The 68,720-nt window shown below is 38.4% G+C and overlaps 3 protein-coding genes across 4 annotated transcripts; all 3 read left to right on the top strand.

Annotated features, from left to right (window-relative positions):
* The first annotated feature begins 15,895 nt into the window (after window positions 1-15,895).
* ccndbp1 (cyclin D-type binding-protein 1) lies at window positions 15,896-28,546 on the top strand. The gene is made up of 11 exons (XM_044221651.1): window positions 15,896-16,054; window positions 17,519-17,578; window positions 17,770-17,849; window positions 18,519-18,600; window positions 18,871-18,967; window positions 19,976-20,049; window positions 21,706-21,782; window positions 23,699-23,958; window positions 24,578-24,638; window positions 27,336-27,382; window positions 27,901-28,546. Exons 1-11 carry the CDS (start codon window positions 15,967-15,969, stop codon window positions 28,007-28,009), a joined length of 1,035 nt encoding a protein of 344 aa, XP_044077586.1. The 5' UTR covers window positions 15,896-15,966; the 3' UTR covers window positions 28,010-28,546.
* A 4,156-nt stretch (window positions 28,547-32,702) lies between these two features.
* On the top strand, window positions 32,703-51,931 carry tgm8 (transglutaminase 8). Its single transcript, XM_044221637.1, has 15 exons — window positions 32,703-32,838; window positions 36,883-37,053; window positions 37,871-38,125; window positions 38,501-38,619; window positions 38,818-38,946; window positions 40,088-40,265; window positions 41,557-41,692; window positions 43,944-44,053; window positions 44,853-44,968; window positions 45,252-45,378; window positions 45,474-45,595; window positions 46,943-47,117; window positions 47,309-47,472; window positions 48,971-49,104; window positions 50,084-51,931. Exons 1-15 carry the CDS (start codon window positions 32,814-32,816, stop codon window positions 50,229-50,231), a joined length of 2,109 nt encoding a protein of 702 aa, XP_044077572.1. The 5' UTR covers window positions 32,703-32,813; the 3' UTR covers window positions 50,232-51,931.
* Window positions 51,932-56,893: 4,962 nt separating this feature from the next.
* Window positions 56,894-67,251, top strand: tomm34 (translocase of outer mitochondrial membrane 34). Of its 2 annotated transcripts, none has more exons than XM_044221603.1 (8): window positions 56,894-57,038; window positions 59,207-59,356; window positions 60,286-60,385; window positions 60,972-61,124; window positions 61,840-62,012; window positions 62,220-62,367; window positions 63,002-63,128; window positions 64,599-67,251. In XM_044221603.1, exons 2-8 carry the CDS (start codon window positions 59,227-59,229, stop codon window positions 64,698-64,700), a joined length of 933 nt encoding a protein of 310 aa, XP_044077538.1. In that variant the 5' UTR covers window positions 56,894-57,038; window positions 59,207-59,226; the 3' UTR covers window positions 64,701-67,251. The 2 variants fall into 2 exon arrangements, with proteins under 2 accessions (XP_044077538.1, XP_044077545.1); XM_044221610.1 differs by having other exon boundaries at window positions 57,004-57,246.
* The last annotated feature ends 1,469 nt before the right edge of the window (window positions 67,252-68,720 follow it).

The raw sequence follows: 68,720 nt of genomic DNA, 5'->3' as shown, positions 1-68,720 counted from the left end.
CAGATATCCATATAACTTTTAAAATATTCATAAACCCAAAAGTATATAAATAAAAGCTGACTCAAAATTTTGAATATTAGTGTCTTGTGTGTGTGTGTGCAGTGGATCGACAGAGACAGACATCATTACGTCACCTCCATGATTGACAGGGCCTAGGGACCAATTGGGAGAGACTGTAACAGCATGTCTCATCTGAGTCAACTTTCAATTTAGGTCTGCTTGAGTTTATAGCTGCATGTTAAAGTGGTTTTATTGCCCAGCTGGACTCACCAAAGCCCTAATCTTGTAAAAAGAGAAAAATACTACAAATTCATTGCTCAGTGTGTAAGAATTTAAAAAATGTTTACTTTTGCAAGGAAAGCAACCAATTGCAACGTTAATACAACTTGCTGGAAATCTGAACTAAAGGAACTGAGAACAACCGATCAGGAGACAGTTCAGAGCCACGACAGGGCATACAGCTGCTGAGGGGATCAAACCTTTGACCTTTGAGATATTGCAAGTTTTCTAACTGTTTATTCCAACTTATTAAACCGTCAGTTCAACCAAATTCTGAAAAAAAAAAAAATCAGTTTTCAGAATTTTGTACCTTGAGAAGAAAATACTGTAGTTCATAATGAAAACAGTAAACAGGACATTGTTTCTGGAAAGACCCATCACTGATGATTTTTAAATAAAAAAAATATAAAAACCTTTAAGCACCACAAAGAAATCTCATAACCACTGATTTAAACAGAATGGCATGGTAACACATTTCAGTCAAACATACATAAGATGATCCAAGATACACAAGTGTAAAATAGTGTGTAGAGCCTCTGCTACCCCCTGCTGGACTCCAGCAGCACTGACACAAATAATACCACTGTGCAGAGGCTGGACAAAATAATGGTAAAGTAAATTAGTGGAGCTGCAGGGGAACCATTGAAGAGGCCATACATGTGTGGGTACATAAGTAGGTATCAACAATAAATCTCAGGGAAAAGTTAGTAGCCATGTCAATAAATCTTTGGGTTTGTGACAGGTTCTGTATGTGGGTACACTGACGCTGCATAAAATACTAGAATGCTAAAATTCATTAGCATAATCAATTAGCATGTGCAGCGTTGTAGAATTCAAACAGATGCACAGATGTTTTTAATTTACATTACATTATATACAATTACACATATTACCTTGTTAATATTTGTTGGCATACTAAAATAGTCTGTTTAAATGTTTTAGCATGCTAACAAACATTAACACATTTAAAATAGTAACATGCATTCGAAAAAGGTCTCAAGGTAATTCTTCTGTCTCATTTTGAAAAGATGATTATTAATTGATACTGAAATAGTTACTACAGTCATATGCTTTTTGGATTCATACGAGAATAAACATATGCACACAGATAATAAGAATTTATTTTTTAATAAAATTACTTTAACATAATTTAGCTTAGTATGTATCTCAAAGGTAGAGCAGACTAACCAGATAACCAGAAGAGGAATCTGTTACTTTCCTACCTTCTTTGCATTAGTTTCACTGAACGTTTGCTGCACTTTGGTGCGTCGTCTGACCTGCGATAAAAAATAAACTGTTCAACACATACTGTTTGTTTACTGAAAATCTCCTCATACATAACCTTTTAATGTGGTAAAAGCCAAACAGACAGAGCTCCTCTATTTGGCTGTGTTGTCTGTAGAAGGTCTTGGCACAGGCAGCAGTCTGAGACAATGATAGTCGAGCTGGCAGTGAGTCAGTTTACCGTCTAAAGGGGCTGAGTCACCAAAACGGACACCCAGGTGTGGTCATTCTTTGTCTTTCTCTGTCTCTTTCTCTTCCCTCTTTATCACACTCTTTGAAGACTGAATTGGGTGAATCATTGGGTTGAGGGGTTGGTTACTTGCTCTATTCGTCTGGGGGGGGGGTGATGTTTCAGGAACTGGTGAGAAGGTGAAATACAATCCAGGAAAGCCAGTTTGAGTAATAGATCCCTGAGTTTGGAGGCTTATCAGACGCCAAAATACTGCACAGCTGTTTATAACACTATGACACAGGATTTTACAACCGTGGAAATTTATCAGATGGCAATCATTTTATCCTCCACCTTGATGATTGCGAGATAAGCTGTAGACGTATGGTTTTACAATCCTGTTTACCAGGAAGGTGTGCTCATGTATATTTGATTTCAACCCTGTCCCCTAAAAGTTACATTCAGATACTGATAAATGGTTTTCCGAACACATATTGGAGGAAACCGACTGGCAACTGCATGTAAGTCATAAGGAGGTGGCCTGGGTGGATGGTGGGTGTACGAAGCATGCGACTTTGCCACCGGAGACCGCCGTTCCGCAACTCCTGCATGTGGTAAGGCTAAGGCTACAGACACACTATGGTTCAAGTTAGGTCAGGGAAAGATTGAATGCCAAGAGGAGGGCCTTTACTGATGGTAATAGGGAGGAGGTGAGGAAAATCCAGGGTGACCTGAAGGTGAAGATCAGGGAGGCCAAGGAGAAGTACAGGAGGAAGCTGGAGTGGAAACTCCAGCAGAACAACATGAGAGAGGTCTGGAGCGGCATGAAGACCATCACTGTCTTCAGACCAACTGGCAGCAGAGGAGTTGAAGGCAGCTTGGACAGGGCCAATGAACTTAATCTGTTCTTTAACAGATTCGACACACCGGCTCCTGCTCACCCCCCCATAACTCAGCTGCTGTCGGCCCTCAAGCTCCTCTGAGTACTCTGCTCCCCCCTCCTCCATCTTCCTGGAGTCCTACTCCCCCCTTAACTGGCTCTCAGGCTAACAGCCCTCTTCAGATTGACGACTTCCCCCGCCTGTAACCTCTGCTGTGTGCCTGACTACTGACCAGGTGAGAGGACAGCTGATGAAACTCCACTCAAACAAGGCTGCAGGCCCTGATGGAGTTAGCCCCGTGGTGCTAAAAGCCTGTGCCCCCCAGCTATGTGGAGTCCTTCAACATGTCTTCAACCAGAGCCTGAGTCTTCAAAGGGTCTCTGTTCTGTGGACATCATGCCCCGTTCCTGTGCCGAAGACGCCGCGTCCCAGTGGCTCCAAGGACTACAGACCGGTGGCACTGACCTCCCACATAATGAAGACTCTGGAGAGACTGGTGCTGGAACAGCTGCGGCCCATGGTCAGACCCCTCCTTGGCCCCCTTCAGTTCGCCTACCTGGGAGTTGAGGACGCCATCATCTTCCTGCTGAACCGCAGCTACACCCACCTGGACAAGCCGGCAAGCACGGTGAGGATCATGTATTTTGACTTCTCCAGTGCTTTCAACACCATCCGGCCAGCCCTGCTGGGTGAGAAGCTGGCAGCGATGCAGGTGGATGCCCGCCTCGTGTCCTGGATTGTGGACTACCTGACTGGCAGACCACAGCACGTGCGCCTGCAGCACTGTGTGTCGGACAGCGTGGTCAGCAACACTGGGGCCCCTCAGGGGACTGTCCTCTCTCCCTTCCTCTTCACCATCTACACCACGGACTTTAGCTACCACACAGAGTCCTGCCACCTTCAGAAGTTTTCTGATGACTCTGCTGTAGTGGGATGTATCAGCGGTGGTGATGAGACTGAGTGCAGGGCTGTGGTGGGTAACTTTGTCTCATGGTGTGAGCAGAACCATCTGCAGCTCAATGCGACAAAGTCTAAGGAGCTGTTGTAGATCTACGAAGGGTTAAGGCACCAGTGACCCCGGTTTCCATCCAGGGGGTCAGTGTGGACATTGTAGAGGACTACAAATACACAGGGACAATACACAGGGACAATAAACTGGACTGGGCTAAGAACACTCAAGCTCTTTACAGGAAGGGCCAGAGCCACCTCTATTTTCTGAGGAGGCTGAGGTCCTTCAACATCTGCCGGACAATGCTGAGGATGTTTGATGAGTCTGTGGTGGCCAGTGCTATCCTGTATGCTGTTGCATGTTGGGGCAGCAGGTTGAGGGTAGTGGACGCTAACACAACTCAACAAACTGATCCGTAAGGCCAGTGACATTGTGGGGGTGGAGCTGGACTCTCTGTCTGTGGTGTCAGAGGAGGATACTGGCCAAACTACATGCCATCTTGGACAGTGTCTCCCACCCACTCCATGACGTGCTGGTCAAACAAAGGAGTACCTTCAGCGAAAGACTCATCCCCCCAAAATGCACCACAGAGCGCCACAGGAAGTCATTCCTGCCTGTGGCCATCAAACTGTTTAACTCCTCCCTCTAAGTCAGTCTGTATGACCCTAAGTCACTAAACTGGACATTGATCATTAACATCACTGCAATACTTGAAATAATTGTGCAATATTCTCTGTTTAAAACTGCTGTGCAATATACTCTTTCAGTTTAAAATTTCCTATTCATTGATATTTACTCATACTTCTATTACTGCTGTGCAATATCCACCGTCTCATACTCATCTTAATAAGCTACACTTAACTTGACAGTACTCATTATTGCACTATTACTTATTACTCATATTATTACATTGTATTATTATACCGTACATACCTATCAACCTATCAACCTCTAAATCCACTTTGGTACTTACGCGTATTTTAGCTTTTATATTTATATCCACTTTGTACTTAATTTATCTTAGCTGTATTATAGTGTGTTATATTTTGATTGCTTCTATTCCTGTGTGCACTGACGTGATAGTGAGCAGCTGTAACGAAAGAGTTTCCCCTCGGGGATCAATAAAGTATTTCTGATTCTGATTGTGGTTTGGTCAAGTAAACACCACCTGTCTTGTGCTTCAAGTCAGTGTTTACTCCTTTATATTTAACCCAAGACCACAGTCTTTACCAAACCTTAAACAAGATACCTAAACATAATCATAAAAATGCTTTTTTTGCTGGAGAAACCCGACTATGCAAAAGCAGTGGTCTCATTGAAATTAATTATTGTGTTGGTTTATTGGTAGTATGATGTCGCCTAGTCACCTGGACATTTGCATCTTTGCTATCTTTACATTAAAGACCACTATAGGCCTTTTTCACCGCAGACATTTTGACTTGTCGCAGGCTGTTATTAACAACATTTACGACGACTCAGCTCTATTTAACTGTTCCAGTTAGCCATGACAGTAAGTGTGTTTGCATCCACTTGTTTTTATGCACATTTTGAAATTTGAAAATACCGCAAAAAGGCAACCAACTGTTCTTCTCAATGGGCCCTCCACTCCTAATATTCATATAGCGCTAGTAATTAGACAATTATTTGTAGATTTTTTGAAAATTTTTTAAAAACTTGCACTAAATTTGTATGGAAGCTTGGCGAGTGTTACAATGAGCCAGCATGCACAATACCAAGACCCTGAAACCAATACAGCTTAATGAAATTCAGCCATCATTAATTTTATTAATTACATGTGTGCTTTTCTAACTCTGACATGACAAAATGTCTTCTGTGAAATAGTCCTTTGGAAATAAGTCTTTGACTTTATTGCATTATCCTTGACATATTTTTAACAAGTGTGTGAGGTGATGTCCACCATCTTGTAATGACAAATAAACTAAGCTAAAATGAGGCAGCTGTGTTTTCTTCACGCAGTGCTCTCTTTGTTTCTCTCAGTCTCATTCTTTGTCGTCTCAATTTTCATCCATGTGTTTGCACGCATATGTGCAAATTCTCCCTCCTTGTCTCTCTGCCTTTTCTTATTTTATCTCATGTGTTTTTCACACTGTCAAAATGGTTTCATTCTGTGCTTGTTGTTTCACTGTTCTCTCTTTTTCTGCGTATTTTACTTTTTATTGGTCTCCCGTTTCCTTTAATTCTCTTACTTTTTGTGTCTCTATCCTCATCCAAATCCCTCATGCTGTAATTTTCTTTCCACTTATCCTCCTGCCTCTCTCCTCCTTTTTCAATTCAATTCGACATGCATTGTTAGTGAGCGAGACAAATGCAGAATTGCCAAAACAAATACAATTTTTTTCTCTTTCTGCCTGTGTATGTCTATGTCTCTCGGCCCAGGTGTGTGGTAGTCTATGTCTAATACCTGTGTTCGGGTTAATAGCCGTCAGGGTCTTAGGCGGTGGCCAATCCCGTTGCAGGTGGGATTAAACAGGGATTAAGCATGTTGATCCATGAAAGCAGACAGACAGACTAGCACTAATCTGACTTTAGCCCTGTACCGAAAAACGGCAGGCTTGAGCAATCCCACTCTTCCGCGACTGCATTTTGTGTAGACTATGTGTGTATTCTTGTGCTTCTACCTTTGTTGGAACCAAATGTCCTCTGAAGTACAGAAAGGTGAGAAAAACAAATAAAACTGTTACGTAGGTCTTGACGTCTACAAGAGGTTAGTTTAGGATTGGGATTTAGGGTTAAGACCACAATTGGGATTAGGGTTCAGGTAAGAGATTCTATAAACACACCAACAAAAAAGAGTTTTTAAAACATTCCCTGTAGAAAACTACATTACCAAATAAGACACTGTAACTTTGGCAAAGAAATATAACTAAGTGTTCACTGCAATTGATTTAATATCGCAAGCAAATTTCAGCTCTCTTCAAGATTGAAGCCCTCAAAGGTGTTATGTTCTAAAGTAACGTAATTGTGGCACCCATTTGCAACTGCAGTCTGTTGAACTTTAGATCATGTTAGACAATAAGAAACTGTCCTCACCAGAAAAACAACAGCACTGGTTGTTCACATGCTTATAACAAACTATTTTTCTGTCTTTGTGACAAGGTCGTCTTGTTGCTGTGCGAATAATTACTGTTTTCTCTCAGAAGCAAAGCTGGATGTGACATAATGTTGACGTGCGACTTAAAACCCCAGGATGTCGGGTGACTGTTTGGGCGTATAGTCCCTGACTTTGACACAGGTGACTGTGATTTGCATTCTGTTTCCTACCAACAGTCAACATTGGACATTCTTTTAACCATAATGACAATCTTTCCCAAACCTTAACTCCAATAAGTAGTTTTTGTGCGTAAACTTAACCAATCCTTACTTACTTAACCATAGAAATGGCAGAGCAGAAAACAGTCATATGAATCATTTTTGTAACAAGAACCCACTGACAGTTTTATTTATATAGCCCAATATCACAACTCAAAAATTTTGCCTCAGAAGGCTTTACAATCTGTACAGAATACGACACCCTCTGTCCTTAGACCCTCGATTCGGAAAAACGCCCCCCCCAAAAAAACCTTTAACAGGGAAAAAAAACGGAAGAAACTTCAGGAAGAAGAAAAGAGGAGGGATCCCTCTCCCAGGACGATCAGACATACAGTAGATGTCTTGTGCACTGAATAGACCAACATAATTACATAAATTACAGTATGGACAATCATGATGACAAAGTTATAAACAGATTGTAACATATATGAAGAATGGATCCGGAAAGACATTGAGGAACTTCAGGTGTTGCCAAACAGATAGGACCTGAGCCTCACGACCTCCTCTCCACTCTCTGCTAACGTGTTACTTTCACTACACGGCCTCTGTAGACATGTTAGACAATAAACAAGCATGTGCACCCTATCGCTTGCAGGTCATGGTGGATCAAGAAACACATACAAAATGGTAGCAACACTGTTTTTATCATTCCCGTTAATAACACAACCAAAAAAATGCATCACTTGACAGTGTACTGTCAGTACACCAGATCAGAATAGACAATTCTGAAGCGTCTTAAATTACACTAAAATGTTTTTATACATCCTGCATGTAATCAGTGACAGCACTGGTGAAACGTAATACCGTATCATCAAAAAAAAGTATTAAATTTACTAAAATGGGACAAATTTGTAGTGTTACTGAGCCCAGACAAAAATTGGGCAAAACTTTACGTGCTTACCCCCAAATTCACACCAGACATGAGACGTCAGTGGCGCATAAGCAACACTGAAACATCCATATGTTCTGCTGCTACTGTCCTCAGACTGTCCTGAGCTGTCCTTTGAAACTGCTGCCGGCCACTGTTTATTAACCAGGCTGAGTAATGTCAGCAAGCGGTCAGGCAAACAAACAGGTTTTAAACAAACCCCCAGTTTAGCCAGACCTATTTAGAAGATAGCACAAAGGCAAATGATCAAATTTTTACCCAAACTGTCTGTTTTAAAAATCCATCTCTAGCTCAAGTTTGACCTACTGTACTTGTGCTCACTCAATTTTCCCATGCAAAGAAGGGTTATTGACATTACACGCTCACTTTCACTTTTATCTGGCAAAACTAAACTAGCTTTTTTTACAACCTGTCCAATCAGCTGACTGCTCGTCTTTCTTGCCCCATCAGACTTTGTAATAGCAAGTAAAATGTTATTGATAACCAACAGAGACAGTGGCCAAAGCTATAAATAAGATTTGATATAAGTAGAGTTTCTTCTGTCTGAGAAAACACTCTGATAAAAGCTTGACATTTGACTAAAATCTGTGCTTCAGGATATTATAAACAGGTTTACGCCTGGCTGCACGCACACGCACACACACGCTGTCACCCTCTCCTCTCACTGCAGCAGCTGTGTGAGGTAATGTCTGTCTGTGTCTGTGCAACACCCTGCAAGAATAACAAATCCACCTCTCTCTCTCATCCTTTTTCTATCTCATTATCTCACCCTCTGCCTGTCTTTCTGTCTGCCCCCCACCTTTACCTCCCTCTCTCTCTCTCCTCTGTCTACGCTCATCTTTTCTTCGCTGGCCCACCCCCTACTCCCCCGCTTCTGTTTGAGGCTAGACGCAGTAGACTATTAAAAATGTCCTCTGTCGAGAAGAGATTGTGTTGTAAACAAAGAGAGGATGAGGGACACAGGCAGGAGAGGAATCAAAACAAAAGAGTAATAGAAAAAAAACAAATAGAAACACGAGAAAGAGACCAGAGGGAAAAGTGTAACTAAAATCACACACACAACTTGCCGTTTTCATATTATCATATTCATATACCTTTTGAACCTGAATAGTGAGGTTCACATTGACATTGCCTTCGTCTGAAGCCTCGAACATGCCTCTCCGGGCTGCACGTAAGCGAACCTGCATGGGTGTTGTTCAGAGACGTTCATATGGCTGTTTCTTGTATACCACTGAAGTCAAGTCCAAGACGAGTCAATTCAATTCAATTCAATTCAATTCAATTGGACTTTATTGGCATGGGAAACAGATGTTAACATTGCAAAAGCATGTGTAAAATAAAAACACACATAACATACACAAATCTATGTCCGAGCGATTTTGAGACAGAGAGGTCAAATCCAAATGGGGGGTCAAGCCAGAGTAAAGACTCCGAAGAGGTTAAAGACCAACTCATGGCAGAGCCCAAAAAACCCAAAACTGTGCCCATTTAATATTCTTCACACATGTTCTCACTGTAGTGAGAGTCAACTGTGTTATAGCTTCCATCACTCAGTACAGTCTTTTGGATTTCTAAAAGTTTTAAATGTGATGGGAAAGCAATGTAAATTAGCCTATATGTCATCATTACGACTCTGAGAAAAATAAATAATTATATTAGAAACAAAATATCCTTACGCAATGTTACAAGCTAAATATAAAACTATATTTTTTACACACATTTGTTAATAAAATTACAAGTCTAAAATGAGAATGCTTGGTTCATACATGACAAAGACACAATATTGATATTAAACTATCTTAAGAGGCTCAAAGAGGCTCCTCTGTGTTACCCTTAGCATCTCTTTTCTGTGTGGATCTGCAAGAACTCATCACATAGTGATAAGTGATAATCAGTGATAATTATGTTTCAGTACCTGTTTCGCTTGTAGCAGTCAGAGCTGGTTCATCTTTATTTGACAGTCCTTCTTTCAGTCAGTTGGTGGGCTGTCCACCACTTTGGTCCAGACTGAAATATCTCAACAACTATTGGATGGATTGCCTTTAAAGCTGGTAGATATCCAGGGTGCCCAGTAGATGAATCTTAATGACTTTGGTGTTCACTGGAGCGCCACCAGCAGGTCAAATGTTCAGTTTATGGATTGCCATAAAATTTGGCTCGCATGTTCATGTCCCCCCTCATGATGAACTGTAATAACTTTGGTGATCCTTGGTGATGCTAACACACTAAACTATGATGGTGAACATGGTAATCATTACACCTGCTTAGCGTCAGCAAGTTAGCATCGTCATTGTTAGCATGTTAGCATGCCGACAAATTCAACTCATAGCACCGCTGAAGTTCAGTCTCACAGAGGTTCTAGCATGGATGTAGACTCTTAGTCTTGTTTTCTGATGTTAGCGGGGGTAACACTGCAAGTAAACAGCTTAATGTTCATTATGGATGTGAACTACAATTAAAGACACCAAGTGATTCCGAAAATAGTGGCCAAAACTTTAGACACAGCATGCTGTGTTTTTATTACTTTTAATGCCAGCACTGAGAAAATCATTTGTTGCTCTCCCTCTTTTGCATTAAAATGTTACATAGGTTAGTGTTTCAGCTTTGTATTAATTTCAGACAAAATTGCAAATTCATTCTACGTAGGAGGTCACAGCAAAGGATGTGTGTGTGTGTGTGTTTATCTTTATGTAGGTGTATGTTGGGGTGTAAAGATGGCATTTTGTGGTGGAATTTCCTTTTAACGGCAGAAAAATAAAGTGAGCAGAGGGAAAGCAGGCGAGACAAATTAAAACGATGAAAAGGAGTAGTCGGGCTGCCTACACACACGCATACACACTCACCTACACATGGACATGTGTGCTTTATTTCAATCCAGAAAATTAAAAACTGCAGGAAAGCTGGTAAAATACACACTCAAGCACAGACACAGTGTTTACACACACATAAACAGATTTTGTGGAGAGACATATTACACATCTAGGTATACACACTCTTTCAGCATACACACAGAAACACACACACAGTGTGGTAGGTTATTTTCACTTCAGTGCAGGACTAATTTCGGTATGTGTGTGTGTGTGTGTTGGGGTGTGTGTAATGGATTTAATGATGTCATTGTATTATCACACTAATCTGATTACAGTGTGACAGATTTGATGCCTCTCAGTTTCTTATGTCTGTTTGTCTGCCTGTCTTGCTAAATGACTGTTTGTTCGTCTTATGTGCAGACAGACAGCTTGTTTGTCCCTCTAAAGAATTGACTGTCTGTCTCACAGATTGCCTGCCTGCGTTGCTGCCTTACTGCCTGTCTCACTGCCTGACCACCCATATTACTTACAACACGAATACTATCTTGCCAACTCACTGTCTGTCTGTCTGTCTGTCTGTCTATCTTAGGGTGGGGTTATGCTTGAAAAAAACGAGTTCATATGACGTGTTGTCCAACCACATCGGAAGGCAAAAGTGTTCATTGCTGTTTCCAGACAGCCACAGGCGGAGTAAAAAAAACATGCTATCGGGGTAAAACTCGATAATCGTTTAAATATGTGGATAACAACGTACATTTTCAGACAGTCTCTCCTGGAAGACATTTATAGTGCTGCACTTGTTTTTACACATGACAACTAACAGAAATTGTTGTTTAAAGAATGACAAAAGAGAGCTTGAAAGAGAAGTTTAAACCGTGCACCCTTTCTCACTTCGCATACCTGGCCAGTTGCTATGTAAAGTGGGTGTGAATGTTGGATTGTCGGTTTTGTAAAGTTACAGAAATGGTTGGACGCAATTCTGACGTCTGAAAGGTGTGTGTGTGTGTGGGGGGTTCGAAACTGTTCGACCATCCAACAAGCACTTATGTTAAAGCATACTGGTCCCTTTACTGTCAATCTTTCTTCCTCTTCCAGGTCTTTCTAAATAAATGATGATGATGATGATGGTTTTCTGTCTGTCTTACTGATGGACTGAAATGTAAATGTAACAAAAACGCATTAAAAAAAATGCATTGGTGGGGGTGTGTTGTTTCAATCCAGGAAGATTAGAATAGAAGAATAGATTCATGAGTCTGAAGGCACATCAGATGCCAAAACACTGCACAGTGGTTTATAGTACCATGGCTGTGTCCCAAATCACTCCATTGTTCAATACTCACAATATAATAGACACACTATAGTTTACTCTATAGTGAGCAGTACATTAAGATTTCAGACACTTATCCATCATCATCATTTTGCGTCATCACTGACAAGTTTAGAGATGCACAACGGTCATTTTCGCATCTACAAAATGAGATACATTGCATTAAGGGATTGTTAGCAGAGAGAGAGAGGATTTTACAACTGTGGAAAGTTATCATGGTGGCCATTGTTTTATCTTTCATCGCGATAATCGTCAGGTAAACAGTAGAATGCAATGTTCAGATTACAAAGGCGTGTATTTGATTTGCCACTGCAGTGCATCGCGATGATGTTGCATTGCACTGTGGAAAGAGTTGAGCCGGGTTTAACTTTCTTGACAGATAACCCTGTGTTTCTTATTTGCCGGAGTCCTCTGTCTCCGGACCCCCGCCAAATCAATGAAGTGGCCTCATTGAAATGAATGAGAGTGCTGTGTTTTTTTCACACAGTGCTAAAGTCGATCTGACTGCAGCCTTATGTCACAAAAAAATAAATAAATGACGGTCCGCCTGCCTGCCTATCTGACTTAAAATACTTACTTAAAGTTAAATACACATTAAAGTCACATCAATAACGATAACGTTAGTTACAACGACAGTGCTTGCAGACATACATAAACTCCTTTGTCAGCTCCGTTGCTTGTTTTTAGCGCTCCTGACTGATGGGTAATCTTGCTTGTCAACTGATGAACCGTTGTTCACTTCTTCCCCATACAGTTCACAGTTCCCTTTGAACTGAGCATTTTTTGCTCCCTACGGTTTGGAATCTTACTTAAAGCTGAAGTAGGCAATATTATTTCATTATAATTTCAGTTGAAATACCTAATTTGACCATTGCATGTCACTAACAATATTTAATTGAAGGGTTCCTTTAAAAAAAAAAGTGTGTCTCTGGGGGCTTGCCTCTTTGTATGTAGAAACTGTACCCGGTCTGAATCAAACAAACAATCAGGCTTAGCTAGCACATAACTAGCCAATCACAGCGACTCTGTATAAACAAGGGCCATCAGTTTCTACGTGTCTTGGTTCCTCCCTTCCACCTCTCTACGTGGCTCTGGAAGGGAGGAATGATTGTCGGAATAAACCACTGACTATTTCATGGCCTGACCATCTGTCTTACTTACATCATACTTTTATGTTTTGCTAACTGCTGCCTGTCTCTCTTATCGTCTAACTTTATTGCTTACTCACTGCCTCTCTGATTGTCTGTCTGTCTTGCTGTCTGCTTTTCTTTCTCACCGCCTGTCTTAATCACATCTCCCTATTCCTCGTTTCAATTATGAGTACAGACAAACTGAGAATGTACTCAGACAAACACACACACACACAAGCTAGCGTAGGAAGGTTTCTTTAGAAGTCAATATTGTTTCAGCAGATACAAAATATTCTTTCATCCTAAACAGAAAATAAAAAAAGTCTCAGTTTAAAGGCTGAAACTGCTGCACTGGATAAGCCTATTACAGGCTGTCTGTTTGTGTTTGTATGTGTGTGTGTGTGTGTGTGTGTGTGTCTGGGAGGTTTTTGGACTCGTTGATCGCTCATCACCAAGCTAAGACACACACACAAACACACACACAGTAAGTAAAGCCTGTGTGACTGATAGGGTTTCCTAACACAGCAGATCAGACTGTGTCTCTGTTCTAGCTCAGTGGTGTTTAGTCTGTGTGTGTGCATATGTGTGTGTGTGTGTGTGTGTGTGTCTGACGTGCTGGTTCCCTTTCGTCCTTTCTGCTCATTCATTCGTTTGATTTGTCTTTTCCCATTTTTCTGCTTCTTTTATTTCTTTCTCTTTTCCCCTCCCTTTCCTTGTTCCTCTCTACCATCCCTTGTTTATTCTTTCTATTTTTTCACAATCCTTCTTATCCCTTATGTTTGTTCCATCTCACTTTTTTGTCCTTTTCTTTCCACCCCCTTCTTCTCTTCTCTCCTCTCATTCTTTTTCTTTCCTTCTCCTTTAATTTCTTCTGTCATGTTTCCTTCCAACCTTTTCTTCTCTCATCTTTAATCCCTTGCTTATTGCTTTTCCTCCTGTTTTCCCCCTATCTGCCTCTCCTTCCTTCCTCCCCTTTACAACTCTCTCTCTCTCTGTGTGTCTGACACTACACCTCTCTTTCCTTCACATCACATCCTCCTCCCTCTCTTTATCTTTTCGTGCTCCATCTATCCCCCTCCCTCCCCCTCTCTCATTATTCGGTATAATCGGTTGTCTAGACAGAAACTCTCCACAAAGATCACACCTGAGCGAGAGAGACTGATGGAGGGAGCGGAGATAAAAAGAGACAGAGGAGGAAATGAGACAGAAGAGAGGGAGAAAAGAGTTGATAAAATGATTTGCCTTTTTTTCCCCCTCCCCTTAAGTCCTCCAAGTGTTCGAGAGGAAAAGCTGTCTGAGACATAAAACACACTGATTGAAGGAGAAAGAGAGAGGGAGGGAGGTTAAAAAAGAGCAATAAGAAAGACTAAAGGGTCTAACAAACATACACACACACACACACACACACACAGTCCCTTGGAGAAACTGCAGCTTGACAATATGAAATTCATTAATTAGTTTTGTTCACTACAGTCTAGACTGGTTGATTTTCTGTTGAGTGAGTGTGTGTGTGTGTGTGTGTGTGTGTGTGTGTGTGCTCTTTTACTTCTATCTTTGTGAGGAGCACTTTGCTAGACCTTCAGAGTGGGGACATTTTTGGAAAGTCAGGACATTTTGACCACAATTTCATCTGATGTTACTTTAACATGCAATCTGTATCTGGATATCTATATAGATAAAGAAAAATGCATGTTAAAGGAATAGTTCGACATTTTAGAAAATATGCAATTCGCTTTCTTGCACAGAGTTAGATGAGACCAGGTGCTGAAGACAGTTGTAGAGGCCATCTCCAAAGCCTTTGCCAACAACAAGCATGTCCCCAGCCACAGGAAGGATGATAACATACATACAGCTGGACATGGATTCTGTTACCTTTCCCTTGAAATATGAACAATCCTTTACAGTTCAGTCAAATATTATAATTGATACAGGTAATCTCATTTGAGGATTTATTGTAAAATAAAGCAAACCTAGCATAATGCCGTGCAGATATTGTTGAAACAATATTAATTAAACAAAAATCCAAATTCATAATGAGTTATTCACCTATCCTGCATGACACGGGAAGAACAGGCAAACTCCACATACCGACGACCACCGGTCCTTCCTGAGCCACCGTGCAGCCCTGTGAGCAGCCCTGTCCCAGGAGACCAGACTTCATGTCCCGTCACAGAGCTGCGGTTAGTGGAAGTCTGTGATGGTGGAAGAAGTATTCAGATCTTTTACTTAAGTAAAAGTAGCAATACACTACTACAGACTAGAAATACTCTTCAAAATTGTTCTTAGGCTACTTAGAAGCACTATAACACCAAAGGGATTGTCACAAATGTTACGCCTATTTAAGAATTAGAAATATATTTGAGAATTGAGTCATTGATTAACCAGGTATTGCACAGGTATAGCTATTTTATGCTGAAACCAGTTCTTAAAAAAATAATGATTTGTTATTGTAGCCTACAAAATTCTATTCAAAATATACTATGGAGAGAAAAAAAAAACATTTTTATAAATTAAGGACCAGGAAAGAAGCATTTGCTTATGAAAGTTAGACAAATAAAACATTTTTTTGCAGTATTATTATTATTTAAGCAGTTTTTTAAAATGTGTATTCCAAATTGAGGTCGGTGCTTTAAAAAAAAATAGTTTCTTCAAATGTATTTTTAAGTTGTTACGAAGGAAAAAAAGATAAGCCCACCATTATCACACGGGTTCTTAAAAACAGATTTTTTTTTTTAACGTAGTGGAGTCGGTTTCAGCTTGCAATACTTTCACCACAAGGCGTCACTAAAACGTTTTAAATGTGTTTTTCAGTGTCGGTGCTTCCTTTATAACTGTCCCCGGCTCAACATCCTGCTCTTCTGTAGTTCCACAACACGCAAGTATACGCATGTATCTAGCTGTCGAAAAACTTTGGTGACATGAGTGCTGATAATTGTGGTGGAAATGTGACTGTGCCTTTACGAAATCTACTGAACTCCATCCAGTGTATTAGAGACCGAGTCAGAGGTAAAAAAAAAAAGACACATTAGATATGAAGCAGCACAAATAGTTGGCCTCTAACCTAGTTATACGCATGCTAGCTTGTTATAGCATAACCATGCTATGCTTGTTTCATACAGTATATGATGCTAGCGCACGTCAAGCTAAATGTGCCAACCTTAGCTTTAACTAAAACTAAACGTTGTTTTGTGTTTTTTTTTTAATGTACGCTGGGCTCGGTTTCTCCGCTGTGAATTTCTGTTTTTAATTTCACAGAGTCAGCGTTAACGAGTTTTATGCTGCAGTGTTAGCTTCTTGTTTGTTTGCTAAACTACTACCAAGTTGTCAAATTTCCTTCTGAAGTCTCTGGGACAGCTTGACATAAATACTCACTTGTCCGTTTATTAGGTAACCTACACTCAGCTAAAGCTAGCTAAGGCAACCGTTCTGCACTAGTTAAATAGCTATGCTAAATTTTTATGAAGGTTTTTAGTAATAAGTATTAGCAATTCACGTTAGTTTGTGTTGCTGTTAAATTGTATTGCGAGGTGTTTTTCTATTTAGTCATCCCTCAGTGATCTAATCTGGTGGTTAAAATAGTAGAAATAACGCAGTACAGTTCAACAGCACAAACTGCAGCCTCTAAAATGACCATAAAAACAGTTTTGAAACTTGAGTGGGTCATTTGGAAAAAATCTGCTGTCAGAGTATATATAATTTTATATTGCCATATCAGTATACTGTATATCATGATCCAGCTAGTTTTCTGGAAAAACAAACTGTTCATGGATAAAATAACCAGATGGAAATTTCTGTTTTTGTTTAATCCAGTGAAGTAAATGCATGACAAATCAAGAAACCTTCACCACAATGATGCAAAAAATTGCACACAATAACCTAATACACCCAGAAATATTGAAAGGTATAGCTACTATGATTTAAACGATATGGTTAAATCTCTGACTGTATACAAAATGGACAACATAATAAAAACCTGCGTGTAATCAAAAGCAGCAATTATTAAGAATCAGACAACAAGAGAAAACAACCTACAAAAAACAAGCATACAGGGGGAGTAATGTTATGTGAACACAATATTGCTCTTCTGCCAAAAATCCATAAATGCTCATATTTTTCAAGTTATTAACACCATAATGCCACCCACAGCAGTCTGTAACCATTTTAGGGCTGCAACTAACGACAATTTCATTAGCAATTAATCTGTAATTTTTTTGTCTATTAAATGTTAAAAAAAAAGAGTGAAAAATGCCCATCATTGACTAATTGATTATTTCAGTAATTGCTTCAGCCCTAGCCATTTTTTCTTAATAATAATAACAATTATGGGATATTGCCTTTTTAAACGTCAGTCAGTCAATAAACACGGGTTTGGTTCCTTCTTCATTTTGGCATTTGAGTATGGTATTTGTTCATAATTTTAACCTGGAAGACAGAAGATTTGCCTAACCGAATGCTCATTTTCCTCCACAGATGGGGAGTCCAATGAGTCAGATGGAGCGTTCAACCTCTCCAACTTCTGGGACACTCTGAGTTGAGTATAGTTTATCATGACCTCCTCCTCCTCCTGTTCCCATTTCCAGCTTCCATTAAGGCCTGTGAATAGCAAAATTTTCCATCCTGTTACCCTGGATAGCTTGTTCTGCTACTGGCCATTACATGTCTGTGTCAAAGCCATTTAGTGGGACTTTATAATGTGATGTAACTGTCTCTTCTGTCCTCAGACCAGGCAGTGAAGGCAGTGTCCCAGGAAGCCACTAAACTCAGCCTGGCCTTCTCCAAACCGCCACTGCCTTCACAACAGGTCAGATTATTATTGGTATCATAATGCTGTCTTGCTGAGGTCATATTGTACCAGTTATGATCCGCAACAAGACACCTTGATAAACGCAACATGTGAGAAGAAGTGTGAGTTTAGATAGATGAGTACATCATTCACAAAACAAATAACATAAAGACGAGGTAGACCAAAACTAACAACTATATATTTTTCACTAGCAAATTAACTAAAACTTGAACCATGCTAAAAACTCTGTATACAAAGATAATGCTTGGTTTGCTGAGTGATGGCAGCTGGCAGGAATTACCTCTTGTATCATGAAGCTGAATAAGTATCTTGCTTAAATGCTTCACTTTTTGACAAGTAAATTGTAGATTAAATGGGAGTTTAAATGTTCTTCATAATCCCCCTCCTCTTGACTACCATCTCTAAGGGCTCCAGGCTAGTCACCACAAAGAGCCAGCTTTCCTGATCACTTCATTCAGTTTGTGCCACCAGCTCTGCAGATGGCAGCAAAAGAATATTGCATATTTGATAGGACAGTGCCAGCATTTGGGGATTTTATCACATCAGGGCTAGAAAGTTGTTAAAGAAATTATATTTCCCAAGCTCTTTAATTGCCACATAAACGTTCTATTGTAACTCCCAACATATTTGTGTTTTCTATTTCTCTTTCCGTATTCCTCTCTGCAGGATGTAGAGAAGTTAGCAGACTCCTTCCTGAAGAGTGTTCTGACTCTGTCTACAGTGTATTACTGGCTACCGAAGAGCCAAGGTAACGCCACCAGTCCAGGAATTGGCTAGTTAGCTGTGCTTCAGTCAAGCAGATAAGCATTTCCTGCAGCCCTGCAAATGTACATGTAGACAATCACAGGATGTTAAAACTCCAGTGAAACACAGACTATACTTGATGTTGAGTAACCAGGAAGATTCTGCCCAAAGCTTGCTGTTTGAGATTTTGTGAATAGATATAAAAATCTTTGTCGCATCTTGACTTGAGCTTATCTCCGTTGTGTTTCTGTCATCTCTCCTCTCTGTGCCTCAGGTGTCAGTCTGCGGCGACAGGTCAGAGACGCCACAGTCGAGGTTCTGGAGGGAGTCGCACAGCTGGCGGAGGTCATACTGAGCTCACCGCTACAGAGGTACATGCACACACAAACACAGAGTTAATATAAGATAGCATAGTACGTTTTAATTCATAGCCACAGTAGAACAAAATTTAATAAAGACACAAACACACATGCTCATTAGTGTTGTCATAATACCTGAAATTTAGTTGTTTATTATTGTTGTGAAAAATTTTAATTGGTACATAACTTTATGAATACAGGTGTGTCTTTAACACAGACATAATCAACATGATTTGTCTTCTGTTATCTGTGGTATTGTATCAGTATGAAATAACTAAATGATAACTTTTGTATTAATGTCAACGTTCTGGCATCATGGTAAAAACACATGCACACACTGTTTCACTATCGTCATAACTTGCCTATAAAGAGTATTCACCCCCTTGAAAGTTTACATGTTTTATTGTTTTACAACACTGAATTTAAGTAGATTTCATGTGGCTTTCTTGACACTGAACAACAGGAAAAAAAATACTTTTATGTCAAAGTAAAAACAGATGAATGAATTATAAATACAAAATACATGTTTGCATAAGTGTTAACCCCCTTTAAGAGGACACACCTAAATCTAAATCTCTTCACACCAATTGGATTTAAAGGTGCATCTACTAAATACTGACTTGGAAGTGGTGAATACTTATGCAAACATGTATTTAGTATTTTATATCTGTTATGACTTTAGATCATTTTATAGAGATCTGTTTACACTTTGGCCTTAAAGGATCTTTTTCTGTTGATCAGTGTCAAAAAAAGTAACATTAAATCTACTTTTATTTAGTTCTTAAACAATAAAAAATGGTATGCACTGTTGCTCATGCAGCACCTACAGTAAACTTTCAGACATGTTGTTCAGACTCTTTTCAGTCTACAGAAAGAGTATTACATTTTTGTTTTCAGCAAAATAATAAAAAAAATGTTTTAAGGAATGTTCCTTTTTTGTTTCTCCTCCCTCTTTCTCTCTCTGTTTGCTTTTAATCTGACTTCCTCCACCTCTCTTCCTCATCCTCTGCTCACCTCTAGTCTGACCCAGGAACAGTTGACATCAACAGGGGGTGTGTGGTCAGCCTGCGACCAGTTTGCCCAGCTGCCACAAGGTCAGTTGATTAAAAAATTAAAAGTGTTAAGATTCAGAAGGCGATTTGTTATTTATAGATAGTTACAAATACAATTAGTTGCTGTTCAAACCTCAAACCCTGCCCCTATATTATATTCTAAAGTTATAGTAACAGTAGAAGTGTTAATGTTAGAAGTTTCGGTAGTAGTATTTGCATTTATGATGGCAGCAGGTAATAGCAGTTGTTATGACTTCAACCTGCAGGTGGTGATGTTGTACTGAAAGTCAGACTGCACATTTTGTTTGTAACAAAGTCTAGTTATTTTTTACTATATTGTCCACATTTAATAAGGAGTCTGTATGTGAATGAGGAAGTTAAATCTCACGCTTATGTACCAAAGTCCACCCTGGGAATTAAATAATAACCATATTGTTGACTGTAAAACTGTGGATAATTGTGTGTTTTGTGTATAGCCAGTATTTATTGATTTAGTTTTTTAGTTGTAGAATAGAAATAAAAGAATAATGAATCAAAGTTTTAATAACAATATCTAAAACATAAAAACAAACAATAAATAGGGGGAAAATATTAATTAATGGCAAAGAAAAAAAAAACAAGTCTGAGAATGTCAGATTACTCCAAAAGCCAGATATTTAAGCGGGCTAGATCAAGAGGGAGGTTAGTCCAAGTTTAGAGGCAGTAGAAGATCTGTAAATATGTAAATGTGATTTATTTTGTATTAATTTTGCCAAAAAGATGTTGCAAGTTTTATTTTGCTTTGTGATTATGGGTTATGTAATTCTAAAATATACAGGTAGTCAGTGCAGTGTCACGAGCAATGAAGCAATGTGATTTATTTTTTTAGTATTAGTTGAGATCCTGGCTGCAGCAATCTGAGTTTGCCAGGGAGCCACGTTACACCCTCTTCAAGATTGTCTTCATCCTCTGTGTCAAAGCATAACTGCATTTTAATTTCACTCACCATATTTACATTTTGAAATATTTGATTTTTACATAAACAAAAACATGATTATGAGTTTGTAGTGAACTCCTTCCTGCTAATAAACCCAGAGGACCAACTGAAACAAATCTATACAGACATGCTTTTGCTGTCATTAATGTGAAATATTTAACAGTGGATCACAAACTAAATAACAGTTGTATACTGTTGACTGCACAGTCAGTGTCACCTTGAAATTATGGAATTTGAATGAATTGCCTACTTAAAATCCCAAAGACGTGATCTCTTTATGGAGGCAAAAAATGTAAGTGAATGCTTGGACAGTGTAGACGTCATATTACCAGTATAACAGTTGATGAAAATAATTTTTATTTGCAGCCCTACTGCACAAACCTTTCCTTTTACAGTTACTGTAGCTTTGTAGAGTCACTGCACACATAAATGCAAATTTTAAATATGTAATTAGGGGCTGGTGTGTTTCTACAGCTGAATATGACTTCAATCTGTGATTTACTACTCATTTATTCTATATTACAATTAAATCAGATGTGCAGAGCTTTATACTTCCTCCTGATGTGTGAATCAGCAGTTATTTCTAAGAGGATTTGATAAATGTGAGACCATCTTCTTTTAAGTAAAAATTGTCTTTTAGATCTTATGTCTGTTCTTTTGTCTTGGAGTTTTGCAAGATGTTAATTACAGGTTTATTGATGAAAAACATGTGTGTTCCACAGATAATAAGGCAGCAGTGCTGGTGGTTCTGTCTGCTCAGATTGGAGTTGTAAAAGACGCCATAGAGGAAATTGAACAGGTAAACAGACACATACACACCATGAATTCTCAAATAGTGTCCAGGCTAATCTGTATGTATCTCCAGGCCTTTACTTGAAACAGACTCATAAAAACGACAGGCCTTTTATTCTCAGTTTTTCCTGTTTTGCAATATCTAATCATATTTTAGTGAGAAGCCTCCCTGTTTCCTCATCTCCTGTTTTTTTTACTCCATGTTTACGTTTGTCTTGATAAATTCAGGATGATGTAAACTAATTTAACCAGTACACAAAGTTATGATATACTCACCACTCTGCTGCCCCAAGTTTCTCTTCTGTAACAGAAATAGAGATTAAATATATTCCCTAATTATTCTCAATAAATCCCATCCCCTACCCTGTCTGTGGCACTCAACCCCAAACCCATTGGTCCATATTGAAGACATAAATCTTTAAAAACATGTATATATAACACGAGTGTATAGTTTCATTTTGAAAAAGTCTCAATAATTTCCTAAAACAGCTGGGCACTGAAGTTATTCCAAATGTTATTCAAAGTGAAGCATTTGTTGGGGGCTATTTTCAGTGGTGGATTAATACGTTATTGGTGAGTATTTCCGGCAGCAGGACGGTGTATGTGGGACTGAGTCAAAATAAACTACAATGTGTGTGTTCATGGTAATGAAGGGACATGTCACCCAATGCAACAGTGTGGTTCGTTGATGTGTTTTTGGACAACAATGGCGCTCTATGGCACAGAGGAATAAGATATATCAGGCTTTGGATACACACACAATATTGTTAGTAGGATCATTGTTGGTTTTGGTCTTTTCATGGGGTTTGTTGACAAGAAAAATATAGAATGTAACCAGGCTGGTCAAGTCTTGACTACGCCTGTCACGATAACTACTTTTGTTGGACAATATATTGTCCCAGCAATAAGTGCGATAAACAATATTATTGTCATTTTAAGGGCATTTGCATGGCATTCCATCACATTCATCTGCATAAAGCATAGGGATTGTGTCTGCTGCAGCAAGGGAGAGATAGAGAAATCTTTAGCCAAATAATTACAAAATCACTACAGGGACATTGTATATTTGAAGTAAAAAAAGTTTTTTAAAAAATCTACAAAGGGAGGGAGAAGATCAAACAAACTATTTACAAGCCATAGGAACACTGTAATCCAGAGATCCGCAGAGAAAGAGTGAAAGAGAAGCTCAAACCTGCTGCCTCACACGCCTACTGACTGTCTGCACACGGCGCAAGAGGAGAGACGAGACCCGGCGCTGTTGGCAGAAGAGCCGATGACTGCGATTACTCTGAGCAGCATGCATGGGAATGAATTACAATATAATATATGAATATATTTCTTGCCTTTATGATGGTCTGAATAGGTCGCTAAATTTGTCGCTAGTCGCTTTTTAGAAATAAGAAGGTCTGAAAAGTCGCTCAATCTAGTCGGCAAGTTGGTAACACTGTGTGTGTGTGTGTGTGTGTGTGTGTGTGTGTGTGTGTGTGTGTGTGTGTGTGTGTGTGTGTGTGTGTGTGTATTGAGAGAGGAGCTGCCGGAGCCCCACCCACCGTGAAACTCCACACAGAGGACAGAAGCAACGTGACCAGAAATGACAGCAAAACGTGTCTCAGCATAGTTTTTTCTGTTTATTCATAGGCGCTGTGAAAAAAATGCTTAAGTGCTGCGCCCCAAGTCTTATAATGGTAGGGAAAACCCTGCTGTTCGTTCAGGCATCGTATTGGCTAAAATGTTGGTTATGTAAACAAACATGCTTGTAAACACAATGGGCAATATCGAGGTCAGCAAAAATGATTTGCAAATATGGTAGAATAAATCAATTAACATAATTATCGCAAAAGGCCTAGTCTTGACCAAGTTTATAGCAGTTCCCAATTCTGGCAGTGATCTTGCTCACAGAAAGATTATTGCACCCCCACCCAGGCGTTATCCGAGGCCGACGACCCGTTCAGCGACGTCCTCGACGATGACCAGGAAGGGGGTGAGCCGCGAGGCAACCAGGACACTTATTGGTCAGAGATGGACCGGCGTGTGATCGGTCCGTGCCAGGGGCTGATGAAGGCGTCTGCGGCGTGCCTGAGGAAGCTGACGTCGGCCATCAAAGCCAACGGTGACGTTACCACGCCTCAGAACCTGGCTCAGCTCGACGACCTGGCTGACATCACCAAGGAGATCAGTCCTGGGTAGGAACACGCACACACACACACACACACAGTCATGTTTTCAAGTTAGTTGAATTATAATCTTTTTTTTTAACCTGTACTGCCCTAATAGAAACTGGTTTGCCAACTTCAAGACTGAAAAGAACTGCACTAAATTGCAGCATTAAATTACCGTAATTAATTAATTAATAATATAATATAATATAACGTTCTTGGTTTGTTGGTATCTTCTCACCAAACAGAATATGTAGCTGTAAATTGTAAATGGGATAACCTTGCAACAGTTCCAACCAAGTCATGATGCATTAAAATAGTTAAACTGTTTGTTCTGCACTGCGGTAACAAGTTAAATGCACGTGTGCAAGAAGGCTCTTCCTTTCTACACACCTGTAACTGAGACTTTAGGGCATGGAAAAACAGTTCGAATGAGACGGTGCATGTTTTTATGCATTCATACTGGTTGTTCCTGTTGTTTGTGATTTTGAAAGAATGGAGCTGGATTGTAACACATCAAACACTTAATCCACCATTTTACCACCCCTTTGCTCAATAAGCTGCTTTTATTTGATTTTTTCATGAAAATGAAGTTTTACAGTGAGTTTCAAAATGAACACAGTCATGAAAAGTCTTTTCTCCTCAGTGTTGATGATTTGGCTCTCTGTCTCTACCCGCCCATGGACTACAGTGGAGTAGAGACCAACGTAAGACACACACACACACACACTCGCACATCCAAACACACATATAAACAACTTGATAACTGTGTAAAAACAAAAAATACAATAGAACACATTCAAAAGTCTGAATGCTATACACAAAAGGCAATAAATAAAGTCCATGTCTTTTTATTAATCAAAAATAAACATCAGCTTACACTATACGCCATGTCTTTACTAGGGATTTTAGAAAAGCAAATTTTAAGCAATTTCTTGAATTGATCGTCAATCATGTAAATAATAAATCATTTATTAATCATCAAAATGCAATATTTAAATGATGGACATGAATCATAAATACAAGTAAATTATTTGAATTTAAATTAAATAAACTTCTCACTCAAAATTGCTGCTGCTTTTTAAATCAAATGACCAAACAAAAGTCTGAAGAACATAATACTTTTGCGTGTGTTTGAAAGGTGAAATAGACCGAAGTGTCACTAGTTGTTCTTTGATAATTACAGCATGTCTTTGTGGTCAGGGCTAAGTTGTGTGTTAGCTGTGACTCCTCTTTGATAAAAATTTGACAGATCAGGTTTTCAAGAGAAAATATTGCAGTGAAGAAAGGCAAAAAAACGCAGCAACCACAGTGAGCTGGTTAGATGAAGAACTTGAGGCGACAGGTACCTTTTTTTTAAATTTGTGTGAAGTCAAAATTCCAGCAGGTCATCAAGGTAAGTAAATGCCTTTTGACTGTGCTGTTCCTGTCTTATAGAGAACCACTCAGTCTGTGCTGCATCACAATCTCTGATCACGGATGTCATAGTTCGCACCGCGCAGTTATCCTAATTGATTGAAATTCAGCAGCCTGGGTGTTTCAGTCATTTTTTAAGCAAAGATTACAAACATTTGCAGGTTCCTGCTTCTCCAGTGTGAGGATTTGCTGCTTTTCTCTGTTTTATATCATTTTTCATCATCTTTGGGTTCACCAGTCACCTTGGGCTCTCGGAAAATGTGATTGACATTTTGACTTTTTGACACAGACGCCCAACCCAACAGGCCCAACTTGTCTTAAAGCTTAAGTTTGACTGAAGGACAGACAGACGTCTGTTGCAGTCAGAACAGGTGGAGTTGGGGTTGGTTGCGTTGCTTCAGTAGTAACGTGACATTAAGTGATCATGTCATCTGCTCCTGTGAGTAATTTAGTTACACGTCCTGGCCTGTCAGTTTCAACACAAACTGTTGTGCAATATGGGGGTTTCATTCGTGTACAATCCGTGTACAATCTGTGTACAAGCATTTTCTGACACGAAAGGTTAGTATTATCCCTAATCCTTCAGCGTTATTAACAACAGCTACAACATTGACAGTTGAGTTATACGTAGGCTGTGTCCAGTCTATAGCCTAAATAAGCACAGAATGGCTCGAACAGAATAAGTGCAAGACAACAGTGGTCTGCCTACAGTATGCGGAGTAAACTCCAGACTATTTTATCAAGCTTAATAGCCTATCCAGGCCCATGTAATTTCTCAAATTCTAAACTTTTCCAACTTCCATATGAATTGGCTGCAAAATGATCGCACATCCTCTGTTGAATATATCACATCCACTAATCCTGTGGCCCAATGAATACTCAAAGCTATACGCCACTTAGACCTACAACAGCACATATCGAGGACTCTACCTACCTATTATAAAAGTTGATGGCAGCATGTTGTTGGCTTGAAATTCCATAGGAGAGTTTTCTTCCACTGTCATACTAATAGAAGTGTGGAATTAGCCTGGCAATGCACAGTCTGTTGTTGATTAGTTGGTTGAAAATTTGCCTACTGATAAAAGCTGCTAACAATAAGTATCCTCTCAGGTGGAAAAATGTCCCGGTTGCAAATAAAAACCTTGTAGGCTAGCCTATATATGAACAGAACATAAACTATGGTTTTGGAAATGTTAACTGAATACAATAAATGGTTCACTGTGTGTGGGGGGCAAGCATTAAGCTGGGGGCGTGCAATGCACCCCTCGGGGCCGAGACAGTCAAGCAGGCATACCAGAAGAGCGCTCGCTCTTGCCAACTGTTATTCATTTGATAAATATGAATGTATCTCGTTAAGATCGCGAGCAGTATCAAGCAAATATGCAGGTCTCTTCGTCAGTCCACAACCCTGAAGCCCTTCCCCCCGTACCTTCAGCTGAGTTCAGTTGAAAATTACTAATTGTTATAATTTCTTTATTTTTACTATAGCCCCGACCTGCTGCTACTCAGGCTAAAAATCATAGATAAAAAAACCGACAATGAATGCTTTCGGTTCACCTTTTGATAACAAAGATAATTTAAAATCACCCCAATTTAGCATTTTGTAGTAATGGAAACTGGATTTTTTATGTTTGACTCACCACATTAAAATCTGTGACAAGGAAAAAACAGAAAATTCTATTTTGAGGACAGAATTAAATAGAAAACGGCTCTATTTCTTTTTCTAAAACGTTACAAGCATTGATAATTTAATCTTCCGATTTTCATTTCAGAATAGGAAATCAATTGAGATGAATGTACACGGATTAATTTAAAGGGAGTATTTTTAGAGCTTAAGGTAGTCACTACCGCCCATTACCATTTCAAAACTGAACTGTTTTGCCATCATACATTTCGTTTTTCCAAACATATAAATGTATAAATATAAAAAAAAAACCATATAAATCAATAATAAATAAATATATAAATACAAGTGTGTTTCTCTACAGGTGTCTAAATTGGCAGCCCTATTAAAGAAAGTTCTGGAGATCATCAGGTAAGATTGATTCACCTACAGTATTTAGACCAAGCTAATACAAACATAATGATTGTTCTTTGACATCATAAAAACTTCTTCCGAAAGTTTTCTGTAAATTCAATTTGTAATTAATTAACATGGAAAACCACTGGGATGATACTTTTAACGGCAACAAATCAGTGCTGAAGTTGAGATAAAGGATCGATGAAGAAAAAGATCAATGCAAAGTAACATTACCTGGAATCCCAGAGAAAGTTGTTGGGTGTGTTAGAGGTGGTGTGTCTGTAAAGCTGACACATCATCCTGTCAGTTCATTTTATCAGGTCAGATGAAAAACCGATCCAGGCAGCTTGTTCATTTCCTGTTTCTTCATAACGGCCATGGAGCCATCTGAAAAAAGTTGGCTTGGTTGATGATGGACATAACTTTGTAAAAAGGTTTTAATAAATAGAATATAATCTATATAAAAACCTGAATTTTCTTTATTGTCTTTGTTTATGTTTTTCACAACCCTCCACTCCTTTCCACCTGTACAGGTCCAGTCATGTGTGTGGGGAATCACAGCTGACCTGGGTTCAGTTCTTAGATGGAGCCGTCGATCACAACCTGCAAAAAGCCAAAGACCTTATTCAGCAGGACAGCTAGTGTGTGTGTTTCTTTGCAATTAGAAGTGTGTCTGTTGTGGGGTTTTATGTGCCAGTGTATGGAATGAATGGTTACAGTGGTGCGTTTGTGCTCGTGTGTCCATGCCTGTGTGCATGTGTGTGTGTTTGTAGATATAAGAGATGTGGATTTCTAACACAGTATCAGTGTGTTTTTAAGCACATGCATATACAACATATAAGAATTAAAAGGAAGGACTTGTGTCCTTATGAACCTTATGAATTATGTAACTCTGCTTGTCAGTAGTCTCGTCTACACAGTTAATCTACATTTGACTGCTTACCAAACACACACTACCTGCTCCAGGAACAGTTGTGTTACCGTATACCAGTATAATTAAAAGAACAAGTAAATCTCCTTAATCTTGTCTTGAATTGTTGGTCCACGAATACTAATTGAACAGCAAGAAAATGGGGGAAAAAACAACTTTGTATAGCCTGCCTGAAAATTTCCCACAGAGACATTCCGAGACACATTTAAGCTTTAACATTAAAACTACAATTGATGTATGATGGTTAATACTGTTGTGCTTGTTAATTAGTTTCACCTCATTGTTGGTATGATGTGAAAATGCTATCAAAGTTAGGTAGAAATGATGTGAATGGCACACACTTCTCCGTACAGATGAATATGATACATCAGCGGGGTGTTTCATAAAGGTGACCTGCTTTATTGTGAAAATCCTGTCTTGAATGAGCCTGACCGATTAAACCAGGATTTAACTGTTTCATAAAGCCAACTTGGAGCTAATGTGAGCAGACGAAGTGTGTTTTCACTTCATGACTTTTAAATACAGACCTGAGACGTAAAAGCACAGATCACAGCAAAAACAAACAAAAATACTGCCATAAACAAAACTTCTGGCAGCATGTTGTGGGTCAGCAGCGAGCTCAGACTTTGACACAAGTAGAGATGAACTAAATTTAACTTAGTATCAGAATATTTTTGAAAATATTAGAAGCATCTCTCGACATAATGCAGTCCAGTACAAAACCATCACTAGCAATGACCTCAATGCTAGAACATATAATTGAATTAACACCTCTATGGCAGTGTCAACAAAAATTATTATAGGCAGTTGTATTGGATTGCATTAGGATTGTACAGGTGTACCCAATAAAGTGGCCACTGAGTGTATGTAGGTTATTTCAAATATTGTCTTCATGGAGTGAATTTAAAATTTGGGAATCCAAATGTGACTGTGGCCATGTTTTAGAAACTTTGTTACAGACATAGAAACATATTCATCTTTTATCTTGAAGTTGAGCTACAGATGTTGAATTTTATTCCAAAATACACTCAACTCAAAAGGACTGGTTTTGTTCTTTAGAGGAAGTGTTGCTGATAAAGAGCAGGTTTCTCAGTCCACTCACCTCTGACAAATAGAGAAAGGACTTTTGATACGTAAAAGATTCAGATGTTCTTGTTCTGCCTTTCGTCACAGTGAGAGTTTCCCAATGATCCTCTGTCTGTTGTCACTGAACAGAACATTACACATTGTCGTGCATGTAATCATCCAACCAGTCGGGGTATAAAAGCAATCATCTTCATAGTTGCCAACAAGCTGCCTAACCTTTGGCGCAACCACTGCCTCCTGCTGGTCTGGCCGTGCAACAACAGTTCTCATTTCTAAATTAATAGAACAGGACTGTGGCTGCCACCTAAAATACTAAACGTTTCATCTCAAAATAGATGAAAACATTTATAGACAATGTTGCACATGCAGGGGACATCATGTGTTGTGATCAGAGCATTAATGCAGAACGACAACCAAACGCTTGTGTCAAAGGTGTCCCCCTCCAGCCAATCTGAATCAAGTGGGGTTTTTTATTGGAAATGAATTCATTATCAACTGGAAATAATTTTTGGTTGTGCAATTATGGTTGTATTACCTTAAGACATTATATACAGCATCTATTTTAAATACATTATTATAAATAATAGCACTAAATAAGAATAGGAGACGATCAAGAAGCATTAGTTCTGTCCAGAAAGTTAAAAAAAAAAACATCGGGGTCTAAATGTTGGCCGGACTGTGGACAAAATCATGCCACTCTGGGTAAAAACCATTCCAGGAAGTTATACTCAAAGAAATGGAGCACATCATTCAAATTTCATTCTCTTTTAGCCAATTTTTTACTTTTGGGGAGAATGCCAAGAAAATGACAAAAGAGACCGGTATCTGTTGAGTAACTGCTTTCAGATTAATTACTAAGAAGTTGTTGCACAAAATCTGTTCACCTACAGTATTTCAAAATGAGAGAAATGACAGAGCAAATTCAATGTATGGAACAAATAGATAAAATAAGATGCAACCTATGTTTTTATGAAAAAAGATTGATGAATTATGTTCAATGAGTGCATAATGATGAATAATCTACTGCAAATTCAGAAAACTGAGCCTGTCTCTCTCTCTCTCTCTCTCTCTCTCTCTCTATATATATATATATATATATATATATATATATGAACAGTCGCTCTGCTTGTGTGTTCTTCTTGTATATTGTTGCTTACATAATGAACACAACAACTAACTAAGTAACTAAAAATCATGCAATACTTAAAAAATGATCTAACAGAAACCACAGAATTTCATTTCCTCAGAAAATGCTCTACATTTTTTCAGGACAAATATGGCCCCCTAACTTGCCTGGATTTCCCAAAAACATGTTTGTGTTTTCTGCACTCACTCTCTTCACATTCCCAATAGAATACAAATGGAACACAACCCAGATCAGATTTTTACAGAATAACAAGTTAATGTACATTTGATCTAGTCTTTATGTTACACAGTCCAATAGATATTACAACACTTGCACAATGTAATATTAAATTCAGTTTTCTAGTCTTTACAGTTCTGGATCTGAAGATAAACCAGTGTTAGAAAAGGTTCTGTAAAACATGAGAAACTTTAAAGCTTCTTTTAAGGTGTGTATAATATGTGTAATATGACTCAGAAATCACTTTTCTATAGAGAGAAGGAGAGAAGAGCTTTTAAAAAGTCCATAAAAGTAAAAGTGGCCACTTTGTCAGCAATTACTTCACCAACGGCTGAGATTCCTACCTTATAAAAACTTTGAGTCACACTTTGTTTCATAATTCAAAAGAATCCCATCCTAACCACCATCCCACACACACACCTATAGACACATTCAACACCAGAAACTGTCAGTTTAAAATGATTCACAGGCGACAAACGTTTCAAATCAATTACTGAATCATACATCACATCACAGCATCACGTAATAAGAGATGTTACATCATTCAAGCTGACAGCGATCTAACCATTCAAAATGCTGAGGTAATATGAAGCAGAACAAGGTATTTATCTGTTCCAAAACATTACTGTTATTACATCATCAGTTAAAAATATGTTATATATCTCAAGAGGTCATAATTCACCAACTAGAAAAGGCTACATTTTCTGAAGGAAATATACGTGTGCTTGTTGCCCAGTCTAATGACTTGCTATGACGTGACTAGGTGGTTGCTAGGTGGTTGTGGTCAAGGTTTTGTTTGCTTGTTTAGATCCCCATTAGCTGTTGTAACACAACAACAATATCTACTTTTCCTGGGTTCCACATAACTCCCGTTTACTTGAGTGTAAATGGTGCCGCACACAGATCGCTGCAACAAATATGACATGATAACTTAAAATCATATAAAATGTAGGTTCTATGTAATATTATCACCTCTTACAGAATTTAAGTAATCAATAATGCAAATTACATCTACTAATCATAAAGTTGGATAGATACCTGTCTATCAATATCACATCTTTTGAGAGGTAGTGGTTGCCATGGTAGTATAAGATAGATAGATAGATAGATAGATAGATAGATAGATAGATAGATAGATAGATAGATAGATAGATAGATAGATAGATAGATTACCTGATGCCTTTTTAAAATAATAATCAACTCCTTTTTAATACTTGATGAATAGGTGCTTAAAGTGGCCATAATCAATATTTTTTAATAACAATGTTTCAATGTGAAAGGGGCCGCTCATAGTACTGAACCTGCAGAGAATAATCTCTTGAATCTGCAGCTCTGCAGAGTTTTATAGCGAGTTTCAGCTCAATGTTTAGCTCTCTGGGTTTACTTTACTGTTCTGCTTCGCTCTCACCGCTATTTAGGCAGCTATTTTCAAAAAGCTCTAAAAACCCACAGCACACTACCTGCTCAGCACCAAACAGCAGACCGACACAGTTAGAGACTAGCTGGTGAACATGGTGGAGCATTTAGCAGCTAAAATGTGTGTCAGTGTGCAGACTGTAAATGTTTATGATGATAAACATAAGCAGTCACCTACTAACTGCTAACGTAATCTAAGGAAGCGCCTGCACCCATCACACAGTGATCAGAAACCTGGGTCAGATGTTTACTTGCCACAGTACCCCGGCTTCTATTGGAGTACTCCAAAAAGCATACAGTAGTCAGTATAGTATAAAATGCAGTCATAATACTGAGGGGATATTAGTGTCCACATAAACACACTCATAAGTTGCTCTGGACAAAAGCAAATTAATATAACGTAATGGCTGCATTTTCAGTCATTGACATCTGTAACACCTGATTGCAGCCGCAGTGTTTTACCTCCCAGGAAGTGGTTAACAATCCAGGTTGCAAGACCTGTTTTGTGTTCATTTGAGATGGGGTTGGGCTTCGAAGATGCTTTAAATTCAATCAGCACTGAATCACCTGTCACTGTGCTGCTGACTGCCTGCCAGTGTGCATTTTCCTGTCTTTATATCTACTATTGTAAGAAAGAAACTTCTGGAAAGATGACATCTGAGAGGAGCGAAACTAGTAAGTACACCAATAGATGTTTTTAACCTTCGTATCTGTTTTAAGTAACTGTATCATCGTATCTTGTCCCGTGTGGGTCTCTGCATCCAGTGAGACACCACGAACCTGCTTGCGCACATTGTATGTATATGAATGAATTACTTAATGTTGTGTTTGGCTGCAGAATATGTTTGGGCAAAAGTATACACCATTGCTTAGTAAGCTGAAATTTCACATTTTAGGGGATGATGTATAAAACTCAATGGGGACTGAAATTAAATTTAGAAAATGTTTTCTAGAAAGCTGTTTGACAGCCACTGGAGACTAACAATAATAACCTTTGTTTCTATAGCACTTCCAAACAAGGTATAAAGTGCTTCACAGATGACTGACAAGCCGATAACCAGACAGAACAAGTGTAGACCATGACAGAGGGAAATAAAAACTAGATAAAAAAAACTAGATTAAATAGATTAAAAGGACAAAACAAAGATCAAAATGATGACAATGAAACACAATAAAATAGATTTAAAAGCTATAATAATAATAAAATAGAGTTAGATAAAAGCTAGACTAAAAACTAGATAAAATATATTAAAAAGACAAAACAAAATAAAAAATCAAATTGATAAGGTGGATAAAAACAATATAAATAATAATAAAATAGAATAACATTTTGCAACAAATACAGTAAAATAAGTGAATAAAATAAAGTAAATAATGTCTATAAACCATTCTTAATCAAAAGTCAGGCTGAAGAAGTTTAAAGATTTCAGCACTTTCCAGCTGACAGCAGACTGTTTCAGCGGCTCGAGGCATAAAAGCTAAAAGCTGCCTCACCAAAGGTTTTTTTTCCTGACATCTCTCCACAGCATCTGCATGTGTATAGGTTTCTGTGTGTGCTTAGACCTGTGAGTGTGAAAATACTAATCAGAGTGAAAAGATGAATTTCCCCACAGGGATAAATAAAGTAATTATAATTATCATTATAAGCTAACATAGTGTGTCTGTCGTTTGGTGCTGAGCAGGAAGTTCACAGTATGCTTATCAAAGCTTGTTCGCTGAAAACAGCTGCTGCTGCTGGAAAGATGCTGATGATAGCGGTGAAAGACAGCAGTACATTTGCGGGCTGGAAAACCAAAACAGTGAGCAGACGGAGGCTAAAATGCTCTGTAGAGCTGAAGTGCAGCTTTAAGGTTTAAAACAAGTTGTTCAAAAAAGGAACAATGAAAAGCTAAACTTAAACAAGCTCAAATTTTGTCAGGAATTGACTCCAGGTCATTTGAGGTGACCGTAAAGGTATCTCCTCGTGCTATTTTAGACTTGTAGGGTTCATGTTTTCATCTCGAGTTGCACAAACTTGTCTCTGCCACTTACCAGGCACAGCTTGCACTTTAAGACTCTGAGATGTTGGGTGGATGTTTGAATCAGTTTGCCTCTTGCAGCTTAAACTGCTTCAGGATTGTGTTTGTGAGTGACAAACACAGCGACATCAATCATTTAATTCATTTGCATCGACCAAATCTAATTTTAAATGTTTACATGACCATCTCTTTCACGCCCAACACTTGTGTACAAGAGAAAAACATCAAATATGATTAGTGAAATTTTTATGGTTGCCCATAGTGGTCATGTAAAAAATCATGTTAGTCATACTTTAAATTCATAAAACACTTAAAAATGCCCTTAAGCTGTAGTTCTGTGTGTTATTACAAAATGTTTGATTATTTATGTTATATGTTCAAACCTTTTATTACATTATAGGCACTTACACAGGTTATTACATTATGAGTTTTTATTAGATTTTTTTATTACAATATACACAGGACTGTGTTTGTGTGAGACGTGTGTGTCGATCCCGCGAGATGTCGAGGGTTGACAAACTGTTCCAGGCTGTCGTCCAGACAGCGAATGTGGAGGCGAGCGTTTTCTTTCACACGCATATTTCCTCACCACATAACTCCACATCAGTGACATTTTACACTCTGATGAGTATGTTTACATATTTTCACCACCTATCACTCTCCACCCTGCCCTGCCCTAGGTTCTGCCACTATTGCTAGACAGCACAGTAACTTTTAACATGCTGAAAATACCAAACGTCTGATGTTGACCTATGGGTAAATATGGAATAATACGCTTTGGGCCAATACGTACAATTATGCACATCTTTAATTTTTTGCCATTTAACGTAATGATGCAGCTAAAGGCACTGTGTTTTAACTTAGTATATTTAATGCAATAAAAGCTTCATGTAGCTGAACTGATGTTTTGGAACAAGCATATACAGAGTATGCAATACTGTCAAGCAGTATAGACATTTATTTAAATATAAAGCTAAAATCAGCGCTTGCTTGTGTTTTATTTATTTGCATATTTAATTTTGCCTGTGTATTCTTGGTGCAGTGCGTTGAGCTCTCTCTGCAACTATAAGCACTGATTTGGTGATTTGCAGCTCAAAGGACGTCTAATAGCCATTATTGTTTTAACATTTAATTGACAATATTTCAATGTGAATCAGGTCTTAGCTACACACTGTGCTCTTTACAAGGTTATTCCAGTACTTGTTAAACATTTTGACCCACTTCAATTTGCTTATAAAAGTCACAGAGTTACAGATGATGCACTGCTGACTATGTTTAATATCATTACTAAACACCTTATGCATCCTAAAGGATTTGCTTTTATTATTTATTTTAAAGGAGTTTTATTTGGGAATTTTTGTTCAGCTTTTAACTCTTTCAAGACGCATGTCCTTTTACAAAGACTCGTGGATCTTGGGGTTAGTGGTGACTTAATTCAGTGGATAAAAGCTTTTCTTTCTAAGCAGCCAGAGAGAGGCCAGAGAGACTTGCTCACTACAAATGTTCCTCATGGATTTGTTCTTTCTCCTGCAAAAGTAGCAATTTGGAGACCAATGATGATGAGACTGAAGATAGGATCATTTGTGCCAAGCAGGATTTCACAACAGAGCCTTTTGTATTTGATGGCTGAACGTTTAAAATATCCTGGACTTCTAATTGAGCTTCTCTGAAAATACTAAACTATATTTTCAAGAAACGCACACCATGGCTTCATCTTCTTAGGAGACTTAACTGTTTTCAAGTGAGTCCGTCGGTCTTAGAAACTGTTTAACTGATTGAGAGTTTGAACATTCCACCTGACTTCATGGCTCGTCACCTGAACTGCAGGTTTTGGCGTAAGCTGGCTAGAATAGTTGCCATTGCCAGCAAAATAATTGGGAAGCCCCAGATGAAGCTGAGTGAGCTGTATACCGCCAGGACAGGAGATAAAGCCTTAAGCATTCTGACAGATCGTTCTCATCCTTAAAGTTGTATTCTATCTAAAAAAAAAAGTTTTAACCTGTATGTCTAGATATCTGTTGACCTGCAAATGATCAAAATCATGCTTACTGGGTACATTTTGCATTATGTTATTACATAATGAGTTTCTACAAGGTCACAGACCACTTAATGCCCCTTTACATGTAAAATAGAAAATTGATCAGTGGCGTGGTTCGAAGTCTGCCTCAGACAGACAGATACTGAGGTGTGGGCCATGCTCGCTGAGCTGCACTGAGGCTGTGCAGAGACCTGGATTCACCTCAGCAAACTGGCTCAGCTTGTTAAAAGTTACTGTGCTGTCCAACAATAGTGGCAGAAATGGGGCAGGGCAGGGTGGAGAGTGATAGGTGGTTAAAATATGTAAACACACTCATCAGAGTGTAAAATGTCATTGATGTGGAGTTATGTGGTAAGGAAATATGCGTGTGAAAGTAAACGCTCGCCTCCACATTCGCTGTCTGGACGACAGCCAGTTTGGTTGATGGAAATTAATTAAATGGTGCCACTATCTTTCTTATTGTCACGGATGAACAAGTTCTTTGCTTCTCCTACTTGGAGATTTGCTTTTTTTATAAAAAGTGGATAGTAATGAAGTTAAAAATTACTGCCATCATATAAATTTTTTTTTTTTTTTAAACAGTTCATGAACTTTTGCTATCTCTTTTGGTAACCTGATGTACAGATATTCTTTTAACAGATTCTGTTGTTTAATTTCTTTCAGTCTATAAGGGAGTGGACCTCCAATGCAAGACCAACAACACTGAACACCACACCAGTGAAATCTCAGTGGATCAGCTGATTGTGAGGCGAGGCCAGCCCTTCACCCTGACCCTCGAACTCACACAATGTTTCAACCCTGACCTTCACCCGCTCAGCATCGTCGCAAAGACAGGTTGGTGTTTGTTTTGAATTGCTTTTGGACAACAATGGATGTCTATGCTGCCCTACAAAGCCAAAATGGAGTAACTACTGTTACTCCTATTGATCTATAGGAGAGATCAAGTGAAGGCTAGCTTTGATTAATCACCAACCCCTACATCTCCATAGAGTCATACAAATATAAACAACATAGTGTTAGAATACAGACAAGCAGGTTCACCAGCAAACAATCAATCAGTAATAAATACATTAAAACATGTTTTTAAAAGAATGCATCCGATGAATGCCTATAGTAGACTTTCCCATGAATAAGAATAATAATGTGTGTACGCTGACAGTGGGTTTTATCAGATCAAGACAAGTTCATCGTCACTATCTGTAGTTAATGTGATCAAAGAATGGGTGTTTAGGAACAGGTCTTGGTGTCCTGAGAGTCTAAATGCGACTTGTTCACAACTTGATAACATGTTGGACATGAGTTCAATTCAGTGTTCGAATGATGAAGGTGTGACTGATTTGCATTGTCTCGCAATGATTCTGCATCCTGTCAGCATAGAACATATTGAGTTTGTAGATACTGTGTTTCCCCTGATGATTGTCCAATGGCTCCTTTACACTAGCCTGAAAACTTTACACCATTTGTTTTCAGTTTTACTGCTTCTGCAGTCACCGCTCTCTGCCTTTGTAGAGCAGTATGGCACTGAGGAAAACCAAGCTATTTCAGACTTTGGCTTAGTTTTGGTCTTTTCAAGGCATTTGGATGGATGGACATAGAGGATTGTTACAACAATAAATTGATGTCTGACTCACTCAGTGGCTCCTCTCTACAGGAAAACATCCGTCCTATGACCGAGGGACGCTGTCATTCTTCGGTGTCCCAAATACCGCCAACTGTTCACCATCAGCAAAGGCAGTGTGGAAGATAGAGCTTCACAAGAGCTCCTCCCCCAAAACAGGCCTCTTGAACCTGATCATTACCCCCCCGGCTGACACCCCCATAGGGGAGTACTTGATGCATGTGACACACAGGAATCAGGAAATGTTGCTGGCAAAGCCGGTGGTGCTCTTCAACCCCTGGTGTCCCGGTAGGTTGAGTGTCTGTCTGTCTGTCTGTCTATCTGTCTGTCTGTCTGTCTATCTATCTATCTATCTATCTATCTATCTATCTATCTATCTATCTATCTATCTATCTATCTATCTATCTATCTATCTATCTATCTATCTATCTATCTCTTGTTATATAGATTATCATTGTTATATATTGCTATCTATTACTTTTGATACTTTAAGTACATTTTGCTGATAATGCTTATGTACGTTTACTTAAGTAATGCAGGACTTTAACTTATGTGAATACTTCTAAACTGAATACATCTAAACTATCTAATCTATCAACCTATCATCTGTCTGTCTCTCTGTCTGTCTGTCTGTCTGTCTGAATTAATTCACTCTCTCTGCAGATGACTGGGTGTTTCTGTCTGATGTGGCGCAGAGACAGGAGTATGTGATGAATGAACATGGAATCATCTACAAAGGAAGTGGAAACTACATCTCCCCTATGAACTGGGACTATGGACAGGTACACACACACACACACACACACACACACGTTTACTTATGTCGATTTTGGGGACATTACATAGACTTACATTCATCACCTGGACACCTACCCTAACCCTAACCACTGACCTAAAAATCAATTTTTTCCCGATTGGGGACGCGGCTTTTGTCATAAAATTTAAGGGCAGCGCCTCTCTTCCTGTCTCCTTCTGTCCAGTTTGAGGACAACATGGTGGACATTTGTATGATGATATTGGACCTCAACCAGAAATGCCTGAATGACCCAGCTAGTGATGTTTCTGCTCGCTGTAACCCCATCTACGTCAGCCGCGTGGTCAGCGCCATGGTAGGACATGCTCGTTGTGTTTTTTTATTAATACCTCCACAAAGCTTTTATAGCAGCAAAGCAATGTTGCACTGATATTTATGGGCTTTATTGATGGGACATTTTTGACTGTTGTGTACCAAAATCCAGCAATGGTGCAATGAAGAGGAAGACCTTTTGTTTGGACTGGGGACAGAGTGTGCTGCAAATTAAAACTTTCAACTGCTAAATGAATAAAAAGTAGGATTTTCAGCGTGGGTGTTCACTGCCAATTGCAAATGTTAGCATGCTAACACCATAAACTAAGATGGTGAACATGGTAAACATTATACCTGCTTTACATTTAGAATGTTAGCATTGTCAGTGTAAGCATGTTACGCAGCTCTCTCTTAAAAAAGAGATCTTCATCTCAGTGACATGACTTGTTTAAATAAAAAATTAACTAATATGGCATGTGGGTTTATAAGTTTTAATTAATGGCTTTATTATGGTTAGTAAATCATTTACTAATGTTTTAAGGATCATTAGTATGCCATTAATATGAACTTGCCAGGTGGCCGAGCTGACTGATCTATATTCTTAGTAAATTTGCTCTTTTTTAGCTTGCTTTTTAAAAAATCTTTTTGGCTCATTATACATTTAGAAACTAAAGACCCTTTATGAATGACTTAACATTCATAACTTCACACAGACTTAATGGCTTTTTAGAAAGTACATCAAACGTTAATAAAGAGTTTCTCACTTTATAATTTACCATCACACCCGCAGTTATAAATATAAATAAATAATTCATAATTTTTTTCACTAAGTCTGCAGTTTAACAAATATATAGTATAGTGATACAGTATATTCAAAAGTTTGACGTTTGGAGTGGAGCAGCTCTATCATCTTTTAGTTTCATGCAGTTCCAAGTATTGTCAGTTGGTGGCGGTAATGTTATGTAAATGTTAACAATGTGTCAATAAAGAGGTGAAGAAGAAGACAGCAGATGTATATGATGTCATTTTTTAAAATATAAAAAAGACTTGGCAAATGTTTCCTGTGTGACAGAGATGTTGGGCCATTCTTTGGAGGGAAAATCTGACAAAATAAAGTTGTAATTTTGAGAAAAAAAGTCACATTATGAGAATGAGAATTTCTTTGTTTGTCTGTTTTCTTCCAGATCAACTCTCAAGACGACCGCGGTGTCCTGCAGGGATGCTGGGGAGATTTCTATCCGGGCGGGGTCTTACCCTCTCAGTGGAATGGCAGTCACGCCATCCTTAAAAGCTGGTTTAAAACCAACTGCCAGCCGGTCAAGTACGGGCAGTGCTGGGTGTTCGCCGGAGTCATGTGCTCAGGTACAGTAACATCTGACTCTGCAGGTCCTCACACCTGGAACATCTGTAAAGATAAATATTAGTTCTGAAACAGTTACTCAAATAATCGATTCGTCAGTCGTTACTTGATTAATTGTTAAGTAAGCCATTAATTAAGGAAAAATGCCAAACATCGGCTGTTGCCATCTTCTCAAATGTGAGCATTTGCTACTTTTCTCTGTTTTATATCATTGCAAATTGAATATATGTGCGTCTAGAATTGTTTGGGGCAATGCAAGTAATTTGAAGCGATCACCTTGGGCACTAGGGAATTGCAATGGACAGTTTTCTCTATTTAATAAACATAAACATTTTATAAATCAAACAAATGATCAATTAATAAAAAACCTCACAATTTAATTGATAATAATAATTATCTTTAGTTGCAGCCCTAATACAAATATGTTGCTTCTTAAGTATCTCCCCCTGCTTTCTTAAAACTTTAAATGAATATTCATTGTCATTGCAACTAAAATGAGTAAAATAAGTAAGAATAATGATAATATGCTATGTACCATCACTTTAGTTGTAAATATTATGTTATAATATGACTAAGAATAGAGCACTGCAACACTGAAACGTGTTGTATTTTTCACATGTAATTAAAACAGTGATCTGACTCATCATATTGACATTGATGACATGACTGTTGGAGGATTCCAGAGATACTGTAGTAGCTTAAATCTTTTAATAACAGCCGCCTCCCTTGTGTCTCTGCCAACACTATAGTTTCCCTCACAAGGTGTATTAGCTGAAACAAGTATTCCCTGTGGTTCAACAAGGAATGCTATTGAATCTTAGTCAGCTTCAGTTTATGTACATCACGATCTTGTATGTGTTAGGAGTAAGTCACACTACCAAGCGGGAAAAAGCTGTTTGGAGTCGGCTCCAAAGGCGCAAACCTGCATGTGACTTGTATTTAAGTCTGAATTTGTCTGTGTTGCTGTTACAGTAAATTAAAATTGGAATGATGGTCCTGATTTTGGCACCATGGCAGCTTAGTAAAGATGATAACAAGATGCAACAACAAAAAGAAAGACAAACTGATTTACGTTTACGCAAATGTCTCATTCAATTTGAACAAACTAGGGTAGCATTTAGCTACAAAGACGTGTCTTATTGTTTCTCTGCTCATTCTGTGCTGTACATATAAAAAGTGTAAATATGAGTATCTGTTCTGCGCTTTAATGGTTGTCTAATGGAGCTGCAGAATGGTGAGAAACCAGCACGGTGATATGAACTTATTTGAATGAATCTTTGTGTTTGGTTCCAGTGCTGCGCCTGCTGGGCATCCCCTGCCGTGTGATCACCAACTTCGAGTCAGCCCACGACAACAACAGCAATCTGATCATCGACGTGTACCATGCCGACTACGGAGTCAGAGAGAAAAAATCCAATGATAGTATTTGGTGAGACACAGAAGCTACAATTTCTTACTTTGAGAACACACACACACACACACACACAGCGAGTGTGAGCTGCAATGCAAGTCCATCAAACTCACACAACTCTTCTCCAGTACACCGCTTTGCTTTATTCACCAAACGTTTTCGGCTAGCTTGCCTTGTTTCCGGTTTCCTTATATACAATACTTTGATCTGTCATGTGACTGATATATATCACCATAGATACCATATATATACAAAACATTACAATCATCCTATTCCTCCAAAATTTTTACTAAATACCATTGATCTTAGTTGATACACAAATTGCCAAAAAATATCTATGACCATAAATATATATGGTCATAGATGTATAAAATCACAATCAACCTTTCACAATATTCTTTAACAAATACACTTTTTCATCTTATACCCATCACCCATCAATAGGTAAAAAGGGTAAATATCCATTTTTCAATAAAAGTAAACAAATTCTGTATTCTTTGAACCTAATTATTCAGACCACAGGAGATGTAGTTCCTCTAGGTCTTCTGAATGTGTACAGGTGGTTTTTAGAGCACCGAAAACAGCTGCGGCTGGAAACGACGCTATGAGACCGGTGAGAGTGAACCAAAACAATGAGCTGAAAGGCACTAAAACGCTCTTTAGAACTCTGGGATAATTCTTGGTGGGTTTGTCACTACATTTTCACATAAAAGTAGTCATATGATCCATTGTTAATATAAAAATATTGATTTGAGCCACTTAAATTCATGTGACTCACTATGCCAACAAATTATCAGGTCAGTGGTGTCAAGGCTCAAAATAGTTCACACTTGAATTCCTCAGGTGTTTGGCACACTGTGTTATAAAACATGGGTGTGCAATGTACTGTTCCAGACCAGTGTCACGCCTCAGAGGCAATTAAATAAGTGCAATCTGGCATGAAAAAAATAACACTAAATAAACCATAGCAATATGCCAATTTCCCAGGAGGAAAAGTGTTCCCAGCTTTTAAAGGTCAGATCAAAGTAAAGAGGTGTGATGAGACACATTATCAGGCCAAAAATCATGTCAACATGTCAAACAGTGACTCGCCTTAAGTCATCACACCCAAGAGTTTTTGATCCGCCAATAAAGAATGTCATTGTTGTCCATGATGCTTTAAATGCTATTTCTGAGGCTTTTCCAACACATCAAGTGCGCAGCACAGAAGACCATAATACTCATATATCAGAAAACAATATAGGTAAAATACTGTTCCAGACTTTTTAAATGTTTCTCAAAATACTGAGTGTGTTATTACATGATGATAATAACTACTCATTACATTGTTGTTCTAAAGGTCTCCATCTTGTACTGCGGGGCCTTTATGGACCTTTTACAGTATATACCTCAAAACATGAGCCAAAGAGTAACACACTGTGTTCTATTGAGACTAGAAACATGAGCACAGAGACAGTGTGAAAGGGGTCACTCATGATAATGAACCTACAGAGAAGCATCACCTGAATCTGCAGCTCCCCTCGGCTTTACAAAGCTTTATAGCGAGTTTCTGTTCATTCTGTAGCCATCCGTCTGCAAAATGACTGTTTTGATTCACTCTCACTGCACTCATAGCTCCAAAAACTCACTGTACACTAGCTGGTGAACATAGTGGAGCATTTAGCAGCTAAAGAGCCAGATATTTCCCTCAGGAGGTGGTAGAGATCAAAAACAGAGCTAAAATGAATATTGGACTCACGACTCCAAATGAATCCAGTCGTGGTCCAGTATGCAACTTACACAAGTGTGATGTGAAAACTTGAAGCCTACAGTGCACGTACACTGAGAATAGAGTACATTCTCAAAGTAGGAGACATTTTGTGTCCAGCAGTTAAACTTTTGAAATAAAAAATATTTGATATTCATATATTCTAGGTTTTTCAATGAGGGAGTGGGAGTAGATGAAAATTTAAGACATTTTAACAAGGTAATTGAACTTTTTTTGTGGAAAAAACATAGACACAAATTATTATTCCAAGCAGAGTATTTTTATATGTCTTAAAACATGTCTGGGGGGGATCTGTAGGCGCTGTAGTATGTACCCTGTTTTCAAACCAAGAATGTTCCAGAGCTAGAGGAGTTACAGTGATCTACAGTGTTGTACTTTGAGCAGATTAAGGTGCTTCAGATAGATTTCACAGCGCTACAGAATGTTGTGGTCCTTCTAAATCAGTTCTCCAGTGTTGTGTTTCAGTCTACTGCAGAATCTGACTGTTGATTTGTGTTTTAGGAACTTCCACGTGTGGGTGGAGGCGTGGATGAAGCGGCCAGACCTGGCTAAGGATGGCAAATATGACGGCTGGCAAGTTGTGGATCCAACACCACAGGAGAAGAGTGATGGTACAGACTCTGGACACATTTTCTTCCCTGCTCTTATGAACTTGTTTCTTGTCCTAATTGTACATGCTGACCTCTTTCTACTCTGAGATTTTATTGACACCTTTGCTCAATTATTCCAATTCCATCCAAATAGGGATTTAGAAAGAAAAAAAAATGTTTGCAGCAAATGTAAGAATTATCTTCATACCTTCTTCAACTCATTTATTTCTGGGTATTATTTTGGAAATAATATTAAAAACGTAATTTGTTTCCATACAAGTATTAACGGGAGCTCTGCAGTGAAATAATTACTTTGATGCGGAGTCTGAGAATATGAACAACCTCCTGAATATGAATTTCTAGATGCATATTCTTAATTTCGAATAATAATTCAACTTATACCAAGACTGAAATACTGATGATTTCTGAATAAAATAAAAATGTTCTGAATAACGTTTGTTCTGAGGGAAAAGGACATTCGAGGGAAGGTCAGGGGGTCAATCAATTCCAAAGGGTTTATCCCATTGAAAACATATCTGTGCCCATCAGATGTCTTGTGTGAACATTTTGACAGATGTTCATATTTCTTGTGCTCAAGAGGAAATGACGATGATGGTGCTAGCAAGATCAGGAATCATCAAAAACATTAGGATGAATCCTCTGGGGGGCATGAATATCCGAAACAAATCACTTGTATATCTGGCTAGTAGTTCTTTAGATATCTTGCTCTGCTGATGTCTATGGCATCATAACCAACAAATGTTTGGCATTTGACTAAAACGTAGTCATTTCATGATTTTGATTGTCTCTCCTCCTGTAGGTGTTTACTGCTGTGGTCCAGCCCCAGTCAAAGCCATCCTGAACGGAGACGTAGACCTCAAATATGACATCCCATTTGTCTTCGCCGAGGTCAATGCCGACTGCATTGACTGGCTGGTCAGTGAGCAGAGCTTGAGCCTAACTTCATCAGTTTCACACTTAGTGAATATCGGGGCCTTTAGTGAAAAAAATATTAATAATAATTAAAAAATAAAAAAATAAAAAGAGACAACTATCAAAATAACAGGGCTAACCACAGCCAAATATAACATATATATTCTATATATATTTGAGGGCTGCAGCAAATATAAGTTTCTAAAAGCAAATTTTATGTCCGATTTTGTTTAATGATTTGTTTCTTTTTGTTGTTTCTGTTGTCTGTGTTTTTGTGTCCCGTCAGATCAAAGCTGATGGTTCAAAAGTGAAAATCTGGTCTGACACCAAGAGAGTCGGTCAGAACATCTCCACCAAGTCTGTCGGCTCCAACATGAGGATGGACATCACCGACACTTACAAACAAAGAGAGGGTGGGTTCCCCTGACAAACAGATCACATACAAACTTCAGCTGTTTATGCTGTACAACGGTGGCTCTGGAGATTGACTGAATTACTACTCTTACAGGATCAACGGAGGAGAGGTCTGTCTATAATTACGCCGTCACCAGACTCGAGAATGGAGGGGCGGAGGTGAACGAGGGCCCACACTGCCCTTCACTGCCGCCAGTGTCCATACGATTTGAAGAGGTACGTCACAGAAACTACAAGTTTCCCTTTAGAGCTATTGAACAGAATGAATCTTATTTATTATATATTATAATTTATTTAAATATTTTATTTATTGTTTTAATTTGACCCTATTTATTGTTTTTATAGCATTGAATACGGAAGCTGCAAACTTAATCTCGTACATGTGCGATGACAATAAAGATATTCTATTCAATTATATTCTATTTAAGTCTGTACTACTTTTATCATAACCATTCTCTCTCTCTGTTAGGTTTGATGTAAAAGCATTTAAATTAGATAAAAAAACAAAGAATGAACTTTGATGGAGAAAGGTGCAGGCTGCTGGATTTTTTATTTTTATCTATTTATTTATTTGGCAGTGTTAAAGTAAACAATCTTCACCCACAGCTTTATATATTAATCTCTTCTGGCTGTAATGCCACTTTGTTGATGTTCTGTTTTCAGTTTCTTCTCTTGTTTTTTTATCAAGGGTCATATGCTGTTAGCCATTTGTGTGTAAGAGTCTAATACAGAAATGATGGCAGAATGCTATTCGATATTGATGACGAGCATATTCATGCATGAAGATTATAAAAACCATCACTGATTGATTTAATTTGTACTTGCGGGCAACGTTTGCTTTGAGCAGCAGCTAAATGGATCAAAGTTTAAAGATTACTTTTGATTTATGTATTTCTAATATACAGCATGGCTTACAGGCAGTTAATTATGCCAAGTTACGTTTAAGTGTCATTCAGCATACTCTGGAGCACCACAGACAGCCAATGTTAAGAGGCTCTTAAAGGCATGTGCAATCACTTTAATGTCTTCAGTCAGTCATTTCAGGTTGCATACAGCACCAACAACCTTCACCAATCATTTAGAGCAGCCTATATGTAGCCTGAAAGTCAAAACCCAGGGCAATGAAGTACACAAAGCCGTCGCTGCACTGCTCGCCGCTGCTCGTTAAGCTTCTTGCTTTTAACTGTGACTCAGATGAGCATTAACATTTTATTCAACTCAGATCTTCCCTCTGCTGGACTATGGTGGCAGTAAGACAACAATGTTCAGGGAGCCTTTAATAAGAAAATCAACCTGAAACTATTAAAGTGAGGGAGACATGCCACCCTCCCATCCCCAGTGGAAATGACTCTTTTGATTAGCTTAAGTGTCCTTGTTGGAGCCCATTTTTCATTTTTGTCCCCGTCCCTAGTCTCTGCAAGCCACTGATTAGGACTTTGGTTAAAAGTAAAAGCAAAGCAGATGATTATTACCCACTTTGGATTGGATTCAATGGGGTGATGCATGCAGGATAGGTCCATGTATGACTTACATAATTATTTTTCTCATTGTGTGGTGCTGCAGGTGTCCAAACCGATGGACGGTAAGGATGTGAGCCTGAAGCTGGTGCTGTGCACTCAGGGCAGTGCTGCCAGGCCGCTGACTATCAACATCAGCGTCCAAGCCATGAGGTACAACGGCTCACCATCTGTGACCATCAAGACTGAGGTGAAGGAGGAGACACTGCAGCACGGGAGAGGTAACTCTTCTTCTGTGGATATTTCTCTGGACAGAGATGTTACTTTTGAATTTTGGATGCAGAAATCTCAAAGAGAGATATCTAAAAGGACTGACAAATATCTATTTGTATGTTGAGAAAATACTGTATGTTATTGGGGAATTTGGATGAATTGACTTTAAATCTCCCTTCTCTTCCTCTGTCTCTTGGAGATCTGTCCATCCCTATCCTGGTCCCGTTCTTGGCCTACCATAAACACATGATGGAGTGTGACAGCATGAAGGTTTCAGCCTTGGTCACGGACAAACAGAAGCCAAATAACACATACCTGGCTCAGTATGATGTTGTGCTGCTTGACCCTCCCATCTCTGTCACCGTGAGTAGAAAACCTCTGCCTCTCTGTCTCTAAAATCACCTGTCATCAGACTTTGTTCATCTGTCTGTCACATTAGTTGACAGCTGTTGGTATCTCTTCTCATACTCAAAGTCTGGTATAAAAAAATAAACCCAATCTCAAAATTAACAAAATAATATATAGATTATAATATATATATATATATAAAATATATATAACAAGACTATAAAGAGTCTACAGCCACGTTATCAATTCTGTGATGCCGTACTTAGGCACAGTGCTTAGTGCTTTGAGCTAAATGCTAATCTCAGCATGCTAACATGCTCACAATGACAATGCTAACATGTTGATACAAAGCAGGTCAATGTTTACCATGTTCACCATCTTAGTATAGTGTGTTAGCATGCTAACATTTCCTAATTAGCACTAAACACAAAGTACATCTATGGCTGATGGGAATGTCAATAGTTTTGCAGGTATTCTGCCATAAAATAAAGTATTGCACATATTGAAATTTTAGCCTGATGATGACGCTAAAACGATAAACGATAACAAGTCAGAGGATTGCCAAAGTTATTACAATTCATCCTGAGGGGAACATGAATTTGTGCACCAAATCCATCCAATAGCTGCTGAGACATTTCACTCAAAATCACAAATGTCAATCTTGTGGTGGCGCTAGAGGAAAAGTCAGGAGACCATTATTAGAATTCATCCTCTGGAAACCATGAGTGTCTGTACAAAAATGAGACATACTGGTGGCGCTAGATTAGGCACCACGGATATTTATATTGAGTTTCATGGCAATCCATCCAGTAGTTGTCAGGACATTTCACTGAAAGCCACGTGGTGCTGGTGGCACTAAGATCACCAAAGTCAGTAGGCTTCATCCTCTGGGGACCATGAATGTCTGCACAAACTTACATGGCAATCCATCAAAAAGTTGTTGAGATATTTCAATGTGGACCAAAGTTGTGGACTGACCAACATTGTCATCCATAGAGCTGTGCTGCTAGCACGGCTAAAAAAGGAGAATTAGTTGTTAACATTCAGTCACATGTTCTGTGCTGCTCCTCATCTATCAACGTGCAAATAATCTTTAACAGTAGAGCTAAGTAGGATATTTTCAGGGGTTCCTAGGTGTTAATTAAATGGTCCAAGACCCCTTGAGATCTGCTGTGTTTCACATCCTGGTTATCAGCTGTATTCAAAATAAATGAGGGTTTGCAGACAGAGCTGGAGGCAACATAAAGTTGACTTCAGGCAATGGTGAAATACATCAGCCATGTTTGAGAAAAGTCTATATCCACTGTTTTCTACTGCTACTTGCAACAAAAGCATCAACATTTTTTTATATATATATATTGTTAAAATGTTCTTTAAGTAGTTCTTTGCTTGCTGTTTTATTAAAATCTGTGTTGGTTTTGTCCGGCATGCTACAAGCTGTCTTACTTTTGGACTTTTTGATACTTTTTGACTGAGTGTATTTGAATAATCTGTTAAAATGTGTGCGTTCCAGGTTTCCAGTTCTGCCAGACTGAACCAAGAGGCATCTGGGGAAGTGGTTTTCATGAACCCGGTGGACGAGACGCTGAAGGACTGCACTCTGACTCTCACTGGAAGTGGCCTATTGAATGAGGATATTAAAGTCAAGTGAGTGTGTGTGTGTGTTTGTGTGTGTGTCTAACACAACCTCATGGGCATGTGGAATGCTATACAAGGTTTTAGGCTGCTTCAAGTAAAGGTGCAAATAACAAATAATTATTTTTACAATTGACAATTGAATTGATTGATCTATTAATGTTGCAGTCTATAAAATGTTACCAATAATTACAAAGTGATGACTTATTTTTAACTTGGTCTGATAAGCAACCAACATTTCCCAAAGTATTCTTAATGATAGGAAAACAAATTAAATCTGCATCCAGCAAATGTTTTCAGACATTTTATTGAAAAATGTCTAAAACGTTTAACATCAAATTCAAAATATACATATTTAATGTCAGTTGACTAGTCATTTGTTTCAGTAATGCGTGTGTGTGTTTATGTGTTTATGTGTATTGGGGTTGTGATTAGAGTTGGGTTGAAATGTTTCAATTCTAGTGCTAGCGATAGTGATATATATACTGACACCAAAACTTTTTTGCATATCTCACTTTGAGGAATATAAACGGGCTTTTCTACAAACCCCCTTTTTCATTTAACAGGAGATCCCAAATGTCTCAAATGTTAAATTTTGTCTAAAAACAAGCAGCTGCAGAACAATTTTGTCTAAATAAAAGTCTAAAATTTAAGTCTAAAATTAGCAGAATGTTGACTTCAATCAGGAACTGTCTGATCAAAGAATAAGCATACAAGATTATGAATCTAATGAGACATTTGATGCTAGCTTTTGGTACTTGACAGTTTTCGATACTTGGTGCTACAGACTCATTTCTCTCAGCACCAAACTGTTATTGTGGTTCAACAGCCCTAGTTGGTATATTGGGACGTTTTACTGCACAACACTGCATCAATTAAAAGTGGTGTTGCCCATCCAAAATCTGGATAACACCAGGCAACATAAATGTAGAGTTTTACCCACAAACTGAGCCATTCTGAGGTTTTTTTTTATTACTTGTGTTACCCACAGGCTTTCGGATCTGAAGGCAAGCAACCGAATACGCGTCGCGTTCTTCTTTTCCCCCTACAAGACTGGACAGAAGACTCTCGTGGCTCACTTCAACTGCTCCACCTTCAGAGACGTCAAGGGTAGCTGCAGTGTCTTTGTCAGGCTGTAACTTCTCAGTATCGCCGAGTAAGAGTCGTTTACGTTTACTCAGAAGTAAAATGTCAGATTTATACCTCTTTATGATACATAGGCCTACGTACACCTACATTTCAAAGTTTTTACAGTTGCGTAGCTTAAGAAATCACCCTTACAGGATCTAAGATATATCACCTTTGGTGCTCAATACATTCAGTACATTCCTGGAATTATTTGCTTTCTCTTATTGCTTCTACATCTGCACTTGTTTTTTACTTTTTTGGTGAAACTTCTTGGCTTCCTCCAGTGATTTTCAAAAAGAATAAGCATGTTGTTTTCAATCAAATGTGGGTGCAAGGTGTATAAAAATAGCCAGCTATACAACTTACAGCTGTGATTTTTAGCGTTCCAGTACGTCTTCAATATGCTCAACCCCTGACAGTCGAGCGATTAGCATGCATGAAAGTTGGCACTGAAAAGTTTTTATATTACTCCTTCGCAGTGGATGGCAGCTGCAGTCATCTTAGATTTACACGAGTCAGTCGATCATACAGATTGGAACCAAACCTCCAGGTTAGCCAACTTGATTAGGAAGAGTCAAGAAGGCGAACGGTAGTTGTGCGCAGTTTTCCTGTCCAATGAGGGATTTTTACCAACATTTCAGATGTGATCACTTTCTATTCTACCTCCAGATAAAATGGTTTAGATAATCTGGATTATATCTGGATATAATCTGGGTTGTTTACAACCTGTCTGATCGTCTGACTGCTCATGTTTGTTGCCCTGTTGGACTTTGCTGTAGTGATGTTGCTTTGTTCCCAGATCTCAGCAATTTGCGTAGTTGAGTACAATGTTGCCCAAAGCTGAGAAAACAACAGCCAAATTGTAATAAACCAGAAGTGTCCTTCGAAACCTGCAATGTTAACATACCTACATTGGTCACTTAAGTATCAGACAATGGTATCAGTGGTATTTGCTTAAATAAATATATATATATAAGGTCTGAGTTAGAGACCAACTGACACTGAATGGTTGAGGCTGATACTGATAACTATTATAGATTGTCTTCAGGATCTTTAGCATTAACAAGTGACGATCCTTCCGATTTGCTTACCAAAGATATGCAGTGGAAGCAGGGTATTTTGCACTCTTCACAAATATCTCAATTCTGATGCTGCACCGCATCAGAATTATATAGAGAGCTTATAGAGAGCATCAGCGTAGTGCTGTACGTATAAATGACTTTATATGTACTTTTTCACATTTCACTTTTTATGTCAGTTTTGTACACTGATATTAAAATATGTAAAAAACCGTATTAGCCCACTGTACAATCAGACTGGTGGTGACACCTCAGGTACAAACTCTTATCAGGAAATGTCAAATTGAAAGTTTACATAGCAGAAGAATGCAGCTAAACCTGATACACCCACACACCCACAACTGTTTTCTCAGTTCGTGGGTCAGGGTCCAATTTAACCTGCAGTCTTCTAAACTCTTAGCTTTAACTGCACCAAAAAATCAATCTGTTATTTCTCTACACATGCTTGTTCCTGCTCCTGGAAGGAAGTGAGGTGGTGTTAAAGTGTCTCCTTGTGGCTAAAAAAAAAGAAAGAAAAAAAAAAGAGACCACATGCTGTGTAAACTGGACTGTATCTTGTCAGTTTTATTTGCACTGTTTTATGTTTTTATTGAATATGTCAGCAATGCGCACAAATAAAATGTTTATTGAAAGTCCTGTGCCCTTTTCTGTCTTTGATAGTGATGCAGTAATCTTTCTGTAATCACAGTACTTTAATTATTAGAAGAAATGCGTTGTTTTGTACAACGTAAGTCTGAGGGGTCAGATGATTAAAGGGATAAGAAAGTGACTTTATAAGAAAGACAAAACTTATTCTGTAACACAATATTATGTCTATCTATACCAACGTTTCTCTAATTTTTGCATTTGTCTTGTAAAATATTAGATACCTTTACCTTGTCAAGCCTCTGTAAATCCTCCACATGAAACAATCCAAGATGGAAAAATAGCTCTTCTGTTTAACAGCTCACAACTCCTGTCCGTGACCTGTGATGAGGGTTCACATAAAGTCCCTGATAGACAAAATAACATCTTTACAGGTATGTTGGCAGCTAATTACACGAGAGGACAGGGCAAGGCAAATAGATTTTTATAGCACCTTTCAAACATAGAGGCAATTCAAAGTGCTTTGCTTGCAGAGTGCTTGCATCAGAGCAACATTTAAAAACACAATGAAGAAAAAGAAAGAAAAACATTAAATAAATGCAGCAAAATAGATAGGAAATTAGCAAGTAGCTAAATCTCGTACAAAGCATCTCTTTTCTTTTTGAGATTAATATATTTTGTACATGGCCCCTGATATAAAATAAATTGAATAAACTAAAACTAAACTAATCAGAAGTTGCCCCAAATTTAATAATGGACATAAAAGTGCAGAAGAGAAATTGATCAAAGTCAGACGAAAACAACAACTGTAGTGATGTTGCTTTGTTCCCAGATCTCAGCAATTTGCGTAGTTGAGTACAATGTTGCCCAAAGCTGAAAAAACAACAGCCAAATTGTAATAAACCAGAAGTGTCCTTCAAAAACTGCAATGTTAACATACCTACATTGGTCACTTAAGTATCAGACAATGGTATCAGTGGTATTTGCTTAAATAAATATATATATATAAGGTCTGAGTTAGAGACCAACTGACACTGAATGGTTGAGGCTGATACTGATAACTATTATAGATTGTCTTCAGGATCTTTAGCATTAACAAGTGACGATCCTTCCGATTTGCTTACCAAAGATATGCAGTGGAAGCAGGGTATTTTGCACTCTTCACAAATATCTCAATTCTGATGCTGCACCGCATCAGAATTATATAGAGAGCTTATAGAGAGCATCAGCGTAGTGCTGTACGTATAAATGACTTTATATGTACTTTTTCACATTTCACTTTTTATGTCAGTTTTGTACACTGATATTAAAATATGTAAAAAACCGTATTAGCCCACTGTACAATCAGACTGGTGGTGACACCTCAGGTACAAACTCTTATCAGGAAATGTCAAATTGAAAGTTTACATAGCAGAAGAATGCAGCTAAACCTGATACACACACACACAACTGTTTTCTCAGTTCGTGGGTCAGGGTCCAATTTAACCTGCAGTCTTCTAAACTCTTAGCTTTAACTGCACCAAAAATCAATCTGTTATTTCTCTACACATGCTTGTTCCTGCTCCTGGAAGGAAGTGAGGTGGTGTTAAAGTGTCTCCTTGTGGCTAAAAAAAAAGAAAGAAAAAAAAAAGAGACCACATGCTGTGTAAACTGGACTGTATCTTGTCAGTTTTATTTGCACTGTTTTATGTTTTTATTGAATATGTCAGCAATGCGCACAAATAAAATGTTTATTGAAAGTCCTGTGCCCTTTTCTGTCTTTGATAGTGATGCAGTAATCTTTCTGTAATCACAGTACTTTAATTATTAGAAGAAATGCGTTGTTTTGTACAACGTAAGTCTGAGGGGTCAGATGATTAAAGGGATAAGAAAGTGACTTTATAAGAAAGACAAAACTTATTCTGTAACACAATATTATGTCTATCTATACCAACGTTTCTCTAATTTTTGCATTTGTCTTGTAAAATATTAGATACCTTTACCTTGTCAAGCCTCTGTAAATCCTCCACATGAAACAATCCAAGATGGAAAAATAGCTCTTCTGTTTAACAGCTCACAACTCCTGTCCGTGACCTGTGATGAGGGTTCACATAAAGTCCCTGATAGACAAAATAACATCTTTACAGGTATGTTGGCAGCTAATTACACGAGAGGACAGGGCAAGGCAAATAGATTTTTATAGCACCTTTCAAACATAGAGGCAATTCAAAGTGCTTTGCTTGCAGAGTGCTTGCATCAGAGCAATTTTAAAAACACAATGAAGAAAAAGAAAGAAAAACATTAAATAAATGCAGCAAAATAGATAGGAAATTAGCAAGTAGCTAAATCTCGTACAAAGCATCTCTTTTCTTTTTGAGATTAATATATTTTGTACATGGCCCCTGATATAAAATAAATTGAATAAACTAAAACTAAACTAATCAGAAGTTGCCCCAAATTTAATAATGGACATAAAAGTGCAGAAGAGAAATTGATCAAAGTCAGACGAAAACAACAACTGTAGTGATGTTGCTTTGTTCCCAGATCTCAGCAATTTGCGTAGTTGAGTACAATGTTGCCCAAAGCTGAAAAAACAACAGCCAAATTGTAATAAACCAGAAGTGTCCTTCGAAACCTGCAATGTTAACATACCTACATTGGTCACTTAAGTATCAGACAATGGTATCAGTGGTATTTGCTTAAATAAATATATATATATAAGGTCTGAGTTAGAGACCAACTGACACTGAATGGTTGAGGCTGATACTGATAACTATTATAGATTGTCTTCAGGATCTTTAGCATTAACAAGTGACGATCCTTCCGATTTGCTTACCAAAGATATGCAGTGGAAGCAGGGTATTTTGCACTCTTCACAAATATCTCAATTCTGATGCTGCACCGCATCAGAATTATATAGAGAGCTTATAGAGAGCATCAGCGTAGTGCTGTACGTATAAATGACTTTATATGTACTTTTTCACATTTCACTTTTTATGTCAGTTTTGTACACTGATATTAAAATATGTAAAAAACCGTATTAGCCCACTGTACAATCAGACTGGTGGTGACACCTCAGGTACAAACTCTTATCAGGAAATGTCAAATTGAAAGTTTACATAGCAGAAGAATGCAGCTAAACCTGATACACCCACAACTGTTTTCTCAGTTCGTGGGTCAGGGTCCAATTTAACCTGCAGTCTTCTAAACTCTTAGCTTTAACTGCACCAAAAAATCAATCTGTTATTTCTCTACACATGCTTGTTCCTGCTCCTGGAAGGAAGTGAGGTGGTGTTAAAGTGTCTCCTTGTGGCTAAAAAAAAAAAAAAGAGACCACATGCTGTGTAAACTGGACTGTATCTTGTCAGTTTTATTTGCACTGTTTTATGTTTTTATTGAATATGTCAGCAATGCGCACAAATAAAATGTTTATTGAAAGTCCTGTGCCCTTTTCTGTCTTTGATAGTGATGCAGTAATCTTTCTGTAATCACAGTACTTTAATTATTAGAAGAAATGCGTTGTTTTGTACAACGTAAGTCTGAGGGGTCAGATGATTAAAGGGATAAGAAAGTGACTTTATAAGAAAGACAAAACTTATTCTGTAACACAATATTATGTCTATCTATACCAACGTTTCTCTAATTTTTGCATTTGTCTTGTAAAATATTAGATACCTTTACCTTGTCAAGCCTCTGTAAATCCTCCACATGAAACAATCCAAGATGGAAAAATAGCTCTTCTGTTTAACAGCTCACAACTCCTGTCCGTGACCTGTGATGAGGGTTCACATAAAGTCCCTGATAGACAAAATAACATCTTTACAGGTATGTTGGCAGCTAATTACACGAGAGGACAGGGCAAGGCAAATAGATTTTTATAGCACCTTTCAAACATAGAGGCAATTCAAAGTGCTTTGCTTGCAGAGTGCTTGCATCAGAGCAACATTTCAAAAACACAATGAAGAAAAAGAAAGAAAAACATTAAATAAATGCAGCAAAATAGATAGGAAATTAGCAAGTAGCTAAATCTCGTACAAAGCATCTCTTTTCTTTTTGAGATTAATATATTTTGTACATGGCCCCTGATATAAAATAAATTGAATAAACTAAAACTAAACTAATCAGAAGTTGCCCCAAATTTAATAATGGACATAAAAGTGCAGAAGAGAAATTGATCAAAGTCAGACGAAAACAACAGTTCTTGCTTTAGATTTGAAAGAACAAACTATAACAACACGAGATTTCCTTCTGAACATTTGCTGTCCCTCACTTCTTTAAAATAGAAACCAAACTGCTGCTCTCTGTCCAATGATGAGTTCATAGCTATGGGAAACATGGTAGAAACGAGTTTTCACCTCGAAAATAAAACAGGCAACCCCTAACTAAACAAAGTACTGTATACAGGCTCATCTCTGTGTTCAACCGCTGAATACTGCTCGATGATGGACCCATTACTTCTTCCAGTATTGTGGATTTTTTTTAAAAGCAATTATAAATGTAACCCTTTATTATTAGCTCTTTCCACTGCTGGACTGTAGCTTAATACATTTACTCAACTACTGCACTTAAGCAAGGGTACCTAAGTATTTGCATTTTATGCTACTTCATATCTGCTCCACCATATTTCAGTGGGAAATAACATACTTTTTACTCCACTACATTTATCTGACAGCTATACATGCTTTACAACACACAGTATGATGCACTGCTATCAGTTAAACTGCGAAATAGTATCTAAAGTAATAATTTACATGCTGCATGATAATTTACTAATATAATAAATAGTCGTATAAAATTGACAGGGGTGATTTTGCTGTATAATGACACCTACTTTTATTTTTGATATTTTAAGTACATTTTTATAATAATGGCTTATTTTTTGTACTTTTACTTAAGTAACATTTTCAGTGCAGGACTTCTGCTTGTAATGGAGTATTTTTTGCATTGTATTATTGCTACCTCAACTTAAGTACAGGATTTGAATAGCTCCTTCACCACCGACTCTTGCTGTCGTCTCTCAACAAATGGGTCATCCGATTTGGCCACTAGATGGTGCACTACGACCTTCCAAAGTCCTACAATTTCCAAAGGACTTGAACGCAGCGTGGAAAACGAAGCGAAACCAATACTATAGCCTCCCCAACAAGCAAACTGAGAAGTTACTAGAGCCAGCCGGTAAGTTCCTTACCTAATTTTCTATATAAACCCCCGCACGGGCACAGGAAAGTCGCGTGAGTCTGAACTACCAGGAGAAAATAAGTACACGGTATTAATAACGTACACTAGGGGTACAGACAGTTTCGGGTGCCGGTAACGTTAGCCGTTCAGACCAAGTCATTTGTGTTGGGAAGAGGACTTCCTTGCTGCGTTGCTATCTCAGCCGGTAAGAAGTGTGAGCTTCCTAACATTAGCATAGCTAGCAGTGGTAGTGTGGTTAGCTTGCTAGGTTAGCTATCTTAAAACACCATTCGAATGCCACTTGAATTAGCATAACTTAGCTAGCGAGCTAACTTAGCAGTTAACCAACAAAAGAGTGCAAGTGACGCTAGTTAAAACAAACAAAAGACAACTCGGGAACATAGCCCAGGTGTGCCACCTTTTTATTGTAAACTTTTAGTGTTAGTTTCGACAAACTGACAAAAAGATAATCTGCTAGCTAGAGCAAATATTAGCAGCTAGGTTAACTTAACTAAGAATCAGGCGACTACTCAACTAGTTAGTTAATCTAACATATTTAGGATAAACTGGCATGTCGGTACTGTATGTAGGTAAACTAGGGTTAAATTAATTCAAAACAAATTCTGGTATATTATGCTGGTAGACATCATTATTAAGTCTCTATTTTATACTGACAGTGTAGCGAGTTTATTGGGGCCACCTAGCCAAAACTAATGCACTTTAATACAACAGCCTAGCAAGAAACTCTACCTTTTTATGAATTCAGTTTTTATTGAAACTGTTTTAGAGAGGTGTTGATTCAACCACAGCATTTATATTATGGATGTTAACTTATACTAAATATTAGAAACATCCCTCAGTAACATAACGCAATGAGAGGTAGTAGCACAGACTACAGCATTCAAAATAAGCATGAAGGTGAAATTAACGCCTCTCAAAAATTACCTAATAAACTGAATGTGTAATGTTAGCTGCAGATTTTATCAGGAATCCAGGTTTTTCTCAACCACCATTTCTTGTCTTAATGTCTATTAAGGCACAGCTCAGAAAGTCAGAATGACTTGCAGTTTCCATGTTGAGATGTCCTTACAGTATGATCCCAAGCAGTTTAAACTGTGTGAGCAGGTATGAGTTCAGTGTGTAGCTCAAGAGCACACATTGCATTTGATGGACACAACATTTGTCATAAAACCTGTGGCCTATTAGTAACATGACAGCTAATGTACCTTGCCCCCTCATAAAGCACGCTGGGTGTTGTGGTTAGACGTGTGTTTAGATCTGACACATGAATATGTTTTTTAGATTTTTTTTTTTTTTAACATAAACAGGTCATTTATTGCACACAGGTTTTGATGCGTCCATACACTTTAGATGTTTTAAGATTTGTCTGAAGTTTTCTAAGGATGTACAGATCCCATCCACTGGATCAGATCAAATATAGTAAAATTTGCATAAACCTTAAAAGAATGTATGAACATCTCCACCTATAGTAAATAAGTTATGTGAAATTACAGTCTTATATTACCTTACATAAGTATGATCCGAATGAGTTACACATTGTGAGGTAGCGGTATGCAGATTTAAAATATGGGAAGAGGAAAGCACCAGTGTCGTACGTGTACTTGGTATTGGCAGATATTCAAGTACAGATACAACACCGAATCAGTCCAAATCGTGTCAGGAGACACGTTTTTTCAGCTCTTACCTGACTGACATGACTGATAAATTCTTCCCAGCACAGTTCGGTTTCGTGAGTGCAAAGGTGTATGGAAGTGTATGGAGGATATCAAATTCTTAACTCATATTCAGAATTTGGTGTCATGGATAACAAGTCGTTTTCAACCAATGAGACTGAGTAAACTAAGTACTTAAACAATAGTAAACATTGATACATGTTGTTTAGTGCAATAACAGTTCACTTACAGTGAAAAGATGCACGTGAGCAGTGAAGTGAATACTTTGAAAGCAGTATATACAGAATGGGAGGTGTGTTTGTAATATGTTCAGTCACTCTATATGGAGGCAGTATGGCATATGTCATGTCTTTAGTTTAGAGGAGCTATATTAAGTTTCCTCTGGTAAATGTCTGTCAAATGATCACAGTGCCAAATGCATCCAAAGATTATTTTCATGCACAGATGGTAACCAATGTTGCATCTTTTCAGATAACTGTTAAAAAGAAGCGATGCCTCAGAAACAGAAGTCCAAGTCCTGGACGGAGTTGAAACAAACTGGAAATGAATGTTTCAAGAAGGGCCAGTATGGAGAGGCCACCAATCTTTACAGCCAGGCAATCAAAGAGCTGGAGAAGTCCGGTAAGTGTTACTTAAATATTATCTGTGGATACATACAGTGCACTTTGACAAATAATGACTACACACACAACCATGTTTGTTTACAATGGAAGCAGCACATGAATCTTATCATACAGTATATCAAGCGTTCTGTAATTTTGATATCCATCTGGAGGGTGATGTAGTTTGCAGAAGAAGGGGGTAGACATAACACATGTACAGTAGGTGCAAGGCTATTGAACAGTGATACAAGTGAAACAGTCTGCATGCTAATTTCAATTTACACATTTATTTAAATAGACAATATTTCTATCCCAGTCAGATCTTTGTCAGGTGGAAATGTTTTTAAAAAACGGTTACCACAACAATATGTATGCCAGTACGTTTTAGGCTCAGTGGATACCCACTCGAGCAAATCGTAACTTCAGTAGTAGATGGTGCGTTTATATCAAAAATATTAGAACAAAGGAAATAGTATATAAAACATAGAACAGACGGCTACATGAAAGGAAAGATTAAAATATTGAACTAAACCACAAGAATACATATAGTTACACATGACAAAATCCCACACATATCCATCACATTTTGTTTAAAACATTTGTGTTTTGCATACTGTTTACTTTTGTACTAGTATTTTTTCAGGATCTCTGTAGTAGTCTGCATCTTCATCAACTGTTGAAGATGTTGTCAAAATGTAACGTTTCTTCAAAACTGTTTTTTGAATAATTTGAAGGGTCAGTTCACCCAAACAAACCCTCAAAAACATTTCTCATTAACCACTTATCCACTTCATAGCTTTCTTTTATTATAATGACTGTCCATCTTGTCATTTGGCCATCTTTCTTTTTATGCATCTTCTAAATGGACATAGTTGAATGATTTTTGACTGCGACTACATTACCAGTTTGGTGAAATGCTCCTCTTAAAGAGTCTTATTTCCTCTCTAGGTAAAAAGAACCCAGAGGATATGGGAATTTTGTACTCAAACCGTGCAGCCAGCTACCTGAAAGATGGCAACTGTGGGGAATGTGTGAAAGACTGCAATATGTAAGTGTTTTTATTTGTATTATATTTTTTATCCATCTTACTCGTTTACCATTTTACGCCATGTTATTTGTCTGCGATTCTGTGCAGTTGTCTTCATTTTTGTTTTGTTGTTTGGTGTTCAAATATCACTTTGTTGTAGTTAGCTATACCACATTATTACTTTTTCATCTTTCAGGGTTTTTGCTCTTGACACTTGGCTTTTATGTTCTAATATAGCTCAGATTTCCTAAGAAGCTAAACCTATAAAAGAGCCAGACTTTTAGAAAGAGAGCCCAGTTTGACACGCATACACACACTAGACGTCACTAGAAATGTGTGTATATGTGTGTCGGTCTGTTTTAATTATTAAAGTGATTATCAATCATGAACATGTTTAGTGTAGTTAAATAGAGTAAGGATGTTTTTCCCCAAATGGTTGAAAATTAATTATTTTAGGCGTTGATAGTCTCTTGCAGCTTTGACTCTTGACCTCGTTACAATTGGAAATCAGGCCTATTCTGCCTATTCTTGCTTATTGTATCTTGTTCATCTGGATGAGATTGTTCACCAAATGTCTAACTTGTAAACTGTACATATTTTCTCTCAGGTCTCTGGAGTTGTTCCCCTTCAATGTGAAGTCCCTGCTTCGTCGTGCTGCTGCCTACGAAGCTCTGGAGCGTTACAGGCAGGCTTACGTAGACTACAAGACTGCTCTGCAGATCGACTGCAACATAGCAGCCGCTCACGACGGCACCAACAGGTAACTGGGCTGTAGACTGGCCGCGTGCTGATAGCATGTTCATGTCAAATATCAGAAGAGGCAAGGGGACCCAGAGTTTTCAGATTTATCCACCATGAGGAGTATTTAAAAAAAGATAGACATATTGTATCCGTCATATGTACAGTATTTTCTTACTTCATCTGTGTCAGGTATTTTTCCCCTCTTTAAGCCAGAATCATGAAACCAAGAGTTGAGATTCACAGTGCCAAAACGAACATGTATCGAGAGCTATAACTTTGACAAAGTTGGGCTTCCTGCTCACACAGAGTGCTGTTAAGGTGGTCAGTTTTTCATCTCGCTTGTGAGACTGTGTGGCTGAGTTTAAACAGTGAAAAACTGGTCTCATTCATTTACTTAAGATTTTTCATTACAGGTCAATAAACAGAATAAATTGTTGAAAATTAAAGTTTGAGTCGTGTTCACACCCAAGTGTGCACTAGCAAATCTGTATTTCTGGTTGTTTCTATCAACCTCTTGGCTAGCTGTTCTTGGAGTTAACAGTCTGACTAGAAATATTTATGACTCCAACAACAGATGCATTGATTATCCTTCAAACTGTTTCTGATGGTGAAAGCACACAGGATGTCGTATCTTTCCCGGCATCTTTCAGTGCACTTAAAGGACTAAACAAAGAGTTTCAGTTTCCAATGTTTTTCCTTTTCACTGTGTTTTTTTTTTTTTAATTGTTTCTCAGGATGACTAAGGCGCTCACAGAGGCAGACGGTCTCTCATGGAGAGAGAAGCTTCCTCCCATCCCCACCGTTCCTCTGTCTGTTAGAGAGAAACTAGCCCAGAAAACTACAGCTAATGCTGCACAACCAAACCCTACACCGAAACAGAATGGCACCAGACAGACAAACAAACCTAGTAAGAAGATTTATGTTTTCTGTTGTGTTCCTTACTCAGAATGTAATTGTAATCATTCAAATGACTGGATTTGTCATTTTTATTTAGCTAAAAAAAATACCTAATTTGTATCAGCTAATTTATTTTGGTGATAACCAGTTTGAAAGTGACATCTCTTCACATATTAAAGACTCATAATGACCCATCACATTCTTCTCCTCTCATCAGCTCCCAGTGATAAAGACATAAAGAAAGGCCAAGTCCTGAAAGAAGAAGGCAATGCATTGGTGAAGAAAGGAGAGCACAAGAAGGCCATAGACAAGTACAGCCAGAGCCTCAAACTCAACCCCACTGAGGTCACAACCTTCACCAACCGGTGGGTCAGATCTTCATCCATATTTTTATCCCTTTGATGGCCTATAGAACAGTGGTTAAGCTGTGGACTGGAAGTATGTGTGAGGTGTCCTTTTTTAATATTTTAACAAAAACCTGCCAGCTAATCAGAATTTTCTGTGGAGGTAAAGTCATTAGATTTTTAAAAATTGCAATCATTAAACTGTAATAAAAAAAAGAGAGAAAAAAAAGTGAATTATTGGAAATAGAAAAGGTGAAATTACCAATTAAGTCCAGAAAATAAATATTCAGTGTTTTGTTTTCAGGGTAGAAATTCTGTGAAACAAATCCAATTTTGTATTCATCCATATGTGAGTGTAATTTGATCAGAAATTATTTATGTATGTAATGAATCAGTTCAGATTAAAAGCTTCCCGTAAGCGACCATTTATAGAGGATCATATCATATATCATAGCAACACTATTGACAGCCAATGAGGTATTAAATAAAAATATTTTTACATTGTTATAGCTTTAATACTGATTTAGATTCACAATCATTTTGTGTATTAAGAGAGTTAACAGTTAAAACAGACCAGTAGATTTTTTTGTTCTAGAAATTCCTTCATATAAGCTCTCTGATGTTTGATTATGGTTTTCTTTGTGTGGGTGATCAGGGCACTGTGTTACCTGTCAGTGAAGCAGTACAGAGACGCTGTCAGAGACTGTGACGAGGCTCTAATGATTGACAGCGGCAACATCAAGGCTCTCTACAGGAGGGCTCAGGCTCACAAGGAGCTCAAGGTGAGAGCCTTAATCTTCGTCACTGTGCTTCAGTTTCCCACACAGAGCAATCAGACGATAGTTTCAGGGCGGGTGACAATATGAAAGCATTTCCTGCCTTGATAATTGCTGATGTTTCCCCTGGCAGCGTCTTCTCATCAGTATCCACACACAGAGAGGACACAGTTAGCTCGGCACTCACAGTTCCGTACAGTGCAACTGTTGACTGTGTGTTTGGAGGTTTGAGTTGTGTGAAAACATACATCTTTATCTGCAAATCTTACCTGGATCAGAAAGAGTATGTTAATAAAGTCTTGCCTTCATGAAGGTTATATTGTTCAGCTTTTGCTGATAGTGTTTCAAGTGTTGATTCAACTTTATGATCATTTTGGAGGCTGTAGTTGGTGGTGCTGTTGAATTGTATTGCGTAATATTGATAGGTGTGTGTAATATTTTGTCTATGAGCCGGTTTTGTTCCGTCCTCCAAGCCGCTTCATATCCCACCAGGAGCGTTTCAGAAGCAGAGTGGTTTGCCTGTCCGATGTTGTTGATTTGGTCTTTTTTCCTTGACTTTCGTGCTTCTACTGTGGGTAAAGTAGGCTACGTAGTTAAATGGTTTCCATTTTTGTCTGTTTTAGTTGTTTTTTTGTCGATATACGACCAAGAATCTGCACAGGGTGTTTTATTTTGAAAATTGACCAGATTCTCTATGCCATTTGTGTCTGACTTCCTGCCCGGTTCATCTGCTCTGTGTAGCTTGACTTGGCTTCCGTCAAAAATAGACTCGCGGAGCAGAGCGGAGAGCCGCTTCTGGGACGCGCTGTGGCGCATCTGGTGGGATCACAAGCATTGTCTAGAATGGCTGCGATCAGCTCCGGCGGTCGCGCCGCAGTCAGAATGCATCGCAGCTGTGCCCAGTGGGATCCAGGCTTCAAGTAAAACCCATCCAGCAACATCATTTTCCTTAACCTGGGTCACACCTTGTTTTCCACAAGTCTACTAGCTCTGCATACTGAGGTCTGATCACAATGCTGGCAGAAATGAGGTTGAGAAAAGAACGCTTATTAATACCAGGTTTTAAATGGGATCAGTATTTTGCCTAGCATTTGTTTTAATATGAATATGTTTTGGATCAGTTTGCAACATTTGTCGGGCTGAGAGATTTTACTCCAGTTTGGTGGATGTGTCTGGGATGAAAACTGTTCACCACAGTGAAAACTGAGCAGTTAAATATAGAAGTGCTACTATCTTTTCAAAGAGCCATCAGTGCACTAAGGAGTTGATTTTCCAACATTATTCATAAATGTAAGCCTTTTTATTTTCTCTGAGAACAAATCATATAGAACAACCCTGATCCACCTGTTTGTTCAGTAACATCATTCCACGAGAGATTTAGTACAGAAGAATCTCAACAATTTACTAATCGTCACATTCTGTGGTCACTCTTAAACCTTTAGTTTTTAACTCTAAATTCGTGTTTCATTCCTGCAGGACATCAAAGCCTGTGTGGGCGACCTGAACAACCTGCTCAAAGTGGAACCAAATAACTCTGCTGCCCTGAAGATGCTGCAGGAGGTGCAGAAGAAGAAGTGACGACACATAAGGGACTCTTGAGACGGTGGTAAGGATCTGTCACTGCACTGCGTACAGCAAGGAGAAGAAGACGAGTAACTGATGTTTTTATAAAGAGTCGGGCGACGGAAAACAGCCGAGCAGTGACATAATTCAACCGCTTTAAGACTGGGCCTGTGTTTCCCAAAAGCTCCCTCACGCTGAACACATGTTTGATCTGTTCACTCTCACTGAACAAACATGAGCTTGGTCTCGAGATGCTTCTGGAAAACGCAGCTCTGATTGGTGAGAACTGAGGGTGTATCAGGAAGATGAGGCGCTGCCATTTTCAGCTTTGGAAATGTTTGTATTTCACCAGTTTTAGTGTCACTGTCAGTTTCAAGTCACTGTGTATTTATGGTTATTTATAAGAGCTGAAATTATTGACACGTACATCATAATTCTAACTGCCAATAAGCCTTTACCATCACCATCACCATTTGTAAAAGTGAAGTTCAGCAGGTAATCGGCCATCATGTGGTGCCTCCTGCTGGACGCCAAAACTTAAATTTGTAAGAGCATGGAAGTTCATTCTTGACCTTGACATTAGTCATGGCCATGTATGACAAGTTAATCTCAACTCTTCATCATTGGATGGAACATTCACATCCAACACCAAAGATCATCTTTGAAAAGAGGTTGTCACATGACTGACACTTAGGTCACGTGAGCCAGTTCCGTTTGCTGATGAAGTTTGAGGCGTCAAAATGTTCTGACAGGCATCAGAAAGTTTCCATTAACTGAGAAAAGGTTTTGATCAAGAATGCAGAGGAAATCATTTGCAGCTGGTTAGATTCCAGGTAGGAGTGGGTGATATGGATAAAACCATCTACATAGTATATTATGGTATACAGAATTTTATAATATATATAATGATACAGTAAGATTCCTAGAAAATCAATTAATAATGGCCCTAATACAACTAGATATCAAAGGGTATCTACCACAGTAGAGCAAAATCTCTAACGGTTGACAACTTTACATCATCTCGCAGTATATACCGTCATATTTAGCAACCCAAATTCTCGCAATACTCCTAATAAGAGCTGCAGCTAGTAATTATTTTCATTTTTGATTGCTGTGCTAATTATTTTCTTAATTAGCTAATCATTTGTTCTATAAAATGTCAGAAAACTGTGAAAAAATGCCCATCACAATATCCTGGAAAAACAAGGTAACATTTTCAAACAGTCCAAAACCCAAAGATATCAATTTTATTATCACATAGAACAAAGAAAAGCAGGGCATCCTCACATTTGAGAAGCTGGGACCAGAGAATGCTGGAGATTTTTGCTTGAAAAATGACTTAATTAACTGAATATCAAAATAGTCGATACATTTTTACATCCTACTCTACTGTTTAAAATTTAAAGTCCATATTGAAGCGCACTTTGCCGGGGTAAATCAGGCAACACACCTTTCTAAACACTGGTGATTGTAAAGGTTTATTAAACAGCCATTTTTCACATAATGTTTTACACTCAGGTAGTTTACTTAGGTATCCTATATTTGGTTTTCTGAGGCTTTGAGTATGTGTGAACATCTGCCTTTCTCAATGGATTGATATTTATTATATTCATGCCGTGTTCATGTCATATGGGATGGGTGGTAGAAATTAGAGTTGGTCGTGTTAGGGTTAAAAATGCTGTGGCAATATAGCACGATATACCTTCAATTTGGGCTTAATTAGCTTGAACGGCAGACTTAAGCTGACACGAGGCATCAATATTTTCTTGCCTTTTCATGCACTTCTGGAGTTTACCAGTTGTAATGACGACTTGGATCCTGACGTGAACCCTATTTACAAGTCAAACAGACAACTCCGATATGACGTGAACGTGGCATCAGTCTCGTGTCATTTGCCTATTTTGTTTTGAAGCTTCGCCCACCAAACATGTATATTGATGACGTTTGGTCACAACAGCACCATTCTCAAATCCAGAGCCTAAGATACAACATGACGTGTTCTTACCTTCTTTCCTGCCTCGGTTTCAGACGTCTGAAATACATCAGTCACTTGACTGACAGTTATATTTGCATTTGTTTACTACTTTTAGGATCAGAGCATCAGTTTGTTCCCTTTCTGTTTGAAAGACAAATATGTGAACCAAGTGAAACTATCCTCAAACGGGTCATCATATACAAAGTACTGTCTCAAGCTGTGATCAGTCCATTTTATCGTATTATTGTTAAACAAGTAAAATCTCATCGTTGATCCTGCTGTAGCCTGGCAATCTCCATCTTGCCTGAAGTGCCTGTCTTCATCCTCTGTGCTGCTCTGGATTACTTTCTGCTGAACAGCTACAATGTAAAACAAACAAATCGCACCTCCCGTTACGTGTAGCATACAAGGAAAGTTTGCGAAACACATCTGTGCTTGTTCATGTGTGCACAGAGTCGAGCCAAGAAGCTGCACAGTGCGACCACAGCCTGACACTCTTGGAAACAGATCTTTTGTTTTATCACAATTCTGCTGTTTGTCAACCTGCTTCTGTTTTAACTGCAAATAAACGTGAGAAATAAAAGACCTAGATTAACAGTGTCTATTCTACATCTTTAAAGCTAAAGTTCTACGTTTTTGGGAAATCCGCTTATTCACTTTCTGGCGGCAAGATCGATACCACTATCCTGTCTGTTAGGTTAATATGACGCCACAGCCAGAAACTAGTTAGCTTAGCATAAAGACTGGAAAAATGCGGAAACAGCTAGCCCGGTTCTGTCCAAAGGGAACTATGTCTGACTACCAGCACCTCTAAAGCTCACTAATTAACCTGCTTAAGTGTAAAAACAACAATTGACCGTTTTATCGGGTAATATGTGCCAGACTATGTCTTGGCCCTGAGCAGTTGCCAGGCAACCAGCAGAGACTCCAGGAAGTTACTGTGCCAGGCCAAGAAATAATACTTATGTTTCTGTACAGATTAATCAAACAAAACTCAAATTTGAGGTTCCATACCCAGCCCAAAAATACAAAATCTGCCAGAGGCACATTTATTTTGACAAGGAAAAGTTTGTTCTAACAACTTTTACACCTGAAAATGAAGCTTTTCAGGTATAGATGCACATCCTGTTTAAGGACATTTCTATACTTAGAGGCCTGAATCCTCCATAAGTACTGGGGATGTAGATTTGGGGAATCTAGCTTTTTTGGAAAAGTTGTCATGTTTTGTATATAACATTACACTAGAAAAGTATTTGAACCTCTCTGTCGGCTGCACAAGCCGACAACCTATAAAGCAGTTTTCAAAAGGAGCACAGGGCACAATTACAACAGGTTGTCTTCAGTCAGAACTATAGTTAAGTTGTTTTGTGTCAGGACGCCCTGGTAGCTCACCTGACAGAGCGCGCACCATATACTAAGGCTGAGTCCTTACCGCAGCAGCCCAGGTTTGTTACATGTCCCCCCCTCAGCTGTCCCTATCTAATAAAGAAAGAAAAAAAACCTTTAAAAAAGTTGTTTGTCTTTGTGTTAAGATTCAGATTCATACTGTACAGAAGTCTTCTGACCCTCATGCATGTTCTGCTTCATTACAAAATCTATTCAGATTTATTATTAGGTCTGAGTCTGACCAGACAGCTAACAAAACGTGACATGAGCCTGAAGACAATGTTTTGCTGTAAAGACTCCCACCCTCTGTCCCTCTCCTGTACACAGACTTAAATGCTAGATAGGCTGGTCACAGTCTAAATTAAGACATACAATGGTAATGTTGCTCTCACAAAGCAGTAGTTAGCCAACCATCACACACACAAATCTAAACCTCTTCCCGCTGATTATGTACACCATACAATGATCAGAAAGACCATACAACAATTGGAAAACCAATACTTCAGAGTCAGCCTTGGTGTGAGAAGAACCCAATGACAACCTTTGAAAAACTCTACACATGTGCTTGGATTCGCTGAATTTCAACACCTCAAATGTGTTGTACATGCTATTCCAGAGCTTTAAACTCGTCTGTTCATTCCAGATAAGCTTAGACCTACTGCATGCCATGCATC

Source organism: Siniperca chuatsi, linkage group LG2, assembly GCF_020085105.1.
Source record: "Siniperca chuatsi isolate FFG_IHB_CAS linkage group LG2, ASM2008510v1, whole genome shotgun sequence".
NCBI classification, from domain to species: Eukaryota; Metazoa; Chordata; class Actinopteri; order Centrarchiformes; family Sinipercidae; genus Siniperca; species Siniperca chuatsi.
The sequence above is the reverse complement of the archived record's forward strand: the minus strand, read 5'-3'. Positions and strand labels throughout refer to the sequence as shown.

Bases quoted from the DNA above. Each gene is read 5' to 3' on its own strand.
- ccndbp1 (XM_044221651.1), top strand. From the start codon at position 15,967: ATGAGTGCTGATAATTGTGGTGGAAATGTGACTGTGCCTTTACGAAAT. The intron at 21,783-23,698 runs GTAAACAGACAC...ACCCCCACCCAG, and splicing joins CCATAGAGGAAATTGAACAG to GCGTTATCCGAGGCCGACGA. The intron at 27,383-27,900 runs GTAAGATTGATT...CCACCTGTACAG, and splicing joins AAAGTTCTGGAGATCATCAG to GTCCAGTCATGTGTGTGGGG.
- tgm8 (XM_044221637.1), top strand. From the start codon at position 32,814: ATGACATCTGAGAGGAGCGAAACTA. The intron at 38,947-40,087 runs GTAGGACATGCT...GTTTTCTTCCAG, and splicing joins GCCGCGTGGTCAGCGCCATG to ATCAACTCTCAAGACGACCG. The intron at 45,596-46,942 runs GTACGTCACAGA...GTGGTGCTGCAG, and splicing joins TGTCCATACGATTTGAAGAG to GTGTCCAAACCGATGGACGG.
- tomm34 (XM_044221603.1), top strand. From the start codon at position 59,227: ATGCCTCAGAAACAGAAGTCCAAGTCCTGGACGGAGTTGAAACAAACT. The intron at 59,357-60,285 runs GTAAGTGTTACT...TTTCCTCTCTAG, and splicing joins CAAAGAGCTGGAGAAGTCCG to GTAAAAAGAACCCAGAGGAT. The intron at 62,013-62,219 runs GTAAGAAGATTT...TCCTCTCATCAG, and splicing joins CAGACAGACAAACAAACCTA to CTCCCAGTGATAAAGACATA.